This window comes from Chenopodium quinoa, unplaced genomic scaffold (assembly GCF_001683475.1).
Source record: "Chenopodium quinoa cultivar QQ74 unplaced genomic scaffold, ASM168347v1, whole genome shotgun sequence".
NCBI classification, from domain to species: domain Eukaryota; kingdom Viridiplantae; phylum Streptophyta; class Magnoliopsida; order Caryophyllales; family Amaranthaceae; genus Chenopodium; species Chenopodium quinoa.
In genome coordinates, this window is record NW_018745024.1 from 10,882,908 (window position 1) to 10,936,237 (window position 53,330).

At 35.5% G+C, this 53,330-nt stretch overlaps 5 protein-coding genes and 1 pseudogene across 8 annotated transcripts; 4 read left to right on the top strand and 2 right to left on the bottom strand.

Moving 5' to 3' along the window:
• The first annotated feature begins 16,844 nt into the window (after positions 1–16,844).
• LOC110708654 (DNA replication complex GINS protein PSF1-like) lies at positions 16,845–19,640 on the top strand. Of its 2 annotated transcripts, none has more exons than XM_021886840.1 (7): positions 16,845–17,107; positions 17,516–17,616; positions 17,852–17,919; positions 18,483–18,596; positions 18,689–18,854; positions 18,989–19,135; positions 19,240–19,431. In XM_021886840.1, the coding sequence occupies exons 2-7, from the start codon at positions 17,527–17,529 to the stop codon at positions 19,246–19,248; spliced, it is 594 nt and encodes a 197-aa protein (XP_021742532.1). In that variant the 5' UTR covers positions 16,845–17,107; positions 17,516–17,526; the 3' UTR covers positions 19,249–19,431. The 2 variants fall into 2 exon arrangements, with proteins under 2 accessions (XP_021742532.1, XP_021742531.1); XM_021886839.1 differs by having other exon boundaries at positions 16,943–17,107; positions 19,336–19,640.
• Positions 19,641–20,667: 1,027 nt separating this feature from the next.
• Positions 20,668–35,527, bottom strand: LOC110708655 (lysine-specific demethylase JMJ25-like). Of its 2 annotated transcripts, none has more exons than XM_021886841.1 (15): positions 35,188–35,525; positions 34,146–34,647; positions 33,637–33,779; positions 33,451–33,550; positions 33,178–33,310; positions 33,025–33,079; positions 32,140–32,818; positions 29,305–29,634; positions 27,076–27,456; positions 26,923–26,995; positions 25,837–25,922; positions 25,044–25,163; positions 24,864–24,934; positions 24,545–24,666; positions 20,668–21,356 (listed from the first exon to the last, which is right to left on the bottom strand). In XM_021886841.1, the coding sequence occupies exons 2-14, from the start codon at positions 34,590–34,592 to the stop codon at positions 24,567–24,569; spliced, it is 2,718 nt and encodes a 905-aa protein (XP_021742533.1). In that variant the 5' UTR covers positions 34,593–34,647; positions 35,188–35,525; the 3' UTR covers positions 20,668–21,356; positions 24,545–24,566. The 2 variants fall into 2 exon arrangements, with proteins under 2 accessions (XP_021742533.1, XP_021742534.1); XM_021886842.1 differs by lacking the exon at positions 20,668–21,356 and adding an exon at positions 22,182–22,268 and having other exon boundaries at positions 35,188–35,527.
• On the top strand, positions 21,061–24,494 carry LOC110708656 (psbP domain-containing protein 7, chloroplastic-like). Its single transcript, XM_021886843.1, has 3 exons — positions 21,061–21,382; positions 21,530–21,746; positions 22,148–24,494. The coding sequence occupies exons 1-3, from the start codon at positions 21,061–21,063 to the stop codon at positions 22,458–22,460; spliced, it is 852 nt and encodes a 283-aa protein (XP_021742535.1). The 3' UTR covers positions 22,461–24,494.
• A 2,212-nt stretch (positions 35,528–37,739) lies between the features above and the next one.
• Positions 37,740–38,732, top strand: LOC110708658. The gene has a single exon (XM_021886844.1). It carries the CDS (start codon positions 38,126–38,128, stop codon positions 38,447–38,449), a length of 324 nt encoding a protein of 107 aa, XP_021742536.1. The 5' UTR covers positions 37,740–38,125; the 3' UTR covers positions 38,450–38,732.
• A 1,903-nt stretch (positions 38,733–40,635) lies between these two features.
• On the bottom strand, positions 40,636–45,824 carry LOC110708657 (annotated as a pseudogene).
• A 1,429-nt stretch (positions 45,825–47,253) lies between these two features.
• On the top strand, positions 47,254–51,733 carry LOC110708659 (serine/threonine-protein phosphatase 7 long form homolog). 2 transcript variants are annotated; one of them, XM_021886845.1, is made up of 5 exons: positions 47,254–47,548; positions 49,528–50,434; positions 50,508–50,595; positions 50,685–51,116; positions 51,198–51,733. In XM_021886845.1, the coding sequence occupies exons 2-5, from the start codon at positions 49,533–49,535 to the stop codon at positions 51,639–51,641; spliced, it is 1,866 nt and encodes a 621-aa protein (XP_021742537.1). In that variant the 5' UTR covers positions 47,254–47,548; positions 49,528–49,532; the 3' UTR covers positions 51,642–51,733. The 2 variants fall into 2 exon arrangements, with proteins under 2 accessions (XP_021742537.1, XP_021742538.1); XM_021886846.1 differs by lacking the exon at positions 47,254–47,548 and adding an exon at positions 49,319–49,439.
• Positions 51,734–53,330: the final 1,597 nt, after the last annotated feature.

Here is a 53,330-nt window from a genome sequence, read left to right on the forward strand (position 1 = left end):
CTTTCGTTTCAAATTTCATTCGATTTGAGATCCTTCACTACAAAAATATGTCCATATAGAAACGGAATTCTAGCGACGAAATTTTATCCGTTTCTAAATTAGAGACGGAATAAAAAATTCGTCTCCAAAGTAATTTAGAGACGAAATTTAAAAATCCGTTTCTAAATTAGAGACGAAATTAAAAATTCCGTCGCTAAATTAGCAACGAAATTGAAAATCCGTCTCTAAATTAGAAACGAATTTTTTCTCCGTTGCTAAATTAGCAACAGATTTTTTTTCCGTTGCTGAATCTAGCAACGGATTTATTTTCCGTTGCTGAATTTAGCAACAGATTTATTTTCCGTTGCTAAATTTAGAGACGGATTTTTTTTCCCGTTGCTATCTTAGCAACAGATTTTTTTTTCCGTTGCTAAGTTAGAGACGAAATAATTTTTTTTCCGTTGCTAATATAAGCGAAGGATTTTTGCTGATTCCATCTCTAGATAATTTTTGAAACTAATTATTTAAAATATTACATTAGGTACGAATTATGTAAGTTAAATTCATCTCTAAACTAGAAACGGATTTTTAATCCGTCTCTAAACTAGAAACAAATTTTTAAATCCGTCTCTAAATTAGAGACGGATTTGAAAAACCGTTTCTACATTAGAGACGGATTTTAAATTCCGTTTCTAATCTAGAGACGGATTTTAAATTCCGTCTCTAATATTTCTTTCATTTATTATCAATTATGTGAGTAAAAGTAAACAAATAATATTTAATATAGTTGGTACGAGTTTCACTATTTGACATTGAGGTCACGGGTTCGACTCCTACTAACAGCAATATTGCGATTGGAGATTCAAGGAAAGTCGAGTCGGGTTGACTCGAGTGAGGTCGACCCAAACATCAGCTCTTTTTTAGATTCAAAATATTTTTTTCCGTTGCTGAATCTAGCAATGGATTTTTTTTTTCCGTTGCTGAATCTAGCAACGGATTTTTTTAATCCGTTGCTAAAGCTGGAGACAGTTTTATTTTTCTGTTGCTAAATCCAGCGACGAATTTATTTTTTCCGTTGCTAAATCCAGCGACGGATTTTTTTTTCCGTTGCTAAGTCCAGCGACGGATTTTTTTTTTCCGTCTCTAAATTCATTTAGCGACAAGGTTTTTACCAACGGAGTGATTCCGTCAATATATCCGTAGCTAGCTATGTCCAACGACGGATTTTTAGCAATTAGCAACGGATTTCACCTGTTGCTAAAAGGCCAAATTTTTGTAGTGCTTGGTGGTGGCGACGATAAAGAACGAAGATGAACAAGATGATGTTGGTGGTTGTAATGGTTCGGTGTCGGAGGTGTTTGTGGTGGCCTTGGTGTTATTGGTCTGGTGTCAAAGATGTTCGTGGTGTTTGGTGTTTCTCATGGGTGGTCTGTGATGATAGTGGTGGTCGGTGATGATGGTGGCAGGGGAGAGGAGTTTTTTTTTTTTTTTTTTTTGAAGGGGTTTTTAATAATTAATGTTAAGTAATCTAATTAATTTAAATTAGTAATTAAAATAGTGCTATTAGATCTTAAACAAGGGGTATTATAGTAATTTCATTTTAAAAAAATTACCAAACAAGGAAAGAAAAAGTTTGTTGCACATAATGTGTAGTTTCCCTTTTTGGCAAATGTTGCACATAATACGTAACGGAGGAAGTAATTATCAATAGTACAAATTATACAAGCTAATATTTTAAAATCACGCATTAAGAAGAACTAAATAAAATCTCATGTTCTTTCAAAAAAAAAAATCTCATGTGAAATATGTTTTTTTTTAATTATTAAATCACATAAGGCAGTTTAAGGGGAAAGTGTCAAATCAAAATGTGTCAATTAATTTGGAGCGAAGAAAATATGAGATATATGGAATGAAATAAATCAATAATCATTTAAAAGAAAATTAAGGCAAACAATCTGACTTTGCTTTAGGATCATGTTGATCAAGAGAGGAGTTTTATTTATTTATTTATTTTTAATTTTATTATTGATAGAAAAGAGCAGATTATTTAATTAAAGCAAGTTGTGGTGTAAGCTCACCAAGCATACAGTTGAAAAGTTTCACCCATCAATGGGGGTCAAAATAAGGTGGCACAGCACCCAATACATCCTAATATAATATCGGAGTTAGAGTTTGAGGAACATCATCCAAAATAGGGGGAGGGGTTAAGTGAACTGCTTTACAAAGCAACATATCAGGGATTATAACCCCAGGTTAATTGGAGAGCCGCAAGAACCAATCTGGCTTCCCTCGCTAGCTTGTCTGCCTCCTGCACCCTCACTCGCGGCACATGTATCAGCTTGACCTCCTGAAGGCTTAGGCTCAGGTCCCTGCAGGTAATAGCAAAATTGTATAGTTCATCAGTAGGTAAATCAAGTTGATTAATAACAGAGAGGTGTTAAATAATGTGATTGCTGACACAATGCGTGCGTGTCACAGCTTTTTGTTGAATTTATCAAAAAAAAAAAATAATAATAATTTGATGTTACTAACTACACAGGATGGGTGAATAACATGGACAGTTTGGGAGGAAGGGGCAATGTGTGAACTGTGAACCAGCATAAAGTGTAACGTTATAGTTTCAGTAAGTGAAATAACTCAATAAGGTCAAGGACAAAGACTTAAATTTGATGTCATATAAGATTACATAATAGAATCCTGCTTTGCTTTGTGATAAATCACATTCGGAGAGGTATTACAAATGTGGCTGGTGAGTGGTGACACAATGAGTGTGTGTCATAGCTTGACAAATTAGAGAACATATATTTTCCGATATCTCTAACATAGCTTAACTTTAAACTTTTCAAGGACCAAAAGTATTTGATGAATATGATCAGGTTTAGTGTAAAATGCAGCTCACACCATGAGTGCGTGTAATAGCTTTTTGTTAAACGTTAAAAATAAAAAGTAATACTACATATGATGCTATTAATCACATAAAACGAGTAAGTTAATGTAGAAGACAACTAGAGGCGAGGGGACACTTGGGTGTGTGGAGGCGAAGTATACAACAACGTAGTGGTAAGGTTAGGGGCTTAGGGCATTAAGAAAGGAAACAAATAGCTAGTTTTTAAAACAAAATTAACTTGGGATGTTTGCTAATTATATGCAGGATAAAAGCACAAATTTTCTAGTGACTATGTCAAATGATGATCAGGTGGTGCCATTATTGTTGTTGGCTGCTTGACGCCACTACTATTGCGGTTTCCCTTGTATTATGCTAAGCTATTGAGATGGCTAATGTTGTCCAACTGAGTTTTTTTTTTTTTTAAAGTGTAATTTTACAGGTTTTTGTAAATGGAAATATTTAAGTTATATACTAGATTATTCTCGTGCGATGCACGATTTGAACAAATAAAATTATCAAAATTTGTTTATTATTTTATTTCTTATAAAAATTTATAGAAATCCCAAAATAAATAATACATCAAATATTAAAGAAAAAATAGAGGTTATAGAAAAATTGAATGATGAAAGGGGTAGCTGAGGAAGCGAAATTAAATTAGTTAGATTTTTTTCGGAAATTGATACTAATAGTAATATAGCTAATCAAAAGTTTATAAAAATTAAAGCATAAAATTTCAAAAAAATAAAAGGCATAAAATAATGTTTATCATGAATAATTTGGAGGGGAAATTTTTAATAACAACTTGACATGTGTCTAGCATGATGTCAATGACTGTTATTTTAGTATTATTATACATAAGCCTTTAAGTGACATTTTACAATGCAATTTGGTTTTTATCTTTTTACTAGTGCAAATGCGTCTTTAAAAGTACTAATTTTTTGAATAGCAAATTTATTAGCATGTAAGACAAATAAAAATCCAGCAATAACATATTGAATTATTTGCTAAACAAAATATTAATTTGTAGGGAATATTAGCCTATGCCTATGTAACTGTGATGATGCATTTACTATCATTGTAATAATCATTCCCTAGATGTCTTGTATTATTCCCTAGATACTTTATATATATACTGTACCATGAAATGGAAGGAGGCAAGGAACATATTCCTATATGGTATCAGAGCAAATGAATCTATTGATTTGCTGCATATAACCAACCGTAGCAAATTAATCATTGATTTGCTGCCCTGGCGTTTGCTGCCCTGGCGTTTGCTGCCACTCCAAAAACGCAGCAAATAAATCATTTTTAACCGCTGCAAATAAATGTTTTTCTGCTAGTGGTTTCAACACTTTAACAATTAAAAAAACGAACCCACTAGATAATATTTGAACCCACTTAACATTATACTATGTATTTGGTTATGTCATTTGTTGTTTTATATTTTTCCGATTAATTTATGTATTTGCAACAAATTTGTTGTTGGTTTCATTATTATTTGTAAAGATTATCTAGCTAGTAAAATTCATTTGTTAACCTTTTGCATTAACATATATTCATGATGAAATGAATTTTATTTTGGCCAAAATAAGACGTGGTTTGATAGTTAAGTCCAAAACATCGTCATTTGTGATATTGAGCGAACATCATTCACTTGACTTTACGATTGAAACAAGTTAGTTGATTATGCATGGCAGATGACGCACAACTAGCATAACAACTCTCAATAAAGTATGGAATTAATCCAAAGGCACAATTTTTCATATTATTGCATTTTTTTACTTTAAAAATAATGTGTCACTTCATAAATCATTAATCTAAAAAGTTAAATAATAAATACATTTTCGAATTAGCAATTAATTTGAAAGTTAAACAATAAATACATTTTTTTTAAAAAAAAAATTCCATTAAAACTACATTTACCTTTCTAAGGTTGTTTTTTTTAGAGGAAAAGTTTAGGAGCCATTTCATTAATCAATGGACAAAGTGTCCATAAGTACATATGGAGCAATAACAGAAGAGTAGTGATTCTGACAAACCTGTTCTCTATCAAATGGCACTAAACTAGCAAGGTGATGATAATAACATTCCCATCGCTACGCACGTGCGACCAATTAACAAAATCAAAACAACTACAAAAAGAGAACACATTTTAAGGTTGTTGAAATAGTATACAATATCTGATTTTTTACACCCAACATTCCAAAAACTTGAATTAACTTTAGAATCATAAGCAAATTGAATATTTTTCAAAAAACACATGTTTGCTCTAAATTCGCATTGAAGAATGGTTACACCTACGACTTTTAATAATCCGTCATAAAGATTTTGAGCTTCATCAAGCACAATTAATTTATAAAATAAAAGTAAAAGTAAAAATTTACAAAATACGTAGTAATTAACAAATTAACAAAATACGTAAAAGTAATAATGTCTAAAAGCCTTTTCATTTCAAAAGTAAAATGGCTAAAAGGCATGTAAATCAACCATGTAAATGGCTAAAAGCCTTTTTGCTTTGGAATATCGTGAAAAATTAACCATATAAATGACTAAAAGTCTTTACATTTAAAAAATTAAATCATAATTCTGACCAAATTAAAAAAAAAAAAAAAAAAAAAAAAAAAAAAAAAAACTATATATAAAAAACCTAGAAACTTTGAAAAGTAGTTAAAATAATAATAAAAAATTTGATTTAAAATACATATGATAGAATTAACAGATTTAAAATATTTAGATGGGTCTGGTCTCCAAATACTATGAAGAAATAGATTATTATACAATTTAATTGGTAGTTGGTCACAAATTGAGATTTTGTTAGGGGATTTTTCACCAAATACCACTGAGTTAAAGCTTAATTCACCATATACCACCAAAAACTTTCTAATACACCATGTACCACTGAGTTTAACATAAATGTCACCAAATTCCCTTAATGACTAACGCCGTTAATTCCGTTAGTCATTAAGGTTAATTATGCCACGTGGCTGTCACTTATTGGTTCTTATTAATATTATTTAATTAATTACTTAAATAAAGAATAAAAAAAAACTTAAAAATAAATAAATAAACCACCACCAACCTAGCCACCGCTCCCCACCCAACCAACATCCCTGCCCCTACCGGCACCACCATGTCTACACCGCCGCCACCATGTCTACACCGCCGCACATCCCTTTCCCTTAAACCACTATCCTCTCAAGTCCCACCCTAAAATTTGAAAAAACCCCTCTCCGACGCCCAAACCCACTTGTCGGCTCCCAGACCCACCTTCCCCGAGCCGGCGAACCTAAGTCACCCCTCAATCTTCCAACTCCACCCCTTTCCCCCCTCTGAACCACCACCCCAAAACCCTAAAACCCCAAAATCAAAATCTAGGGTTTCGATTTTGGGTTTTGGGATTTTGGGTTCAACTGCGGGCTGGTCAGGTGCTTAGCGTGGTGGTGTAGTTGGTGCCATGAAATGAAGGTAAGGTGTTGCGGTGGTTTGTAGCTGGTGTCGTATGGTGGCGAATGGGAGGATGTGCGGTTTGTGTGGCTGAGCTGGGAGGTGGTGCGAAGTAGAGTTGCGTGGGTGGTAATTTGGGCGGTGTTCGGCGGCAAAGGGCTGGAATTGGTAATGGTTGCAGTTTGTATGGTGGCAGCAGCGGTGCGGCTGGAGATGCGGGGGAGAAAGGGAATTGGTTGCGTGGGGCTGTGATTGGGGATGGCAGGGAGGTGGTCAGGTGTTGGGTATGGTGGATAAAGGGAGAGATTCGTGCACCGGCGCAAGGCTGGGTACGGTGAAAGTCAGCGCCGACCCGGTGGTGGTTCAAGGCTGAGAGCAGGCGGCGAGGGGCTGGGCTGCTAGGTGGCGGTTGTGGATAGGGGAGATGGGTGATAGTTGGTGGTGGTTTTATTTTTTTTTAATTATTTTTGTTAAAGTTTTTAATTAATTAATTGATTAATTATTAAAGTAAATAGTTTAAGTAAGAGCCAATTCGAGGCTGCCACGTGTGACATTTAACTCTTCATGACTAACGGGGTTAAGAAAAAGGGCATTTGGTGACATTTATATTAAACTCAGTGGTACATGGTGTATTAGAAAGTTTTTGGTGGTATATGGTGAATTAAGCTTTAACTCAATGGTATTTGGTGAAAAATCCGTTTTGTTAGCTACATTATAAAGATTATATAGTATGTTGAAGATATAGAAGGCTAATTTGTACCCAATTGCTTTCCGGGTTTTATGAATTAGTGTTTTTTGGGTTTCAATGGAAGAACACTTCATTAAATTTTTGGTATTTAGAGTTTGAGATTTTTGGATTAGGGTTTTTTGGGTTTTGAAGAAAAAATGATCGTTGAAAATATAAGAAATTGAAATTAAAGAATAAATTACTCTGTAAAATGTTTTACGGTATATTAATACTTCCTCTATTTATAAAAACTTGCTTAATTTTTCAATGCGCAGAGTTTTAAGAGAAATTGGAAAAATAATAAAATATGAAAGTAGTGGGGTAAGTGGAAGAATAAACAAATTGTAAAAAGCAAAAGTAGTTAAGGAATGAGATGATACATAATATGAAATTAATAAAATATGATTTTTGGTGGGTCCGCTAGGTGAGAGAAATGAATTAAATATTGTAAAATCTTCCAAAATAAGGAAATGGAGCAAGTATCTAAAACGACCGAAAATGGAAAGTGGAGCAAATATTTAAAAATAGAGGGAGTAGCAGTCATGATATCCGGGTCTTGGATCCACCTGATAAACCGGGTACCAGATAAATTCGAGGAAATATTTATATAAAAAAAAGCCTAATTTTATTACCCAGTTGTTGTTGAGAGTAAAAATACCCCGTACGCGTGGACCAGTCCCGTAGCGACACGTGGCCCAGTCAGAGGGTGACACGTGTCACTACAGGAAGATGCCACGTGCTTAGGGCATATATAACCCCTGAAATCAGCACGCAAAAGAGGCATAATTACATCAGGGCCAAAATCCCGAGAGATATCATTGAAAGCCGCAAAGCGGCGCCCCCAAAGCAACACGTGGCGTTCTCCGATTGCCCAGCCAATCACGTTGCGCTATTTTAGGGACAAACCCTAAAAGGGCACAAGCTCCACCCCTATAAATACCCCAATCATTTATGATGGGAGGAGGGGATTAAGACATCACAAGAAAAAGAGCATTAATAACTTTAACTTCTCCCTACTTGCTCTCTCTAGCCTTTTTCGTTTCCGATCACTAACTTGATCGTCGGAGGCGAATATTCCGATAACGAAATATTCGTTGTTTTTGCAGGTGTCTCAGTCTCGTTGCCAGCAGAGCGTGACCATTATCCGAGAAAATCCAAAAAACACCCGAAACAGTTGTAATACCCGAATATTTTATGATTTTATATAATTTATTTTATAAAAATAAAGTTTATTCTTATTTATTATATAACTTTTCTAGTCTCATATTTTTATTTAGAGTTCGCAAAGTTTTAAAATCCTATCTTGTTTAAATAGCACTGTACAATTCAAAACTTATATAAACTATTTTAAACCCTAAAATATACTTAACTCTCAAAAGATATTTTATTAAAAAAAAAAAAAAAACTCGTACAATCTCGTTTGTGCAATTGTGTGTGACTTCCATAATCTAACCCCCAATTTGATTATAAACTTTTTTTTTTTTGTGTTTAGAGAGTCGCAAGGGCGGGGGTGAGAATCGATCTCAAGATCTCCTGGAATCGGGAAGGTTGCTCTAACCACTTGAGTTATCCCTCACTCTCTTGATTATAAATTGTTAGTATTAATTGTACTCCGTATTGTTATGTGTAAATTTTATAATTTGTGAATTATATATGATCATGATTTATATATATATACATGATTAGTGTGTGGTATAATATGATTCTAATTGCCGTATTATTTTGTGATATTGATTGATTGTGTTATTTTTCTAGGGTTTATTTAATGTTGTTTCTATAGGGAGTATTGTTTTGAGGTTTAGGGTTACTAGTGCTGAGTGTTATTTTTGGGTTGAGATTTGATTAATTTTGGGAACTAGTTTTATTTCTCTAAGAGTTGAGATGTTCTCGAATTGAATTGTTGTATTATTTGGGAACTTGTGCCATTGTTGAGTTATTATTATTAGATTGTGAATTATTATTTTATCGATGTAGGAGATCAAAAGGTTGAGAATTATTATTTTGTTCTTGGTTTGAGGCTCGGTGTTATATACCTTAGTCCTTGACATGTTGGTAAGAGGATGATAATCACGAGTTAAGAATGAGGTATAATCTTTATTTTTTTTTCTATGGTCCCCTACAGTGGGAATTGACCCGTATGTGGTCTGTTTAAGGTGTTTTTCTGGTTATTGAGAGTATTCAAGTTTTTATACTTGTTGGTTTGTTATTATTCGAATTACCTATGTCCAAGGCTAGGTATAAAACAAAGAGCGTGGCACACTTATGGGTTATGAGTTAATTGAGTGAAGGATTGTATTATTATTCGAGGTTGAGTTGATAAATGTTACTTTTCAGAGTATAATGTGTAATGTAGTTTCGAACTACATTGTTTAATTGAGCAAGTATTGTCAATTATTTTATTATACTCTATATACTCTGATATGTGATGATTACTCAGCTTTTTGCTGACGCGTGTGTTATTATTTTGTTGTGCTACTTGTGTTTGAGGCCATGTCTTTTTCTTATGGTAGCCCTGCGACGATCTATTTTAGAATTTGTCCTTAATGGTGAGCAATCAAGATTGTTTTAGCAGGTTGATCAAGTGATCGTAGCTAAAGGAGCTCAAGTGATCAATTAGTTTGTTTATAACAAGTTTGTAAAGTTCTATATATAGCTCACCTAGTTTATTGGGTTGTAATTATTGGGATTTTGTAAGCCTTAACACTTGACAGGTTGTCGAATGTGGCTGTGATACCTCCGATTTAGGTGTATGCTTCCGCAATTTTATTTAAAGGTTATCTATTTTTCCTTTATTTATTGTTTAGTATTAGTTAGTAAATTAGGGGTGTTACACAGGTCCAAAGCTTCATTGGCTCCTTATGGTCCTAAATATTCATTAGGGGTTGCAAAAAATATCACATGCTAAATTGTTGTAGAGGTGGTTTTGTGAGGTAGTAATGTTCTTTTAGTTAGCATGTTTGTTTATTTCTTTAATCATGCTTGTTTGAGCTTAAATTTAACCATAAATAACTTTAATTGTCAATATCACTCATGCTTGTTGGCACTTAAATTCAAGCTTTAAAAACTCTAATTATCAATAGTACAAATTATAAAATTTAATTTTCTCAAAAAAAAGAATTATAAAATTTAATATTTTGAAATTACGCATTGAGAGGAACTTAATAAAATCTCACATTTTTCTTTAATCATTAAATCACAAATGATAATTGAAATTGTCAATTAATTTGGAGTAAAGAAAATATAAGTTGTATATGGAAAATAATCATCTAAAAGTAAAGGTAAATTGTCACATTATGCTTTAGAATCAGGTTGATTAATAGAGGTGTTAAATGATGTGATTGCTAACACAATGCATGTGTGACATAACTTTTTGTTGAATTCATTAAAAATTGAAAAAAGGAACCAATTTGATGTTACTAACTACGGAAATAAGCTTAACTGAACTGAACTGAATATTTTATGAGAGAAGGAAATTAATAACTTAACTGAACTGAAAATAATCTGAAGAGAACAGGCCCTGCATAGGTTGTGTGAATAACATAAGAAAAGGTATTGGGTGCGGACTGCCGCACACATAATTACATGCAACAGATTTGGCGGATATATTTCGTTTGTTGGTTGATATGTTTCATGTGTTGGCTAATATATTTTATTTGTTGGCTGATATGGATTTTATGTTGGCTATTTTTTTTTGTTGGCTCATGTGTGTTTTTTAGTATTCCCTTTGTCCCATAATATAGTTCATGTTTGTGTTTTTCATAGTATTTAATAATAAATAGGAGGAGAAAGTGAATGAAATACATTAATAAAAGTGAAAATCACACAATCATAGACAAAAGTTAGAGAGAGAAAGTGGAAAAAAGTACATGTAACATGTGCAAAATTAAAGGGTAAATTAGGAAGTATAATGAATAAAGTTAAAAAAAAAATGACGGTACAATGGTCTTTATCTAGTATCCAAAAATGGAAACAGGAACAACATTTATCCAACCATCACCTCCACCAAAAACAGTCGTACCTTTCCACTACGACTACCCAACCACCACCATCATCTACGTCGCCTCTATTAATCACCGCACTAAACCACATGTTCCGCCACCACACACAATTCTCGTGAATGCCTATGTACTATTGATGAGTTTTCAACAGTCTTAATTGTTCAGCAAATTTCCAGAAATTTTGAAGATTTCCATCGCCAGAAATTCTTTCCTCCGCCGTCGCTATCGCACTAGTAGAAAAAAGCAATTAGCCACCGGTTCAAAACCCCCCTATGCCACCGGTTTTGAACCGATGGTCATTTGGGGGTGGCAATAATCTGATGCAAAAGCCACCGGTTCAAAACCGGTGGCAAAAACAAGTATTATTGCCACCGGTTAACCGGTGGCAATAAGACTTCCCGCAAATTTTTTTTTTGGGTATTAACAACTATTGCCACCGGTTAACCGGTGGCAATGTACATGTAAATAATTTTTTTTTTTTGTTTTGGTTTTATTTGGGTTTAGTATACTCAGAAATATCATAATCAAAATGTACCAAAAACACTCAAAATCAACAAAAATATAATTTTCATTTAACTGTTATTGTACAATACCAAAAAAAAAAAATTACAACATCAACATCAAAAATTACAACATTAAAAAACAATATTCTAAATCAATGTCTTCAATCCTTGTTGCATCAATTAACACCTGCATCAATTAAACCCAGAAATTAATAAAACTCACAAAAAAAAAGCGAAAAAAACCACATTTACGAATCACAAAAAAAATTCGACAAACCCAGAAAAAACAGATTTACGAAACCCAGAAAAACCCAGAAAATTTTCGAAATCAATCAAACACAGAAAAATTTCGAAATCAATTAAACTCATAAAACCAGAAAAATCCATTTCGAATTTGGCCAAAAATAACAAAAACCCACCCACCTTAAACCACCACCAAAAACCACCACATCCCACGAATTGGATTTAAAAAACCTAGAAAAATTCGATCTAAAAAACCCAGAAAAATTCAATTTAAAAAACCCAGATAAATTTGTTTTTTAACCAGAAAAACCAAGAAGAAATCGAATAAAATCGATTAAGATCAATAAAGATCGAATTTAAATCGATTAAAATCAAATTAAAATCGAATTAAAATCGATTAAAATCAAACACTAACCTCGATTAAAGTCGATTTTGCTCATGCATGTGTTCGTGGTGTTATTGTAGCAGTGGTGGTGTTATGTTGCGGTGGTGGTGGAAAAATTTTTGGTGGGAAAATTGGTGGTGGTCGTGGTGGTGAGGGTGGATAAATTGATGGTGGTCGTGGAGATCGAAGAATAAATTGGTGGTGGTGGCGGTGGTTCGTGGTGGTGGTGGTGAGATGACACTACAAGAAAAAGGTCGAATTCCGACGGACATGAAAATCCGCCGGAAAATACAAATTTTCGACGGAATTTAAGTCCGTAGGAAATTTCCGACGGATTTGGAATTTCCGTCGGAAATTTCCGACGGACTTAAATTTCGTTGGAAAATTTTTAATTTCCGACGGATTTTATTCCGTAGGAAATTTCCTACGGATTAATCCGTCGGAAATTAAGTGATTTCCGACGGAATTAAGCCCGTCGAAAAATTTCTGACGGAATTGCAAGTGTTAACGACGGAATTTAAATTTTAAAAATTAAAAAAAAATTCTCAACCCTAATTAAACAGCTAGTAGCCGCCCTTACCCTTCATTTCTCTTTCCTCTCTTTCTCTCTCCTCCCCTCATTCTTCCTGTTCTCCTTCCCCCTCATCTTCTCTTCTTCTCCGCCCCTTATTCTTTCCCCTCATTCTCACCGTTCCTCCTTCTTCCTCCTCTTCTCTCTTCTGTTTTCTTCTCTCTTCGTTCCCCTTTCCTCCTTTTTTCCCTCTTTCTATCTCACACCAACAACCGCCACAAACATCAAGAATACCACCCACCAGAGCTTCCACGCCGACGATTTTACCACACACCGTCTCTCCTTTGATTTTTTTTTTCATATTTTAAAGGTTTCTTAAGGCCAAATTCGACCATTAAAAGCCTAGATCTAGACTTTTTGTGGGCGAATTTGGCCTTGTTAAACCGTTTCCGAGGTGAAATTCGAAGCATAATTTTCAATTTAAGGTATGTTTTAAATTTTCGATTTTGTTTCTGAGTTTTTTTTTTTTTTTGGTTTTCGGGGTTGTTTTCAGTTTAGTGGGTGCAGATTTGGGTTAGGGTGTTTCGGTGGGTTCAGATCTGGGCGCGTCGTGGTCTAGGAGGTGGTGGTGGGTGCCGGTTTGGGTCTGGGTTAGGTTTGGTTAGAGTTTGGTGGTTTCTGGGTTAGGTTTAGTGGTTTCTGGGTAAGGTTTGGTGGTTGTATGGTGGCGGTGGTGGTGATCTGATGTGGTTGGTGGTGGTGATGCGGTTTTGAAGTTGGTTTGGTTGGGGTTGACAGGGGGTTTTTGGGTGGTTGGAGGTGGTGATACGCCGTGCCGGTGGTGGCACGGCGTATTTTTTTAATTTCCCGAAAATATTTTTCGACGGAATTCCCGTCGAAAAATTCCGACCGAAATGTAAAATCTGTCGGAAATTTCCGACGGAATTTGCCGGTGCCGGAAATTGCCTTACGACGGAAAATTCCGTCGGAAGAGTGTTTCCGACGGAATTTCGGTCGGAAGAGGTGGTTTTTCCTACCACGGTGTTTCCGACAACCACTTCCGACGGAATTCCGTCGGAAACCCCTTTTCTGACGGAATTCAGGGTGTTTCCGACAGAATTTTTCCGTCTGAAATGGGCTGTTTTCTAGTAGTGCGAGACGAGGGAGAGGAGATAGAAGGAGAGACGAGGGAGAGGAAAGGAGAGATAAGAGGACGGCGGTGAGACCGAGAGATGGAGAGGAGAGACGGAGAGTTGAGAGGAGAGAGGAGAGATCGAGAATGGAGAGGAGAGAGGAGAGAGCAGGCTGCGTGAATGGAGAGGAGAGATGGAGAATGGAGAGGAGAGAGGAGGCTGAGTGAATGGGCTGGGTAGGGTTAGGGGGTTTATATATGGGTGGTTTTTTTTTTAATAATAAAAGGCCACCGGTTTGAACCGGTGGGAATAATGGGTTTCCCACCGATTTGGTTTGAACCGGTGGCAAAAATCACCCATCAAAATCCTGCCTATTTTTCTCCCTATTTTCCCCACCGGTTTTTGAAAACCGGTGGCCTTAGGGCGGTGCCAATCTTATTTTTTCACCTAATGTCGCCTCCTCCGCTTTCAAACAAAGCAAATCATTAATTTCGATTAATTCATGATTGTTTTATGCAATTAATGTGAATTCCTGATTTTGATTTTGAGCTGGAAAAAAGGAGGAGCATAGATAAGAATGGCAATGGGGCGGGTCGGATGCGAATGATGGTACCTCCATACCCATACCCGCCTAAAACTCTTTATACCCATCCCCCCCACCCGTGGCGGGTATAATATCCACATCCATACTCGCCCCACCAGGTACAAGATAGGATCCATTCCCGCCCCATCACCCACTTGGATATTCATACTCACCTCATACCCGCCCCAAATCGTCCCAAACCCTTTGCCATGATGCTCTATTGTATCACATTAATGATGATTATATCAAATTAGATTAAGAAAATTGAGACTTTCACTATTCAAGCTTATTGGGTCTTAGGGTATCAAGTTTCATAAATTCTCAACTCTTCTAAAAGAAATATGGTGCGGGTCTACTCTAAAATCTATGTCCGCATCATCACCCATGGCGGGTACACATTTTATACCCATCCCCGCCCCACCACCCGCCAAACCACCCTCCATCCACGCCCCACTTGGGCGGGAATGGGGCGGGGTGTCCCATTTAACCCGACCCACTGCCATCCCTAAGCAGAGAGAAAGAGAAGGAGGGAGAATGAGAAAGGAAGAGTGCACCCAATAGTTTGTGTAACATAATCAATTTGGGAGGAAGGAACATTGTGTGAGCTGCGAACCAACAAAGAGTGTAATGTTATTGTTTCAATAAGTGAAATAAGGTTATGATCGAAGACTTTGATGCCATATAAGATTACATAATAGGGGTTAGGTATTAAGAAGGAAAACAAATAGATCATGAGAAGAGGATTTATTTTATTTTTATTTATTTATTTATTTTGACCAACATGAGTAGTGGATTTTATATTTTGTTAAGAATACTACTTCCTCCGTTCTTTTATCATTGCGCCATAGAGGTTGACACACTTTTTTATTAGTAGTGGCCTGGAAAAAGGGAAGAGAGAAGGGTAAAATTACAAATTAAAGTTTTCCATGTAATGTAAGCCTAAACTAATGAATCAATATTCAAGTGGTAAAAGTAAGTGTATATTGGGTATTTGTAATGTGAATATGGATATTTTGTTTCCTAAAATAAAAATGGTGCAATTTTTGTGAAACTTCCTTAAAAGACAAGTGGTGCAATAAATAAAAAACGGAGGAAGTATATTAATCCATAATTGACTTTGGTATGGCTGTTGGGACGGGGTCACATTGAGGCAAGTGGGCTCACTTGGACCCACTTGGATTAAATTTATTTATTTTTTGTTTTTTTTTAAGAAAAATAATATTTTTTATTTTTTTGTTTTCTATGTGAACTTATGTTTAAACACTTTAAAAATTAAAAAAAAAAAAAAAAAAAAAAAAAAAAATTCACTTTATAATATTTGAACCCATGTAACAATATACAAAGTACTAGTATTTGGTTTTATCATTTGTTGTTCTATATTATATTATTCTATATTAATCTGCCAATTATGCATTAGCAACAAGTTCCGTGGGTTTCATTATTATTTGTAAAGATAATCTAGTAAAATTCATTTGTTATTCTTTTGCTAAAGGGTTTCATTATTATTTGTAAAGATAATCTAGTAAAATTCATTTGTTATTCTTTTGCATTAGCATGTATTTTTTACAAATTATGATGAGATGAATCTTATTTTGGCCATAATAGGATGTAGTTTGATAGCTAAGTCCAAAAGTCGTCATTTGTGATATTGGACGCGAACGTCTTTGACTTGGTTTTACGCATGGAACAAGTTAGACCATTATGCATGGCAGATGATGCACAACTAGACTAACAAGTAGCAACTTTCTCAATCAAGTGTGGAATTAATCAAACAGTACGATTTTCTATAGCTGTTAGCTGTGAAAAAAAGATAATTTAGTTATGATTGTTCGGTAAAGTAGTGGTTGACTAGCTGTTACGTTTAAGAATCAATATTTTATTTTTAAAACTATACATTAAATTTTCAAAAGCTACCTCTAACTTCAAAAGCTAATAATCCTAGCTTTTAATAAAAGTTACCTCCACCACTAAAAGCTACTTGAACCATTACTTTGCCAAACACTCATTTTTTTTGTTGAGTAGTGGTTTGACTTGGTCAAACCACTAAAAGCTACCTAAAAGCTAGCGCCGGACACGCCCAATAAAAATGACATACAAACAATCATTTTCAAATAATAACTAACCGTATAGTTTTTAGTAATAAGTTTCCGGTCAAAGTATATTTTGAGGGAAAGTTTTCGGTCAAAGTAAGTATGGTATACAGAGTAATAATAAAAACAAATCCTCTTTATTAATAAGGAAAATTTGCAAATTACAACCATTTAAAGTTCGTATTTTGCAAATTGCAGTCATTTAAAAAAACTTGTAAATTGCAGCCCAAAAGTTCGTATAACTTGTAAATTGCAATTCGATTCATTTTTTTTTTATCGGTTTACGTGTCAAAAAATCTTTGATTAAAATTATAGGGCCCATTTTAACTCCTTAGAGACCCAAATTGAGTTCGGAATTAGAAAAAAAAAAAATAACACAAGTGCATCGTTTTGCGTAACAAAAATATATCGATTTGTGGAAAACTGTAAAAATGACACTTACGGAAAATAAAACAAGCGCGAGCTTATATTCGGGCAAAATTATTCAAATTGGGTTGGGCGGTCACTCTTGCTAAAATACACAACATCATTTTCTCTTCACTGTGTTCTTCAATCTTACATACTCTGAATTCTCCATTGAAGTAGATTTTGAGCTTTCTCTCCTCCATTGAAGCAGCTTCTGAGGTAAGACTTTATTTTATCGAAACATCGAATATCAATTTCACAATCTAGGTTAATCGTCAATTTTTTCAAATTAGGGTTCTTTCAAGGTGGATTGATTTTGAACTATATGTTTGTTATAATTTATTCATTCTAAGTTTAACGTTTTTCTATTCATTTATTACATTCTAAAGCGAGAATAAATTAATTTCATAAACTGCTGCAAAACGAAACCATTTAATCTTCCAATTGTGATTGTAAAATTCCAAAATCGAATCAAACAATATGGTGAATTGATAATTCTGGAAATTTGAAGTCTTGTTCGTGGGTAATCTAGGTTGAAGAGAAATGGAACCTTGAATTTTCAATTTGCATTTTTTTAGAAGCACTATAATTAGTTTTAGGTATTGTTATAACGTGTATCAATTTCAGGATAAGCTCTAATGGAGGGTACAGAGATTTATGGTAGAAGGGGTAGCCAGCTTGTGAAAGAGCTTGCTTGTGCCGAACCGGGTCAACTTACTCGATTCAATGTGAGCTTTCTCCTTTATATGAAGTACTTGTTTGTGGATAATCACCCTTGTTCAATCTATATTTGGCTTCCCATTTGTATTAGGCAAGGAAATTAAGAGTAGATGTTAAATTCGGAATTGAAATACCGAAAGAGAATGGAGAGAAATTGTTAGATTAAATGTAGAAATGAAGATAGAAAAAAAAAGTTGGTAAAATTGCTTTGCCCTTCATTAATTTTGTTCTTGTGTTCACCAGGATGATTTGTTTAATCAAGTTATCAAAGAATGTGCTGTGCACTACAGTCAATTTTACGAACTTACTAGGTAAGTCCCTTTGGTTTTCGTTAAGTTTTGATTTCAATTTCCTTAAGGTTTTGCTCCTCGGCACATTCTTGCCATGCTTCTTTATTCCCTTCAGCAATTGAACAAGCCATTCATCTGTTTCTGCATAACTGAACTGTCATTAAACAACTACTGTACTGATGCTGTCCCAGAAGCTATGCGATTTTCTGTTGAGTTTGAGAAACATCTCATCGGCCCTCTTATGTATTTATCCTTCCCAAACTTTTCGATAATCCATTCAACTGGATGACAAGTACCATAATTTAGCTTGTTCAATGTATATGCTAGCTTTGATTATCTCCAGTGGTTTCCATTGCAACATATTATGTATAATCATCCTCCATTCTCAAATAGTTGCCTAGCTTGAAATTGCTACTCGCAATGCTTTGTTACAGATTTAAGTAATTTGGGATACTTATTTTAGGCAGTCTATACTAATTTATTCTTTGCCCTATTTTTGGGATTAAGGCTTTGATTGTTGTTATTGTTTACACTTGTTTATTCTTGTGAGCTTTTGTGTACCGATGAACCTGATCTTTTGGCAGGAAAATGCAAGATGAAGGATTGGATGTCCAATCAGCTAGAAATGCTGATCACTTTGGAATGCTTATCCATCATCTTTCTCTATTACGCAACAAGCGTTGCCTAATGGCATATGTGTAAGTAATAGCTTACGATCCTGTTCACACTTGATGTTTAGCTATCCTGCCAATCATTTGTTTTCTCAACTATTGGTTTCTGAAATATGCAGGCATAACCGATCTGAAATTATACAGAACCTAAGCTGGACTGTTGGGCGGGTGCTTCCTGAAGAAATTGAGCAAAAGCTAAGTGATCCAGAAAAGCGTTACTTTAAGAGCCACTCTTCAGCTTTACAATCGTATATGAGGGACATGGATGGCCTTGATTTGACTGTGGTACGCATCCATTCTTCTTTCTTCCCATCTTCTACTCATCATTTTCTCGCTTAGGACTGCAAAATCTGAACATTCCTCCTTCACATGAACTCTCAAGAAGTTGTAGATACTAAAATTGTGGGTTTCTGTGGCAGGATATGGTGCCACCAAAAGATCCCTACATTAAAGTAAGAGTCCTTGATGATATTGGTGTGACAGCAATGGGAGACCGAGATACCAATCTTGCACGCCACTCAATCCACTTCCTCAAACGAAGTGATGCTGAGCATTACATGTTTCAGGTAGATGGACAGTAGACAACCTTTTTTGTTGGTTTTAAACATTTTGTATCTAGAGAGAATAACTGAACTTAAAATCTTGTTTTGTAAACATGGGATGATGGAAGAACTCTTAGGGTGATATAAAATGTGCAGTCTCATAGTCTCTTCATATATGCTCTACTGTGCTAATCCGTGTCTCATGGTCTCATGATATACGCTAGTGTGCTGCTCAGTATGCTGTTAGTTTCAAGATCATCATGTTCAGTTGTTTGGCTGTGACTGGGCAGAAGACTCAACTGTCTTTAAAGGACGCATATCCGGGCAAAAATGCAAGCAAAAGCTGCCAGAGCATGAGGTCTGTGGTTTAACTGTGCAGCAGTGCAGGACCTGTAAACTCTGATGTTTTCCTCCTGTTATTTATCTAGGATTGTAATTATTTTTTTTTTGAGGCCATCTAGGATTGTAATTTGTAACTAGCATATTCCTTTTAAAAACCAATAGAAATAAAAAAAACTTTTATAAGCAATTTTTATTGATTACTGTATCCAGCTGTGGATGATAATAAATTTTGTTTGATGAATTGATAAGTAATAGCTGAGATGCTCTCTGCTGTTTGTCATTTGAGTAGCTGTAGATTTGATATGTTTATTGACAAGTCGTACAATTCTTACCTTAAGTCCTTAACTCCTCCAAATCACTTGTTTTTATAAGATGGTTATCAACAAAATTTGGTTTTTTTAAGATGGTTTTCAACAAATTTTCCTTTATTTAAGGTAAGGAAGACCCTAATCAGTGTGGGCCATGCACTTGAGAGTATAGAGGAGGGCAAGGGAATTTTTACTTTCTACTCCCCAAGGTCCAAGTACCATCACTTGGTAGGATTCCAATTCAAGTACCCTTATCTGGTAAGATTCGAATTCTAAACCTCTAGGATTTGAGATAAGAACAATACCAAGTGAGCCAATATTTTGTTGATAAACTATTTATAATATTTGAGTAAATCACAATATAACAGAATATCCATAATCTATGAACAAAGTGTTCACCGAATTGTGTTTTGCGTTCATTTAGAACCATAATATGCATCAGAATTTCAATTATGATATGAGTTTAAAGTAATTTGCAATTTTGCAATTTCATTTACGTAGTATAATATTATCTCATCTCTGATTCACCTTAACTTTTCTCTTTCAAATCTTTTAATCATATCCGAGTAATTTGACATTAGTAACACGTTTCAGATTTCCAAGCCCGTGCAACCACACAAGTTTTTTGTGGGATAAAGTGATTGTTATTTTGGGAATTTCCTCGTGTCATAACTTGAAGCCTAATTCTTTCCCTTTCCCGAAAGGAAAGCAAACATGTAAGTTCAAATTTGCACTCTTTCAAATTACCGAGTTTGTTACTCGTGTAACACCTTTCTCATCACTTAAGATTACAAATTTCATCCATTCTTTAGTTGACACAATTTAATTTTAGCACTATTCAACATTTACACAAACTTGGCCGAATTATATTATCCGTATCTATGAAAAATATATTCACATGAAATCTTGTTAATAAAATATTACTCCGTAAGTTTTTATAATATTTCCTCTCAAATATGCATTACTCCGTATCAAACTTAACTAAAAGAACGTGTCAACTAATAAAGAGCGACATATGTATAGTTTTTCCACTTTTGAAAAGCAGCGCATCAATAAAATTAATGACGTGACTATTTGAATGGGCGACACTCAGTTGAGCTTCAACGTACACAGCAACAACAAATGAGAGCCACTAAAAACGACCCACCGAAAGTAGTTAACATTATCTGTTTATCTCATACAAGGCAAGGAACACTGGGAACTTTCTCCATGCGATTTGTTGCATCATTTTCATCAGAACTCATTTAATTCAGACCAGTAAATACACATTCCAAAATCATAGAGAACTTATAAGATAGAATGGCATTGCAGCAACCCTACCATTACCTTACAACATCGTCCAACCGCAACCGAATATATCTTACTCAATCATCCGGTGACAAGAAAGGGAGGGGCACCCAGTATTCACCTGCCGAGCAATTTGCACCACTCGCATCAACGTTCCAACGGCGGCTCGTGATAGGCATTGGGTCAGCTTCTTTTGTAGCTATTGGTGCTAATTTCGGAGGAATCACGAGCTTTCTCCTCGGACTTTCACCGGATACTGGGCGTAATCTCAAGCTAGATGTGCTTTATCCAATAGGAGGATATAGTCGCTGCATTCAGCCAGATGAAGGATTTGGTTAGCAAGTTCATGTCATACATACAATCTATATATTATTTGAAGCAACTATATATATGAACATATATTTAAATTGTTGTCAAACTGATTGTTGAATTTTTTTTTTTTTTTTTATTATTATTATTTTTTTTTTCTGGACAAAAACAGAGTTAATCTATCCAGCTACATGGGTGGCAGACCAAACATTATTCTATCGAGCAGCAGAACGGGCAGAACAGGAGAGATCACTCGACCCCCCTCCACTCAATTCTGATAGACGTCACAAAAGGAATGTGAATGAACCAGTCGTCGCCTTTGGTCCTCCTGGCTCGACTGGTGAACTTAACGTCAGCGTCATTGTTTCACCAGTCTCTCCAGATTTCAGGTAATTAAGTTTGGAGCATGTCTATTAGTCTCAACCCTCCACCCCTGGGGTACTTTATACTCAAGCAATTCAGTACTAAGGATAAGGAAAACACACTAGTTAAACAAAATACATCTAAAGCACATTGTAAACCAATGGCAGAAGCTGTACATGTATCCATGCTGATCTTAGCGCATCAACAACTACGTTTTTTTATCCTTCACCTATCTTAAACAACTAACACTGATTTTTCTAATGTTAGCTGTAACAATCAACAGTTCAACCTATACTGCAATAGGAGCATTTAAAATTGCGAGTCAAATAAACAGAAATTAAAGTGAACTATATTAGCACAATAGCACCTCCACAGTCCACACCAATAAGGAACTATTTTGGATTTTTAATCATATTTTTTATCACAGGATCGAAGCCTTTGGAGGACCAAAAGAGGTAGGAGAAGCTGTTATCAGAACAATAACTGCTCCCACTCGACGTCCAGATGTGAAGGCGACATTGCTGAGATCAAACCTGAGAGGGGATTCTCTGAAAAATATAAATTATTACGAGTTAGAATTTAGGGTTGAAAGCTCCTCGTTTCAGCGCCATAATGTGACTGTATGTTGTGCCCAAAATGGAAGGCTATACACACTCAACGCACAAGCTCCAGAATCAGCATGGCAAAAAGTGAAAGAAGACTTCTACAAAATTGCTGCCTCGTTTAGTCTAACTTCATAACATATGCATGGAAGCATGTGTATGTACAATAAAGAACCAAAGATCAAGAAACAAATTCACGTGGTTTCTGAAACTAATATAGCTACATTCACAGTCAGACAAAAAATTACTACAGAGTATATGAAATGAAAGACGGAGTGTACAGAATTCAGAATCATTTTGCTAGACTTTACTAAGGATTTTATATGAAATCCAACACACACAGGCCTGCAAAAGAGCCTAAAATTATAGGCTGGAATTAATTCAAAAGATAGCTTTGAATTAACCGGAAGAAATTCAGCTTGTATTCTGATAAGCTGTGCCACAGTGCCGCTGTTCAGCGTTCTCTCTCAGTAGTCATAATTATGAGAAGGAAAAAGGAAACTAGTGGATTTTTTTTTTTATACCTTATATTAAAAAAAATTGGGCAATAATCATACAAAATATCATTTTGCTAAATGTCTAAAATAGAGGATCCATCCAAGAATTGATCCTTTTAAAAATGTTAAAAGCTCAAAAGTTAACAAATTAGCTTCCACAATTTTCATTAACCCAAAGTCCCAGTGTAAGCAAACCTTCTAAAGACCACCATAAAAAACCATGTCAATTAATACACTTGTGAAGCAGTAAATCATGAGTTATGCTGTACGGAAAATTTGTAAACAATATTATGGCTTAAATTCACATAGATTAAATTTTTAGCAATTGCAGACATAAGTGCATGAGCAGCACCAGGAGTCCATACTTTCTTAGTTTCTTCCCTTGTTTATGTAATTAAGCAGGAAGGGCTTTACAGTTTTCTTTTGATGCCGATTCAGATTATTTTAGGTTCATTCAAGTTACATTTTGGATAGTAAAATGATGAACCACCCCAATTATACATCCAAAGCAGCCTGTTCAGTGGTCACTGCTCAACTTCATTATTAAGTCCAGGGTTCAACATTCAAGGCATTGCAGCAAAACATGAAGAAAACAATGCGCAGACTTTATTTGGGGTTCTGTTATGGATACTAGGTTATAGCCCCACGGATACATGCCTGGGTGTATCTAAGAAAGTATATTTTATAAAGCATCTATTTTTAATATTTATTTTGACATAATATAACATTGTGAAGTGTGAATAACATAACACTTTTTTTTTTTTTTTTTTTTTTTTTTTTTTTTTTTTTTATATATAGGATTATGGTTATGCATAAGAAATTTTAGACACTGCATATAAGTCTCATTATATTTGAAGAAAAATTATATAAGTATTAAAATAAGTTGAATAGTCCTAAACTTGAGTTAATCTAGTAAAATTATACATACATATTTTTTTCCTACCGTCTTGCTGGCCAAAGTTCGCCATCTTTGACCTTTACTTTGTAGAATTAATATGACAAGTAATTTATGCATGTTATTGTCGGATATATTTCCAAATTCCAATAAAATATTTTTAAAAATTTCAGTATACATTAAATACATCGGATGTAAAGTTGCCTAAAAATGATCAAAAATTACCCTAATATAAGTAAAAGTTACCCCACAATATAAATAAAAGTTACATATGTTTTATTGATAAAGTCACTCACTTTACAGGACTTTAAATCGAATCTAAGTGAGTGAAAGTAATTATATTAACCTTATAAACTTATCCAATGGCCTACTTACATTACAATCATGTCACGTTTAAAGTTATTCCAAAAAAGGTTAAAAGTTACCCCAAATTAGCTAAAAGCTATCCTAAAACTCTTCGATGTGTGCCAAAAAAAAAATTATGTCAATTGGGTGTACACGAAAGTTTTCGTCTTTAAAAATTAATGTGTACTCATAATAAAAGGGGAAAAATTAGTCAAACTTTGCTCTATGATACCATGGATGGAAGATATTTTTCCCGAACACAGAGTAGCAGGTATAACCAAAATTCATTTTTTGGGATAGGTTATACACAGGTATAAACCCTCTGTGTTGTGCAGGGACAGTAAATCCATTATCCGTGTATAGACACTTTTCTTTTCTTCCCCATTCAAGCCTTTAAAAGAAACTGCCAATTCATACTGATCCAAAAAAAAAAAACCAAAAAAAATTAATTTGCAAGTATACAAACAGAATGAAGCACAAGTTACCAAGATGTGAATAGACACTGGTTCATGCACAGACAGCTTGTCTCTGTCTCGTCATTCTTTCCAGATTCTCTGAAACCACTGCAGTCAGATTACGATCCTCAAACACAAGCTCTGGGCCAAGCCTGCAGAAAAATAACAACATATTATGTTCAAATTTGTAAACAACACACATGCTCTAATTTACACACAGACAAAGCATGCATGGCATAGACTTTCAGAGTTACAGGTAGATTATCAATGTGAATTCACCGCAGTCGCAATCACTTTCTAGATTAAGAAATAGAGCACAATATAATTTAAATTTAAGGATTCCGCTTACTTTGGGTCAAGAACCAGCTTCTGCACCTCTTTGATTGCAGAACTAGCTGCATATAGTGATATCTTTCCAACCTGAGAGCACGAGAAGATGCAATCACTGACATAGAGTGGCTTATTTGTCAATTACATAATAGCAAATTTTATTCGCAACTACATCAGGAATACTGCAAGAATGGTTTACCTCTACCATTTGTAGCTTTGTTGCATGATCATTTGAAAGACAGCGAATTTCTTCTGCCAGTTTCACTGCCTGCTCTAAGCTCTCAGGTGACAAAAAATCAAGACCCAACTGAACCGTGGACTGCAAAGTCACCAAATGAATACAACAAACATCTCACATGTCAGTATAACAACTCAAAAATATCTTGCAGCTTACAAGTTTTTAAGACCAAAGTGTGTTTAAAGGATAACTACTTCTAAACACACAAAAGGCACACATTGGAACACATACACCTCTGCTGATTATGATGACTTATTATTGGCTACTCTATACAACCATTCTGTTACTAAAGCAAAGCAGCAGAAAATAAAAGTTTGAATTTTCATGGACATGATAAGCACCTAATGAAATCAAACGCTAAATAAATACTTCATTGTATTTCCCAAATAAAAAATTCTTGGACATAATGTCTGGTTATTTGCCAAAGAAAAAAATGTATAGACATGACATAAGCTGCTACAGGCTTAAGCAAAACACAAGTGATAATGCAGACAAATCGGATTATGTTCTAAGTATGAGCAAGTATTCATACTTGGACGATATTATTGTCAAAGAAATCATATTGAGAATAGTAGCTTAAGACAGGACCAGGGTACAAAAATCAACCATAAACATTGATGCAAATACCAGCATGATAAAGGTAGAAACTAGCAACTTATCAGGTCCAAAATAAACAGCAAGACAGAGAATGAAATAAGGTATTGGCATGACCAAAGTATCTACCACTAGTACCAAAGTATTCAAATGAACTCACCTGTAGATTTCTTACTTGGAATGGACATCCAGCAGGAACAAACACGGCTTGGCCTAAGTGTTGTTCAAATGACCATGGTTCAACCCCTAAAAAAATGTTATTAACCATGTTATTTATTTGTAATCCTAACTAGCACACCAAATTATTGAGATTTTGTGTAAATCATGCTATTTTAATGGTCAGAGTATCGCAAAGATACAAGTATAGTTGTATAATGACTGGAGAACACAAATTTGGATTTTGCCCAATCATAGTGGTAAAACAAAACCACCATTACACCAGGCACACAAGTAAATATTTTCTCATAACAAATGGACAGAATGAGAAATAAAAAATTGAGAAAAGGGCACAGGGACAAAAACAACAGACGTGAAATAAACCTATGAACCAGTGAGCTAGAGAGCATCAGAGAAAAACAAGTAACAAGAAATGTTGTTATGGGTTGCAGCAAGGAGAGAAGGCTATTGTAAGAGCATGAAATTGTCCATAAGTTACTCAATTCAAGACAGCCACATATGATTTACACCAGAGTAGAAATATAGATAGGTCACTTGAATATTAATTGGAACCCTAGGATCTCATAGAAATATAGCAATCTATGAGAAAAATGATGGAGAATACAAGGAGACACAATAAAGGAGATCACAAGTCTACTATAAAATTAAGCAGAAACAAATAAAGGAGCCACAATCACACATACATCAAGGACCAAGCTAGGAAGAACTACATGAACACGATCACAGAAAGAAGCTAGATGGACAGCCTGACACCAGAACTCCAAACCGGGTATCGAAATTTTCTATCAACACCTTGAGCCGACTGGATCTAAATAACTTTTACACAAATAAGAACAATAACTGATGAGTGATTACAGTATGGGTAGACATTTTCCTTTATGAATGATGTTCTCAGGCCTATGAATATCTCAAAAGCATGAAACTTAGCAATAACAACCTTTTGGATGGGAAACAACAAAGATACAATGCCATTGACGGCAGTTCCCAATTATGCCTAGGTTATAGGCATACAAAGAAGTCAGAAACAAATTCCTCAATTACAGATTCCTCAATGAACAAACAGACTTACCAAATTCCTCGATCAACTTTTGTTTATGGTGATCATTCAGATACACCGCTTCACTATAAAGAGGGCTAGTAACCTAAGATTCCAGAAATTAGGAATATTAGGATAAGATTAAAGTATTTAAAGCTAGTGATTTCTTAAAAGATCAATGTTTACCGTATCGGACTTTCCGAATTCCTCCCAATGGGATCTAAGATACAAAGTTAGCTTTGGAACATCCTCCCGTCGAAAGACATCCCAAATGGCCCCTGGATGTTTGACACAGGAAATTACTCCTTGTTCCATTTGCTCACGTCCAAGATCGGATTTTTGGCATTCGGTATCTTCTATTTGCTCATCTAAATTTATGTCAAGCTTACCCTTATTTACATTTTCCCTATCATCTCCATCAACGGGTAAACTAACTGGAACTTCTTCATTCAAGTCCCTGCATGGATATCCAGAAAAATCTTGCACCTGAGTTTCCCCACAAGCCTTATGTATCTTGGCATTGTTTTCTTTAACTTTCATTTCACAAGAATGCACCAAGAGGTATACCTGCAAGAAGAATCAAGAAACATTGCCACTAACTAAGTGAGAAACATCTCAAACACAAAAGGTTGATTTACATCAGTTTAAATAAAATCATTGATGACCCATGGAATCAAACTGGTTTATGATCTTAATAATGCCATTGTACTCAATAATATAATAAAGCACCCCCTCCCCCACCCCCACCCCCCACCCCCCAACAAAAAAGGTTCTTTATCTTACCCAACTCACCTGCTAAATGATAAGCGTGAGTTTAAGACTTCTTAAAACAAGTTAGAAAGCTCCAGAGAAGGAAAATGTAGAGTAAGTTAGGTAGTGTAGCTGTGTAGCAGCAGCAGCTACAATAAATTTTGTCAAATAATCCCAGAGGTAGCTTTAGGTGACAATCTTGTCAAATAGACACATTGTGAAAGATATATATCCTAATGAGGTGTAGACAGTGATAACAGACCTTTTTAGAAATTGAATAGACCTTTTTAGATAAATATCCTAATGAGATTTAGACAGTGACTCTAGTATGATCAATTTGAATGCTTCCTTATTTCCACAGCCCATAATTTGCTACAAGCCTACAACATTAACAGCGCTCTCTCGATTTCTATTAAGCAACCCTTAAATCAGAAAAATTAAATTGACATAAGAATCCACTTCTCCTAGCATCCAATCAATAAGTTCTATAATTCAAAAGATCTATTGTCCCAAATTACCACTGATAAATTTCAACTCCAAAACATCCCCCCCCCCCCAACCACCCCCAACTCTTCCCTTGTGTACGTTTACGCCGGTGAGGCGGTGACCATAAAACAAGGCAAGACAATTAAACCATTATGCAAATAATGAGGCAATAATTCGGAATGAGCTGCAGAATAAATTTATTAAAATAGTTATTTATTTTTTTATCATCATGGACTTTATAATATATTTTGTCAAATTTCCGATTTATAGTCTTTTTTAGTTGATGGATGTTAAGAGTTTTACATATATATTTGAAATAACTAAATGGAAACAAAAGTAAAATTCCTTTAAGTTTCCTATTTCAAAGAATTCAAAAGGTTCAACACATTGACTTAAAAATAAAGTGTTTACTTCACAGGTTATTTATTTGAATATATTTTTATTTTTTAAGAAAGAATGATATCCAAGCATCAGTTTTAAGAATGGTAACAATAGCTGGTTCAAAATTGCCCTTATTATTACAAGACAAAATATACGGTAATGCAATTATGATCCCTTCTAGATTGTTGCCTATTCAACTTTACTAGAAACTAAGATCATACTGATGAAAACTAGATTAGAAAATTTCTATGGTAAAATATAAAAAGATTGCTGAAACGATAATAAATTATTTATCTGAATGTAAAATTCAAAATTAAAACACAGAGAATGGTTTATAGGATATCTATAATGGCTTAGGCAGTCCATTTGTCTACAAGGCATGACAAATAAGCCTTTTGTCTCGAAGTAGACATTGGGAAGAAACAACCTGCAACTCAAATGATAAATTTTTCTATCTAATATTCTTGATCGTACTTCGAGCATCATGACCATGAAAACAGATACATAAATTTGAATTTATTTGCAAGAGAAATATTTTTATGGTGTCTAACTTGATGTTAAGAGAAATATTGGTGCAGTACATATTTTGCAAGTCCTCAGAGTTCTGGTATATTTAGTTTCTATGAGTTCAAACCATATAGTAGGAATTTAGAACTACAGAGAACCATAGAATATTAGGAATCCTGATTTTTCTGGGTTACTATTTATAGTTTTAGATCTATGACTGACTATACACTATCACCCCTTATCCTTAAACTCAAGGAAAAAACAGAAAGAAATAAAGTATGAAAGACTCACCATATCACGCATGTTCAAATGAAGATTAGTCACTGAGTCACCTCTACCTAACTCTTCAGATAGTCCATACGAGATAAATATCTTAGGTCCAACATCATTTTGTAGGGAATAATGCGGTAATTTTGCAGCAACATTCAAAAGCCCCCACTTTGAATGGATGAATTCAAGAAATGGCACTTTGCTTATAAATTCAGGCCTTTGGTACAAAAAGAACTCTTCAGATGCACTGGGTGATGGCCAATCTTTCAACTTCAACATTTGTGGACTACCATTTTCACGAAGAAGCCCCTCCGAGTATCCTTTCATGAATTGCCCAAGTTCTATATCAACCTGTCATCAAGAGAGGCAAGTATGGTCATGATTCGACCAAGCAATCACAATGCTGACACTTAGAAAAAATAGTTTTTAATGATAGATCTTCAACCAAGTACGACAGAAAAGTGAAGCAACTACCATGTTGCAGATCAGCTATGAAATAAACCAATAATACGCAAGGCGTAAGAGAAAAAATGGCCAAGTAGACCAACCCTATTGCATAGTACAGCTCAATAGGAAAATTCTACAGCAAAAGGACTTCTTTTTCTCTTCCAGCTCCAAAGCCCACAATAATAGATACAACTCACAAGATACCAATCCACAAGAACGGAATTCTTACACTGAGCACGTTAGATTCTAAAACACCAGGTTTGTGTTGCAAACCAGGTCCATGCACCTTCAATTCATATTTGTAAGTTGGCAAATTCAATCAGTCAATCACTTTGAAAGTTCACATGGCAATATGGCACTAAGAATCAATATTTGTCTTAGGTTGGTAACAATTTTGAGAGCTTTTAGAAGTTTGAACCTCATTAGACTTTTGAGCAAGAGAGGCCTCTGAATATTTTGTTTGGTTGGAAGATTTTTAAATCAGAGAGATTTCTTCAAAATGCTATTTTTGAAAAGCTCAAGAGAGAGCATTTTGACAGGAGAGGTTTGAAAAAATTTCAAAAAGAAAAGCCTGTCTCTCCTCCTTCAACATAATTTGGCTGTCTTTCTCTACTACACCATAAACATACCACACCGTGATTGAAAACAAAGGACAACATAAAAAGCCAGCAATAAATCATTTTTACACATCAGATTATAATAAGATCTGAAGAATAAAAAAATCAAACTTGGAAAAAGAAACATGTACATTGTAATAAAATCCACAAAGATGCTCTAGAAAATGAATAGCCATGATTATAAGAAATCTAAATAAGCAACCACAAAATAAAATTAAAAATACTACGAGTTAAAATTGCTCCAAATAGCTCAAATTTGATAGTGTTGAGTTCCATGCAATTGGCCGAAAATAAATTGAGGCAGGAGGGTAATTGGTACTTGATCTGATTAATTGAATTTCACTGAGTTTTTTTCAGAAAGATGACACGGTGGTGTACATAATATTGAGATGGTAGAGCATAGGAAAAGAAAGATAAATTGATATTTTTCTTTTGATCAAGAAGGAATAATAAAAAAAAAATGGCTTATAGAAGCAACTAGATTAATCAGTTACATAAGAGTTGTTTACTAAGGGAGGGCTGGCGGGTAATGTAGATATGGAATACTAGGCTAGAACCTAGGAGTATGAAAGGTTGATTTTTCCCCCTTTCTTAGTGTAATTAATGGCCTTATGGGCTAACTGTGTTTACGGTTAAAAAATAGTGACAATTAACATCTCAACTTCTTTTAAATTTTTACAAGAGATAAAAGTAAAAGTACTCCCCTTGTCCCTAAAAAGATGTTCGCATTTAGAATATTCAATTTAAAGGCGGATACTTTGACCTCGGGTGTTCATTGATACATATAAGAAAAACATATTCATTCGTGTAAAATTTTGTTAGATTCGTCTCGATGTGTAGTTTCAAAATATTAATATTTAGTGATGTTTTATAATACTTAATTCAAGATATTGATGCTCAAGTATGTCATGCATTAGAAGTGGGAACATCTTTTAGGAACAAAGGGAGTACTACCCAACAATATATTGTGTCAATGAACTTATTGGTTAGACAATCTAGTAGCTAGCAACTTACCGGACACGTTAAACAAACAACTAATACAATAGCTAGTCAAACCAGCTCATTGCCAAATAGGGCTATGATATTTTCATACACCAACAATAAAGCCACGCTATTGCAGAAACACAACATAAGCATATGGTTTAACCTTAATTTCACTTAAGTCTAATATGCTATGATACTACCTCCGTGCTCCATCCCTATATAGTTGACATACTTTGACCAACACAAAGTTTTAAACATATTATTGTGTGATGAAAGGTAGTGGGTATTTTTTCTATTACAGCTAGTGGGTAGTGGAGTATAATTTTACATTAGCTATTAGTTTATAATAATTAGTGGATAACAGGTAAAAAGCAATGTGAGAGAAATTAAAAAGAAAGAAAAAATCGTGGATCCACTTCAATTATAGAAAGAAATAGAAGTATGTCAAATATAGAAAGTCACCTGAATAAGAAAAGTGTATCAACTAAATAGGGACGGTATATTAGTTAGGACCACAAGTTAATATAATACAGATAGTATAGGTTGGCTCCATACTTGTACATTATCTTCACTTATTTCAGGCCAAATATGTTCTAATAAGATAAGCACTATCCAGTTCAAATTCAGATAAAATAAGATAAGTGATATTCAGGTGAAGATAACACTACCTAAAGTAACAATTTGACCTGTCAAACTAACAAATGTTGCATTGCATTTGGTTAACATTTGAGGAAAGTTTGCAAATGAAGTCATGTTTCAAATGGCTATCAAATATTTTACCAAAACCAGTTAAATATGAAAAGCATACCTCAGACCAGTCTAGACAATCAACAGCTTTCACCATTTTACTAGCATCATTCATCCTCTCATCAGTAGATTCACAAATCTCCCTCCATATAACCATAGGGTCCCAACTTGTGCTTGATGAACCATCACAGACCTGCTTAACAAGGACAGGTTCACCCTTCGCCCAATGTTTTCGGAAGTTTACAACGCCATCAAGTTTAATGTCTTGAGCAGATGGACAATATAAGAAATTGTCATCACTCTCCTTACGTGATGCACATTCAAGGAACCTAGAGCTAAGTGATCTAGAGTCTGAACAGTTACTAATGCCTTTAACCTTGCAACCACTAACCATTTCTTCAAGATTTTTTACCAGTTTAGCAACCCAATTCATCTTGAAAATTCGCCGAAGAGTTAGATAAGAGCAACCACAACCACCATGTTCCCTCGGAAGGCAAGGTACACTACCATCTATACTTGCTCTCCAACCAGGAAACTTCACACTTAGCAAAAGATTATGGTTTGGTGAAGCTTGAACCTCTCCCAAATGATTTTTCTCAGAGTTATTATCGTCCACTACATCATCTTTTGCAACAGCCAGAGTTTCACTACGAAGATCTTGACAGCATCTGAGGCAAAGATCATACGAGCAAGCTGAGCAGTGCCGGTGATAATCTACAATTGGAACTCTGCAGCAATCACTATCAGAAAACATTTTCAATTACTCATATGTACCACATACCATTTCAAAATAGGCATCACCTAATTAACAGAAATTATATACCCACAAGGCCACAACATACTTAGAAAAGGTTGGACAGCAAATATAAGGTAGTTTCTGAAAAAAATTGTTAGATCATCAATTTCCACAAATCAAACCAAGTAGTATATAAGATATCATGAGTACCAGCACATCTGCTCATCTGCATTCAATTTCGTCCTCTCTAGATCCACTTCGGCTCCTGAAGAGCACATCCATATAAGAATAAACAGCATATACTTCAGCAACAATAATATACGAAATGTGTGGCACAAAAATATGAAACAATAAACTTCTTACCATGTAGCTTCTTCTCTAAATCCACTTCAGCACACTGTTGCTGGTGGATCTCCTTAACCACAGGAAGCACCGACGATAGCAAGCAATAGAGATATTGTAGCTTGTCCAGCACAGGTATATCCCTTATTTTTGCCTGCAACAACAGCAAAAAGGTAATATTTGCAATTTGATAAACTAGAATTGTTATAACAACCAAAGTTTACTTGCAAATAAACTAGAAATGTTATAATAAAATGATGCAATATCATAGATGCTATGTAGCTGACATTTTACCTTAATCAAGTTATCCACCCTGGAGCACACCTTACAATTGCACATACCGCGACATGCAGGGCAAACTCTTTGGATCTCTTCCAAAGAAATGTTTGCATACCTAACACAAGTGTGGCTAGTCAATAGTCATGCACCAACACCATCAAGGACTAGAAACATCTAAGAGAGTAAACACATTAATCTCACCATGTACTAATGCAGCTTTCACAATATCCTTTTCTATCACATTTATGGCACCAAATAACTGAAACTTTGTTACTCCTTCGACACTGATGGCAAGTAAGTCCACCGGTGTCATTTGTAGAATCTGTGCTAGCATCAGAATGAACCTAGAGACCAATATGGAATTCATTATTGCAAACACAGTGATGAGTGAATGTATGGCCAGGAAAATAAAAAAAAATTTAGAAGTACAAGCATAGTTTCTCATGATTGATAAAATTGCAGCATGATTTATAGAAATCACAGACATTTTTACAGAAACATGTTAGTCCAACTTTTACTTCACCTTAAGCACAAGTGTCAAATATTCAGCACTTGCCACTCGGATATTGGTATGACACTTAAGACACTTCATTTGTCCGGCACTTATAGCCAAGTATGAATAACATAGGCCACCAATAGATTATTTCTTAGGAAAAAAAACAATAGATCTCCAAGACTACTAGAGCGAATAAAAAGAAAAGATATTCTACCTCACTAGTAACCATAGCACCATCATCAATGCTCTTCTGTGACATGTTCCTTGAGGATTCTATGCCATAAGGAGTGTAAGACCTTCGACTATGATCATAATGATCCAAGTCTTTTTGCATATCATCCTCTCCATTGGGCGGCATCCGATCCTTGTGATTGTTTGGGAAACCTGAAACAGGAAAATCCTGCACTTGTAGTGACATATCCTTGTTGTTATCGTCACTTCTACTCTCCATATAAATAGGACTTCCAGTTTCACCCATAGATTTCCTCTTAGCTTTCTTTAAACTGGCTCGTAACGCAGAATTTGCTGCTCTCTTCTTCGCCTGAATGTAGTGCTTCTCACATACGGTTTTATCCGGCATAGACATTGCTGTACACCTCCATTGTTTACCATCCGACCTCTTACAACGCAAATCATCAGGAATACCCACTTGATCATCCATTCTAACACTTCATATATCCTCTAACAACTCATTAACTTACAACATCTATCACAACCTACACGAAACCGTCCAACATCATAACCATCCAAGGATTCGAAACGAATTTGAACATTTAATTGAGCTTGCCAGTGCATAAATTAACTAAAACGAATTCCAAATAATTCCGAAATTTAATTTGAGCTTGACAATGCATAAATTTAACCCGAACAAAGTACAAATACTTCCAAATTAGTTCCGAATTTCTAATTAAAGCTTGCCAATGTTCAAAATAACCAAAAATAAATTAAAAAGAATTAAGAAATTTTGTTTGAGCTTGCCAATTTATAAATTATAACCAAAATAAATTCGAAAGAATTCTGAAAGTGTATTTGAACTTGCTATTGTATGAATTAACCATAATAAATTCGAAAAATATCTATAATTTAATTTGATTTTGCCAGTGTATAAATTAACAAATATTAATTCAATCATATTCTGATGAAATTGCTGAATACTACTGTATAGTTAATCAAATTAATGTAAAAATTAACCAAAACAAAAATCCGCAACAGTCGAGTAATGAAAAAATATAATCCGTAAGATGAAAATTACTTACATAGTGAATGATTGAGTTCAATTTCTGGAAAAGTTTGAATATGCCCCCAATTTCGTTCCTCTGAATTTGATATATTGATCCTCTGCTCTTCAATTTGGGGAAAGTAATGGGAAGAGTGTACAATCTACGAGTCTACGACTCTATGGGTAATTATTCTATTGGGGTTTATTTTTTTTCTATTGGGGTTTATTAACCGCAATAATTCTAAATTTTAACCATGTGCAATGGATGATTTTTTTGTTGTGGGTGTTAAAACTGATTCAACCGATCCGCATCGATTAAATTAGAAAAAATAATAAAAACATTGTTTTATATTTCAGTTCGTTTGAACATAATTTGAATAACTCTGGCCCAACCTTACCAAACCCAAATGATGTACCTGAATTGACACCTTTAAGGCTCCAGCCTCCAAGGGTTTGTTTTCTCTCTCCCTCTCTCTCTTTCTCTCTTCTAACCCTTTCCCTTTCTCTCTTTCCGTTTTTTTTATTAATGAAAGTTACTTAAAGCCATGGCATGGATGTTCCACATACTTGGTAGGCTCCTAGAACGCAACAAGCTTAGTATGCCAAGTCCAAACCCCTTTTTGGATTATAGATTTTTTTTTTTTTTACAACGATTAGAAAAAAGGCATAGGCCTCGAGGAACTTGTGATAACAACTCAAACAATGAAAATTAAGGAAAAACAGTTTACTTACGAGGTTGACCTAAGCACATGTCAATTTATTCCAAGTTTCCTTCTTTGTAAATTTACTTACTAGGAAATAGATTGTGAGTTTGTTTAATTTCAAAGCAATATCTAAGTTTTTACATTGTTGATCAAGCACGTTAAAAGTGAAAGCATGAAAACTTGTTTGGTTGACAGTCAACACTATAGAAAGTGCACTTGTAAAGCGCTCATATGAAATAAGAAATTTTACTTCCCACAAAATGAAAGAAGTTGTTTATAGTTTACCTAAACTTCCTAGATAATTGCAACTTTCCATGATATGTTGAAATTACCACCAACCAAACAACTTGAAACAATTCATGTGAATTCCTTGACAAAGTAAGATGTTAGGAGATAATAGTTATTATGATCAACCAAACAATTACTTATACAAATGTGAAATCTGGGAACCAAATACTATTATGAAGATAGACTAACCAAACAACTTGTAACCATAACGTATGAATTTTTTGAACAAATAAATGTGTGCCATGAAATAAAACTTCTTATGTTCAACCAAACAACCACTTATACAGAGTATTAAAATGAGTGAACCAAATACTCTTAGAATACAAATAAAATTTCGGCTAATTATTATAGACTCAAAGATAAAAAAACAATTGAAAGATTGAATAAAGCAAAAAGAATTTTGTTAGGAAAAGTCAATAATTGATCTAAACATATATAAACTTGTAATTTGTAAAGTTAGAAGTATAAATAAAGCTATAAAGTTCAACAAAGATGATGGGATAGTGCAATTAAAACTATAAACAACTGAAAGTTAAGGCTTGCAAGTTGCAAGTCTTTGCAACTTAATTTAAAAAACAAAGCATTAAACTCATAAATAAGCTCCCATTTCTCTTTGTAGTGACTTATAGACAAAAGCCACACACACAAACACAACTGAAACAACTTATTGACGTTATTGCGCTTAAACAATTCAAGCACGAGGCATACAACGTATTTTCCTTCATTGTTTTGTAACGGAATTAAAAGCCAACAATTTATTTAATTTATCTTAACAACCACCTTAATAATATAAGTCGCCCAATTTGAGAAAAAGAAACTTATGATTTGTGAATTTTTGTCCTAAGTGGATGTTTTGGCTTAATTTTTTTTGTAGGAAGATGAAGCACTTAGATGATATTATTAGGTTCAACGTAGTGGGTCTGCTGCGAGTGCTACCGACTATTAAGCACGAGCTTAATTCACAATTTTTATTATACACCTTAGTAATATGAAAATAGGTTGCAATGTTACATTGGTATACTCAAAGTAGTATAATAAAGTATGGTTAATTACACATCACATCAATATAATGCGACATATCTCTTAGTTTTGGTCAAATAGAAAATACCTTTTGCACATTTCCGGTTCATTATTGAATGTGTATCATTCATGTGGTTTCAAAGAATAATAAATTAAATAAAACCTTCGTTAAATATTTGTCGTAAGTGCATGATTTGGAAGATGTACATCTTATAAGAGAATATGAGGTTCAACTTAGTGATTCCATATTTCTATTAAGTGCTACCAACTTTTTAGCTTGAGTTTGATTCTCATGAAGTTCTTGATCCACAACTTCTATTATACACCTTGGTACATCTAAACATAGATTACGATATAACATATGTATACTCACAATCATATCTTAATCTTATATACTATGACTATAACTCACATCATAACATTATTTGCCAACTTAAACCTTTCGCATTATTTTCAATTAGTAGTTGAATGCGTATAGTTTATATTTTTTTGAAGAATAATAAAAATCTTCCTTATATACACCTTTAAACTATAAGAAATTTTCAAAGTTGCCCTCACATTTAGGTAACTAGCTCACTCCTAAAGATCAATTCACCAAACCTTCATTACAATTTTTATTTTTTTAAATAATAATAAGTAAAGTGACATTTCTTATGTAGGGTCCACAACCCCTAGGAGCATTAGTATTTATAAGTGGAACTAGACGTCTGATAAGATGGAGCATCGTACCTTACTTTCATAGTCATAAGCACTAAACAACTAAGCATAAACCCACCACTAACTCACCATTATCAAATCATAAAGCAAGACAAAGCCTAATCTGTAATTTAAAAAGGAACAAGCACAACCATTTCTCCTCTTTCTATCCCAAGTTTCTCTCCTCTCTTTGCAAAACTAGCTACACCACCATCATCCAGTGTCCAAATAGAAATCGGGTTCTCAAGCCGTAGTACTTCTTGTAAGATGTCGCGAACATTCATGGCTTTGAGGGAGCATGTTCTCACCAAAAGGAAAAGCCCAAAGGTTGCTGATGAAGCAATGTTTGGTAATGGGATGGGCACCATAATGCCTATATACGCCGATGAGGTGGAACAAAATAGGCAGCCTTGGAATGGTTTATTGGTTTTTTATACCATTGTTCGCATCCCCTTTTCTATCCTTTCTTGCTTCTCTAAACGGCATGGAAACACAGCTGATAGAACGTGGGTTACCGGAGATACGATGAGAACATCAGAAATCGATCATCTTATGGTAAGTGACAGCATGCGCTATGCAATCTTGATGTAGTTTCCACCTTTTGTAGTACTGAAACTTGCTAGAGTATGTGTATATATTTCAGCAGATAGTCATGAAAATAACTTACCAGTATGTGTATATATTTCAGCAGATAGTCATGAAAATAAGAAAATTATCTGAAGGCTCTGTTAGCTTTTACGTTGCAGAATTTAATTCTTGCAGTAATAAAAATACAAACTCACTAGAGATCCTATGACGGCTCTCTTTACACAAAGAGTAGTATTCTGTATTCCCCCCATTCCATATTATCTGATCACTCGACTAACTTTTATCATACAGTATTATACGCCACTTAAGATACCACACAAAGTTAAACAGCAGTGAATATGGAACACAGGGAGTAAAAAAGCGTAACAAAATTTGTCAATCCGTATCAAGTAAATAACACGTTCCATCCCAATTTGGAATCAGAATGACTACAGGTACAGTGCACAGAAAATCCTTCATATTTCAATCATATGAGTTCAAAATTTAAGCAAATTGTCAAGAACGAACCCAATCATCGGCACTTATCAGGTAAAGTATTGGCAGATATGATTTATGCTGTTTTCCCCTGGACCCTGTGAGGATGACAGTTTAACTAAGACATGATTCCATGATCTGGAGCATCCACTACTCTTCTTTTAGATAAACAGTAAAAAGTGCTTTAAGCTAAAGCTAAGATTCCTTAACTTAGAAACACAACATAAATTAGAGTAAGCATATGAATCATACCTCACTAGCGAACCGTGTAATCAGGATGTACATGCCTTCATTAACAGATTCTCCTAATTTCTTATATGTGAAGATAAACAAGAAGAAATATCTACTCTTCAATGAGCAAACATCTACAAACCCCTCGTTATAGTGCGTTGTTCTTTCCTGCTTTAAGAAAAAAATATCTGAGCAGTAACATGTTTGGAAAAAGAGTATTTTGAACAAGCAGAGTTGCAAGGCGCGACAATTTGATGCGACAGATTGAAAATATCATTGCTTTTGAGATACAAAAGAATATATGAAGAGGATGCTTCAGGTAAACTAGTGAACAGAAATCAATTGAGGGTTTAGCATTATGAATACACTTATTTCCAAATTAATGTAACAAAATTATTCGTTTGCAAATCTTTTTAAGAGCAACCAAAGATAAGCATGTTATTTAAAAATTAGATATATGCAACTTTGTATGTACATCTATATTACAGGAATAAAGACCTTGTATCCTCCCTTAAATGATAAAACAAAAGCAAATAGCAACAATATCCACATATGATAAGTTCTGATATCCATTATAACAATATTCACTTGTGATAAGCACCTTAATTCAAAGCATTTCAAGCGATATTGAGCATTCACAAGATTTAAAACAAGTCTCCCCTTCTTCAAAACCCCTTCCGCTGTTATACATAAAACGTAAATCCACAGAAGAAGTTTAGCTTCCTGGTGATTTTAGGAAAAATCTCAGCAGTCAGCAGTCCTCCAAATATGACCATTGACAGCTTCAACATGACAGAAAATGTAATTATGCACATCAAAATGCCATGCTGTAAGCTCCATTGAAGCTGTCTGCACATTTGTTTGATAAAACGTTATCTTAGCAAGCCTGTTCTGAAATAATCATCTTTACAGTTACAGCCACTCACAGGTCACAAGGATAAGGGCTAATCTAAAAGATAAGGCGAGCATGACAAAAGCGTCATAAAGATCAAAGATGTAAATGATAGGACAAAGTTCTAAACCAATCATTGCCACTATGGAGGCCAGTCCTCTAGTCCGGCAATCATTGAACTTTGGCTATGTTGCCATAGTATTACTATCAGTGTTTCATCTCTTCACTTTTCCACTGTAAAATTAAGCGATAAAAAGTTCAGATGGTGGGGAGAGATGTGTAGTTTCTACATCCTTTTTTTTCCCCTTTTACAACTTTTTTTTTTCTAGGCTGCTAGCAATATAATTACTTTATTTATTCTGATCAAATCAAGCAACACAGATAAAATTCATATTTCATAGCAACCTAATAAATAAAAAGCATTTCTCCAGAGAGAGAGGTCTAAGCTAACTCTTACAATAATTTCCAATTACCGGTATGCACTCTACATGCCAAAATAAGGTAGCCAGTGTAAAATTCATAGTTTACTCCATTGATGCATTCGAAATTATTTTCAGTGAAGGTTAACTTTCTGCCATATTATACAGTGGGGTTCAAACTTCAAACACACAATCTAGAATTGCACCAAGCATATCCTAAAGCCTTTTGAAAAAAGCAAATAAGTTAAAAATTAAAAGCAAACTCGAGGTACAATAGCACTAAGCAAACTGAGGTTCCATCGAAAAGCACTGAGACATTGCAAGGCAACTTTCAAAGCTTTGATTCTTCTACCTTTAACTTTAAAGGGTGATTTTCCAAATGTTAAACCTGATACCCTTCTTTACTTCAAATCATAAGAAACATGTCCGAAAACGACAGAATTAATAAAGTAAATCATCAAGTATCAGTGGCAACCAAAAGAGCCTTTAGTATGATCATTTCTACTTCTTTGATTCTTTCTTGCCTTCCTTTTGAAGAACGGTGTTGAAAGGGGATAGGGATACCTAAACATCCACTCTTCAGTCTCCACCAAAAAGAGGCAAGAAATAAACAAGTGGAACCTTTATGAGAAACACCTGATTGATCTGTACTTACCTTGGAATATCATAAGGAAATTCCACAATGATGCCATATCTTAACTGAGCGGCCACAATAATATATTAAAAGTTAATAGCATACACATTATTAATGCAGACTTCCAAAATGATAAACATACAAGAAAACATGCAATTGCAACTGCTTGTTCATTAGACACTAAATGAAAACAACTAGTATTCAAGGTCAGAAGTTGTCCTAGCAGAGTGAACATTTGGTTATAATAATAAAATAAATAAATTGAGTGTCTTACCTTAAAACAACTAAACATAAATTACAATAGCAGGAACAACTCTGATTCCTGAATAACAGCATGTTCAGAATCGGCAGATTGATTGTTATAAATTGCAAAATGTACTCCCTCCATCGCTCTGAGATTGCCCCAGCTCCTGCGTGATCACCACTTTACTCTCACATACACTACTTTAAGTCCAATCAATTTTCTCTTATCGATTCCACCCAACTAAAACTTTAAATAAAAAAAAAACAATTATACTCTGATGGGGCAATCTTAGAGTGATGGAGGGGGTATAACCCTATAATATAGGTTCAAAAGATCCATATTACTCAGGACTGTCAGGAGTCTCCTCAATCTTGTAGCCCACAGAACAGGGGGTTAAATCATCATATTCTTTGGAAGAGGACAACAGATAACCTAAAAAGATACACCACAAATGGCAAGAGTTCCAGCTGCTATAACATGGTCCTTAGTTTTTTCCCTATGCAATTCCAAGCATCTAGTAGATAGTGAAAGCATGCATTAGTTCTCAAGAGTGTGAAAATAGAAAAACGTATATTTTCACAGATATGTGGACACACACACACACACACACTACACAATTCCCAGCATCTACCTGATAATGAAAATCTGTATTAGATATTTAAATCTCACGAGTATAAAAAAAAATAAAAAAAAATAAAAATAAAAAAAAAGAGAAACATATATGTTCGTAGAGAAGTGGACACAAATCGCTCACATATGCAGAAACACAAACACAGAGCCATATAAACTAAGAGATAGTGAAAAAGGATGTCAGAGAATAAAATCCTCTCTGAAGAACATATATATCTGTATCATAAATTTATTGGACTGTAATATGGGAGAGAGTAGAAGTAACTATAAGCAATTTGAGCAACCAGTGTTTAGGGATCACCCTCTCCAAGACTCCAAGGTCAAAGCGCAATAGAATATGGCATAATTAAAAAAAAGTAAGTTGTATTGAAAAGTATGAAAACAAACATACCTTTATACTATGTGCATCCAAAGCTCATCAAATTAATAGAGAAGCAAAAAAGTTCTTGACATAATTAAAAAACCCACTCCAGAACAGATACAACCACCAGGAAAACCAATGTATAAATCCAGATCAAGGAGCAGGAGCATATAGATTTCAGCTAACGAAACAATCAGCCACATGCTCGGTTATCTGGAGTGCATATATAACAATACCACCTTCCAGCTCTAGCTACGCAAATCTTCAAAAGCTAATAAGCATTCCAGATATTGAGACTTAGTTGAGGATGAAAACCAAGAATAATGCATTTAGCCAATTATCAATCTTCCCAATTTCACAACTCAAAGCACTAGCTCCTAAAAATTACAGTATAACATACATTATAAAAGCAATGAAGACATCTCAAAAAGGAATGCACAATCAATAAGAGCAAAGTGCTAGGGTTGAGCTACTGCTCGATGAGGCCTGGGAGCACAAGAATTTCCACATTGATAGAAGATTTGAAAAAGAGAAACTACTTCTGATGCCCTTATTCCACCAGTACATTTAAAACCACTTATTCCAGCATTATTTGATTGTGTGTAGCTGGTTGTATGCAGTGAAAGAATTGAACCACATCCTCCAAACTTTTCATTTCTACATCCGTAATACACTTCCTTTAGTCCAAGGTATGACAAGGCACTAGCACACATTATGCATGGCTCACATGTTACATAGAGGACACACTCTGATAATCTTTTAGCAACTTCAGATTGCAAAATACCATCTCTTTGCCATTGCTGTAGAAGGCCATTGACAGCTTCCATCTCTGCATGCCTTGTAGCATCTCGTGTCTCATTAGTACGATTACTGCCTGCTGCAATGACCTTCCTATTCTCGACAATTACACAATCAACAGGTACTTCAATTCTGCGAAGAGCAACTTTGGCTTCCTGTATTGCCAGCTCCATAAATGCATCAGAGTTGATAGGATCTTCAGGCTCAACCAAAGCCATCATCCGTGGCTCATGTAAGATCCAGTTCTGATTATTACAGCTCCAAGATGACAGCGGATAAAGCAAGGAGATCTTTGGTTAAGAAGGGAAATCCAATTACAGGAACTAGATTCCTCATGAAAAGGAGACAAGGCGTTAAGCTTCTATATCCAAAGAAAAACACATGAGAAAGAAGTACCAATATCAGAATCCCGATAATCACAAATAAAAAAACAAACTACCTAGACCAAGGACCAAAACATGAAGAGCAATAATACATTAAAGAACATATCTTTCTTTGATAACTAATGTCAAGCATAAGGCTCATTTGAGAGGGGGGGGGGGGGACCCAAAAACTCTGCCTGTACATTAGAAAATGACCACACAGTATACAGAGATCTGTAGCCAATTACTCCTCTATTGCCTGGCCCTATTCCACGTTGATCTTCATCTATCAAGTGGCAAATTTTTCAGTCATCCAGACACAATTGACCATTAAAGGTTGCTCCCTCACAAGGACCGTCTTGTTGAAATAGCTCTACATGCTCATCAATTGTTCCAGGAAGAGCTACAAATATCACTTGACAAGTGATAATAGGGCTGCATAATTTCCTCTTATACAAGGAGCGACTAATTCTCTAGAGCCTCTAAGCAGCTAGCTATTACCTAACGCTATGTGATCATCTTAGTAAGGAAATGAACCTCTAACCTAGCCATCACATAATCTTCACCAAATTGTAACTCCTTGTATTTTAAATTAAAGCTAGTAAGAAACATCATAAACATCGGTAGGAAATGGGTAAAATGCTTGCAAATGCGCATATGGTGCAGCATATCCCACCATTCAGTTCATCCATCGTCTCAATATCTCATACTGATGTTGAATACAGTCATGCTAACTAGATTGTTGGATACTGTCATGTGACCCATGCTTAATCAAACTGCTGTATAGTGCTATGTTAATAAACTAGAGAACAACGACGCCAATAAAAAACCATGGATACTCATTCCTAAGAACCATCTACCAGGGGCACCAATTTCTAATTTATATAGCTTAATCCTCCACTTCGAGTTAAAGTTACACCTAATGCAGATCAGCCCTTGTCGCAGGGGCGGCTAGAGGTAGACAACAAGTAAGACATACATATCCCTCAATGCCCAAAAGAGGTTCCTACTACGGCGAGGTGAAGGACATTGGATATATATACAAACATAATCATGAATTGCTCCAATCGACCCTTTCATAGCCCACGTTCTAATTCACACCAAGAAGAAGAGTTCCAAAAGGAACATTGTTAATTTGTCCACACCCCTCTTGCCCTCTAACTCTCTGATTACAAAAATTGTCAATAATTCGACGTCAATAACGCAAATGATGCAAAAGCTTCATTGTATTAAACGTCGCAACTATTTCAAAACGGAGGAAGTATTATATTATGGCAACACCATGTAACAAAATAAGTTGTTCGTCTAACAAGTACTGAGAGTTACAGATTGAAATTAAACAAACATCTAACCAAGTAAGCTAATACAGTACTACTATATACAATAAGGATAACAATTGATTTATTACAACTTTCATTCACACCATCATATGATATCTAATATGTAAATAATCAAAACAATAATGAAAATTAAAATCAAAATCAAAACCTTCACATTCTAATCAAATACAATAAAAAGGCAAAAGAATTACCAAATAAACTAGTGCTAAATATAAACATAATGATACGTTGTTCATAAAATGTAGAACTCACCTTGCATTAACTGATCTCCGATTCTCAATTTTCTGGCAATGAGCTGCAGAAGAGGTCTAATTTTACTGAGAATGAAAATTAGAATTAGGTAATTATATATCCCTAGACTCTAGTGTATGTAGCTCTACCTACACTCCCTCTAAAACGATGTGTTTAGCCTCCTTATTAACCCAGTATCTAAACCCATCAAAATGACACGCTTCATAAAACCATCGAGATCGCTCGTCGACAATGAGATTTCTAGCAGTAATGATCTGACAATTGAACACTCCCCAAACTACCTCCATGGTTCTGCATTCCAAAACCTCCAACACTAAAGTCGTCGTTGGCGACGATGGCGGAGATGAATAATCGCCGCGACGATGGTGGAGATGAATAATCGATTAATCGTCTATGTGACTTAGAAGTGTGTCATTTGTTCTTCTACTAGTAACTTCCATGGAAATTCAATCAATAAAAATTTCATTGATTGAATTTCCCATCAATTTTTGTCCCTCTTAAATTTTTTAGTCTCTAATTCTACTTTCTCTTTCTAATTGATAGTTATCATAAGCATAGCTGCTTTCTTTTCCTTTTCTAAATAAAAAAAATTAGGAAAAATTGCAAATAATAATATAACCTTTGTCCGATTCTTTTTTAATAATACAACCTTCCGATTATTTCTTAATGTTATAATCTTTGGGGGGTGTTGAATTTTAACAGGCAAAAACCGGTTTTTTACAGGTTACCATGACACGTGTCGTTGTTTTATTGGCTTTGTCAATTTGTTTTAATTTTTAAAAATTTATTTAATATTTTTAATTTTTAAAATATATAAAATAATAAAATTACTTTTATTATTATTAAAAACCCCCCACCACCCCTGCCACCACCTTCACCACCATTCCTTCCCCCCACCTCCCGCCTTCACGCAGCTCCCCTTTCCCCCAGCCAAGAAACCGGACGCCCGGCGTCTAGCTCACACACCGTCGGCAACCCACTCCATGTCACCTCCACCTCCCTTACCCATCGCGCCCGCGAAAACCGACACCACCGCAGTCCGCAGCCCCGATTCCACCACGAACCATCGCAGCCCAAAAACCACCCCATCCCCTGTTTTCCGGCCACGATAAACCCTATTCCCTCACCTAAAACTATTAAAAATCCATTAAATCAAGAAAACCCGAAACCCCAAAACCCTAGGAAAAGGGTTTTCTGGGTTAAACCCGAAACCCAAAAAGAGATTGCGGTGGTGGCGTTAAGTGCTGCCTAGTGGTGCGTGTGGGAGCAGCGAAGGGATGGAGTTGGATGTGTGGTGATGATTGTGGCTGTTGTGGTGGTGCGTTTGGGAGCAGCAAAGGGTGATGCGGGGTGGTCGATGCTACCGTTGTTGGTTGGGCGCACGGTGATGGTAGGGGTGTGAAGAAAACAAGGAAGGTGGAGAGGTGGTGGTGGAGAAAACAGGGGAGGGGCAAGGGTGGTGGTGGCTAGAGGGTTGATTTTTTTTAATTGCAATGATTTTATTAAAACTAAAAAGTTAATTAAACAATTTTAATTAAAAATTAAAAATCTGTTTTTTTTTTATTATTTTAAACCAATTACATGACAACACGTGTCATGGTAACTTATTCAACCGGTTACAAGTTATTTTGCCTGTTAAAATTCAACACCCCCCAAAGGTTGTAATATTAAGAAATAATCGAAAGGTCGTATTATATAAAAAGAACCGGCCAAATGTTGTATTATTTTTTGCAATTTTTCCAAAAAATTATTAAAGTAGTTTTATTTTTATTTTAACTTTATTAATGTTCATTTTCATATTGATAAAGGTTCATTTCCATATTGATACAAGATCAATTTATTTTATATATATTTATTGTGATATTGATATATACATGGTGTATGTTCGTTTTCGTATTAATAAATGTTTATTTTCATATTAATAAATGTTCTTTTTATTTTGATAAGTTTATTATTTCAATTTTGATGAGCTCTTTCCCAAATTAAGGTCAAGAAGAACCGCAATTCCCAAATTGCAGCCAAAGTTTTAAGAATTCCCAAAGTACCGTCCACGTCACCGGTTCAGGGGGAAAAAATTTTAAATCCGGTCTACAGCAAAACCGCTACCTGAAGTAGCGGTTTTTACTAATAAACCGCTACTTCAGGTAGCGGTTTCTTTTTAATAAACCGCTACTTCAAGTAGCGGTTTTTGTTTAATAAACCGCTACTTCAAGTAGCGGTTTTCTAGCAGGTATAATTTCCCGATTTCACTTTCCTCTTTCATTTTCGTCTTCTCACCAAAATCCCATCCACGCCTTCCACCAAAATCACACCTCCTTCAACGGAAGCCGGCGCAGCCAAGGAATCCACCGACGCCGCCGGAGCATTCCTCAGCAACGAAGGCCGCCACTGTTGACGCCGAGGGTTCGACTTTAGTGGTCGGCTTCGCTAATTTCAGAAGAAACGTGCTGATCTTCTTGTTTGTGGTAAGTGCCCTAATTATTTTTTGTATTCAGTTATTGGGTTTGTTGTTGTTATTGAGTTTGTTGTTGTTATTGAGTTTCAGAATTGTATGTATGTGTTGTTGTTGTTGGTTTTGGTTGTGTTGTTGTTATTAGTGTTCTTGTTTATTGTTGTTGTTATTGAGTTTCAGAATTGTATGTATGTTTGTGGTTGGTTTTGGTTGTTGTTGTTGATTTACTTACCTTACATATAACCCTTGTAGAATTATTAATGGTTTCGATCACATTACTCAGTTTAGGTTGCTATAATTGCTGATTTTGAAAGTGAAAATAGAGCTTCTATACACAAAGTACATGAGCTCAAAGTACATGTAGTCATGACTTATGCCCATGTTGAGCTTCAAGAGGTATTAAGACCTTCATAGCTCAGTTTAGGTTGCTATAATTGTGTAGTTTGCTTGCTTGATGTTAGGACATTGCCACACTGTTAATGAATTTTTGCAATCTAATATCTTTGATTAATAATGGGCTTTTCTAGAATGAAACATGGAGGTTCCGAACTACCCTCTATATTGCTATTGGGGTGGAGAAATTGTCCACAAAGATAGCGATATAACGTATAGGGGTGGGAATCAAAAATTTGTGTTTGTACATTCTGCGATGACATATTCACAAGTTCTGAACAAGCTATATGAAGAATTGAGTGTTGATCCTAGAGGTGTGGAGTTGAAGGTGGTTATGCGTTATCCTATGGCTGGGGCATATGTTGCAATTCCGTTAAATGACGACAACGCTGTTAGAGCTATGTGGATTGCTGTGACTCAGAGTTCTTCTGTTGCAATGCAATTGTTCATTGAACAAGTTCCAAAGGAGCCAGTTGTGCAAACTAACACTGGTTCCTTTCCGGGGATGGATTCTTTTGGTAGTGTGGATCAACCGTTTTCCACTGGTGTTCAAAGTGTGGGCATAGGGTCATTCACAAGAATGCTTGTTGATCCACATTATGTCAATGACCATCTCTCACAGTTTAGGTGAACTCAAAATTTAAAAGTGTCGTCATAAAGAACCTCTTTGGCAAAGCAGCTACTGCAAGGCAGAAGAAGAAGTTTGATTACTACATCAACAAAATTGGTGACTTGAATGTAGAGGCCCGTAGGTACTTGATGGAAATTCCGTACAGTAAGTGGTCCATTCATCATGATGGTGGTTTCAGGTTTGGTGTGAAGACTACAAACATGTCGGAAGTTTTCAACGGAGTCTTAAAGGGGGCTCGATGTCTCCCGATAACCGCTTTAGTGCAAATGACCTTTTTTCGGGTTAACTCCTATTTTGCAACTAGAAGAAGTTGGAGTAAAAGAAGACTTGAAGAGGGCCATGAGTTATCGGAAAAGGCTAAGAAGACAATAGAAGCCAACATGGAGAAAGCCGCGCACCATGAGGTTGTTGCTTTTGACTATGATGCCATCGGGTTGTATCAGGTTAGGACCGGTCGTGGAAGAAGAAAAGCTGGTAAAGGTGGTAACTCCCACACTGTGAATCTGTTGAGCAAGACATGTACTTGTGAGAAATTGAGAATATACAAGCTCCCATGCTCTCATGTACTAGCAGTTTGTCGTCATAGAAGCCTATCACATGCAGACTTTGTGGATTCTTTTTTCATGACCGCCGAATACAGGCGTTCATACGCGAAGTGTTTCGCACCAGTTCCTGATCCTTGCCACTGGTTAGCTTACAATGGTCCTACTACTATTGCCAACCCAGATTTGAAAAGAGGCCCAGGCCGACGGTCCACTAGAATTCGAAATGAAATGGATGAGCGTCCCAATCGTGTGAAGAAGGCATGCAGTGTTTGTCGGCGACCTGGGCATAACAAGAAGACATGTCCTACTCTTATTGGTGGATTTGGATCATCTGGGTAACATGATTAATTATATATTCTTGTTTAATATTTATGTTTTTTCTCGATCGCTTAACATTAATTCAATTTTTTTGTTATCGTGTAGGTCCCATGGAGCCGGTGATTCGTCCAGGCCCAGTTGATCCATCTGTTCTACGCTTGCAGACTTCCCATAGGAGCCACGATGTTTGGAGTGGCGTAGCTGATAGAGTTCTCTCAGTTAGGGAGCATATGGTCAGCGTGGGACGTGAGTGGAGGGTAGATGGCGGAGTACTAGAGTACGTTAGGCTTGCTGGGTTTTACGGTGTACATAGGATTTTGGGAGGAGGGTTTTTGCTTGATCGATCTCTTCTTACGGCGTTGGTTGAGAGGTGGAGGCAGGAGACACATACTTTCCACCTAGTGGTAGGTGAGGCCACCATTACTTTACAGGATGTCTCCGTCCTGTTAGGTCTGAGAGTGCACGACCCTCCTGTCATTGGACCTCCATTTGAGGGATGGCATGACCTAGTTGAGGAGTTGCTGGGAGTTCGACCTGGCCATGATGATAACGGTAAGCCGTTTCTGGAGGGATCTACTTTGAAGTTGACGTGGCTCAGACGTCACTTCTCACAGATGCCAGAGGGAGCTGATGACTTGACAGTTCAGCGCCATAGCCGTGCTTACATTCTCACTCTCATGGGATCTATTCTGTTCGCCGACAAGAGTGGCGATGCTGTGTCACTCTACTACTTGCCGTTCCTTCGAGACTGGGTGACAGCTTCGACCTACAACTGGGGGAGTGCGACTCTTAGTTTTTTGTATCGGCAGCTATGTCGAGGATGTCAGCGAGATTCAAGACAGATTGGAGGCCCGCTCATCCTACTACAGTTGTGGTCGTGGGAGCATATTACTATTGGCCGACCATACATTAGGAGGCCTCGAGATCCGCCACAGGAGGACCCTGAGGCTGAGGATGAGGATGACATTTTGGGGACTCAGCATCAGCGAGGTGTTGACCCTTTGGCGTGCAGGTACAATGTTTGCTTCAAGTTCATGTTCTTACAATTCTATCTTTCAAGAATTATTATTAACATGTCTTTACAGGTGGTTACGTGTCCATCTATCGTGTGCGCATACTGCTTCTGGACTACCATACTACAGAGATGCGTTTGACCATCAGCGCGAGGACCAGGTACAATCGGTGTTTCTTTTTTTTTGTGCATTGTATTTCTTCCATTATGTTAGTCATATACATGTTGACATACTTGTTTTGGGAATTAGATGATTTGGCAGCCATATACTGAGGCGGTGATGGATCGACTTCCGGAGATTTGTCGCTCAGACATGCACATTTGGCGTTCACGGGCACCTCTGATATGCTTTGACGTCGTTGAGTTCCACCTCCCAGACCGAGTCCTTCGTCAGTTCGGGTTAGACCAGCCGATCCCACAGGATGTAGACACGGACGTTGCTCTACACAGGAAGGATCGAAGGGGACAGCGTAATTGGGAGATTCGGCATTCGGACCATGTACACGAGTGGAGTCGACGAGAGGCATTAGTCGTCCAGGGATACCCGTTCACTGGGACTTCTTCCCCGGCCATGACAGAGTACATGGCTTGGTACCGTCGCATCACGAGACTGGTCATTACTCCACCTTCGCAGGAGCGCCCCCCGAGTCATTACCAGCCAGCTACCTCGGACCTCATGCTTGTATGAACTTCACTTCATTTCAATCTAGTTCTTACGTTTTTGATTTCATTTTACTAACATTACAACTACACTTAAATGTAGGCACATGCATTTGCTGATTTGCACGTCCAGCTATCGGGAGCTACTGAGACCATCTCCCACTTGCCACCAGAGACGGCTATACCATTTGCCATACAGACGATGCAGGGTTTTACATCATTTTGTGGCCAAACCTTGTCTAGGGTGGGGCAGTCACACCTTATTCAGCAGCCTCGACCGTCCACGTCTTCATCTTCTACTGTGCACACTATGCCGATCAGACCACCACCTCATCGTGGAGGCCATTCAGCACGTGCCTTCCGTCCACCGACTCCTTCTCAGCATACTATCATGACATCTCCTCCACTAGTGCATCGCCAGTATCAGAGAAACCGACGGCGTAGCAACACTACGTCTGGGGTTGGAGTTGGCCTGGATGACATTCCAGAGGAGACAGCTGCATCATCTTCATCGTCACCTCATGGGAAGAAGCAACGCCCGAGCTAAGTGTATATTTTGGAACTAAACTAATTTTTTTGTAAATGCTTAGAATTGGATTTTGTTATATTTAATCAATTGAAAAATATTCGACTTTGCAATTTCGACTTCCTTAGATCTTCATAAACTTGTTATTTATGGTGGTTGTGTTGAAAATATGCTATATATCTCATGTTTTACAGGTACACAACTTGCAGGTTTTTTTTTTGAGTGATTATGCAAGTTTGAAAAAAAAACCAGTCCAGGGTAAACCGCTACTTCAAGTAGCGGTTTTTAAAGTAAACCGCTACTTGAAGTAGCGGTTTTCCAAAATAAACCGCTACATTAAATAGCGGTTTTTTGTAAACAAACCGCTACTTCAAGTAGCGGTTTTAAACTAAAAAACCGCTACTTGAAGTGGCGGTTTATTGCAAAGAAACCGCTACTTGAAGTAGCGGTTTACCCTGGACCGGAAAAAAAAAAAAAACCGGTTTTTTAACCAGTGCTTACGTGGACGGTAAAATGGGAAAACTTAAAACTTTGGCTGCAATTTGGGAATTGCGGTTCTTCTTGACCTTAATTTGGGAAAGAGCTCAATTTTGATAGACATTCATTCACGTTTTGTAAATAATGTGTATTGATTGTTACAAATACGTACTCTTTTTTATGTATAGTATGGAGTAGTAGGTAATTAAGTATATGTAGTACTTACTACTTAGCCTGCCTGTATCATTTGTATGTCACACCTAAGATAAAAGTATATTTTATGCAAGCAGTAAGATACTAAAAACATTGAGCAAAGCTTTATATGTTTAACCACATATATGTTTTAATGCTCATTAATTTTATGCCATGTTCATTATCATTCCAATATAAGTTCATTTATATGTGAGTAGATGCTCATTTAGATATTATGTTGATCACGTCAGTTTCTATACTCTTTTAAGTTCATTTTTATGTATATATTGTTTTTTATTTAATAGTTTTTCATGTGTTATTTTTCCTATCATGTATATATATAGCGTCTAATGTCCATATTTATTATATATAAACTACTTATAAATAAATTTGATGTTCTTATCAAAGCCTTTTGCTCATTCTCATGTAGATACATAGCCAGGAGATTAATAGATTTATATTTCGATTTTTTAGTAGATGTTTATACATATAGTATTGCAATTGTTCAATCCCATAATTTAAATGCACGGTCAAGATATTTGTTAATTTTCTTTTTAATTTCAGGATATTTTAATGAATTTTCATTCTTGTATTGAAATATGCTCATCTACAAATGGATGCATTTTCATTGTCATATTTATACATGTACATCAAGTTATGGATATATTGACAATATAGTTAAATCAACAGCTACAGGAGAACAAACTCATATTGCACAACCTATAGTGTTTACTTGATGAACTACAATACATTCTTTTTGTTGAATGTTCATTTTTCATTTTGATAAATGTTCATTTATATATTAGTATATGATCATTATTTGCATATTAATAGATGATCATTAGATTTCTGATAAATGTCCACACTTTTTCCATCTTCGATCTTTATATATTTTCTACATATTTAATAAGGAATTTCAAAAACAATTTGATTTTCTATAGCTTTACATGAAAATGATAAAAAAAAAAATGTTCATTTATATATTATTTGATGTTCATTTTCATATGTATAAATATTATATACTTTATATACTCCACAAAT

Coding starts and splice junctions, on each gene's coding strand:
- LOC110708654 (XM_021886839.1), top strand. CDS start 17,527: ATGGAGGGTACAGAGATTTATGGTAGAAGGGGTAGCCAGCTTGTGAAA. Junction 18,855..18,988: donor ATGGCCTTGATTTGACTGTG/GTACGCATCCAT, acceptor TTTCTGTGGCAG/GATATGGTGCCACCAAAAGA. Junction 19,136..19,335: donor CTGAGCATTACATGTTTCAG/GTAGATGGACAG, acceptor GATATACGCTAG/TGTGCTGCTCAGTATGCTGT.
- LOC110708656 (XM_021886843.1), top strand. CDS start 21,061: ATGGCATTGCAGCAACCCTACCATTACCTTACAACATCGTCCAACCGC. Junction 21,383..21,529: donor TCAGCCAGATGAAGGATTTG/GTTAGCAAGTTC, acceptor GGACAAAAACAG/AGTTAATCTATCCAGCTACA. Junction 21,747..22,147: donor CCAGTCTCTCCAGATTTCAG/GTAATTAAGTTT, acceptor TTTTTATCACAG/GATCGAAGCCTTTGGAGGAC.
- LOC110708655 (XM_021886841.1), bottom strand. CDS start 34,592: ATGGATGATCAAGTGGGTATTCCTGATGATTTGCGTTGTAAGAGGTCG. Junction 29,635..32,139: donor ATTGTCTAGACTGGTCTGAG/GTATGCTTTTCA, acceptor TCTTGATGACAG/GTTGATATAGAACTTGGGCA. Junction 24,667..24,863: donor AAGCTGGTTCTTGACCCAAA/GTAAGCGGAATC, acceptor ATTTTTCTGCAG/GCTTGGCCCAGAGCTTGTGT.
- LOC110708658 (XM_021886844.1), top strand. CDS start 38,126: ATGTCGCGAACATTCATGGCTTTGAGGGAGCATGTTCTCACCAAAAGG.
- LOC110708659 (XM_021886845.1), top strand. CDS start 49,533: ATGGAGCCGGTGATTCGTCCAGGCCCAGTTGATCCATCTGTTCTACGC. Junction 50,596..50,684: donor ACCATCAGCGCGAGGACCAG/GTACAATCGGTG, acceptor TTTGGGAATTAG/ATGATTTGGCAGCCATATAC. Junction 51,117..51,197: donor CTACCTCGGACCTCATGCTT/GTATGAACTTCA, acceptor ACTTAAATGTAG/GCACATGCATTTGCTGATTT.